The sequence below is a fragment of the Paramacrobiotus metropolitanus genome, unplaced genomic scaffold (genome assembly GCF_019649055.1).
Source record: "Paramacrobiotus metropolitanus isolate TYO unplaced genomic scaffold, Prichtersi_v1.0 Parri_scaffold0000203, whole genome shotgun sequence".
Classification (NCBI taxonomy): domain Eukaryota; kingdom Metazoa; phylum Tardigrada; class Eutardigrada; order Parachela; family Macrobiotidae; genus Paramacrobiotus; species Paramacrobiotus metropolitanus.
In genome coordinates, this window is record NW_026570423.1 from 59,400 (window position 1) to 130,987 (window position 71,588).

The 71,588-nt window shown below is 42.1% G+C and overlaps 5 protein-coding genes across 5 annotated transcripts; 2 read left to right on the forward strand and 3 right to left on the reverse strand.

Annotated features, from left to right (window-relative positions):
* Positions 1–789: 789 nt before the first annotated feature.
* On the forward strand, positions 790–3,640 carry LOC129600916 (uncharacterized). Its single transcript, XM_055499588.1, has 3 exons — positions 790–1,490; positions 1,768–2,414; positions 2,776–3,640. The coding sequence occupies exons 1-3, from the start codon at positions 897–899 to the stop codon at positions 3,500–3,502; spliced, it is 1,968 nt and encodes a 655-aa protein (XP_055355563.1). The 5' UTR covers positions 790–896; the 3' UTR covers positions 3,503–3,640.
* Positions 3,641–7,935: 4,295 nt separating this feature from the next.
* Positions 7,936–26,018, reverse strand: LOC129600921 (neurexin-1-like). The gene is made up of 17 exons (XM_055499596.1): positions 25,938–26,018; positions 24,976–25,332; positions 24,087–24,465; positions 19,284–19,606; positions 18,784–18,966; positions 17,680–18,061; positions 16,793–16,956; positions 14,242–14,527; positions 11,747–11,997; positions 11,485–11,593; positions 11,298–11,408; positions 10,507–11,265; positions 10,009–10,187; positions 9,762–9,933; positions 8,974–9,366; positions 8,696–8,842; positions 7,936–8,514 (listed from the first exon to the last, which is right to left on the reverse strand). The coding sequence occupies exons 2-17, from the start codon at positions 25,318–25,320 to the stop codon at positions 7,964–7,966; spliced, it is 4,734 nt and encodes a 1,577-aa protein (XP_055355571.1). The 5' UTR covers positions 25,321–25,332; positions 25,938–26,018; the 3' UTR covers positions 7,936–7,963.
* Positions 26,019–35,399: 9,381 nt separating this feature from the next.
* Positions 35,400–37,515, reverse strand: LOC129600917 (radial spoke head 1 homolog). Its single transcript, XM_055499589.1, has 6 exons — positions 37,114–37,515; positions 36,761–36,980; positions 36,210–36,436; positions 36,012–36,083; positions 35,791–35,947; positions 35,400–35,726 (listed from the first exon to the last, which is right to left on the reverse strand). The coding sequence occupies exons 1-6, from the start codon at positions 37,171–37,173 to the stop codon at positions 35,575–35,577; spliced, it is 888 nt and encodes a 295-aa protein (XP_055355564.1). The 5' UTR covers positions 37,174–37,515; the 3' UTR covers positions 35,400–35,574.
* Positions 37,516–38,374: 859 nt separating this feature from the next.
* On the reverse strand, positions 38,375–48,553 carry LOC129600914 (filamin-A-like). The gene is made up of 9 exons (XM_055499587.1): positions 48,001–48,553; positions 46,959–47,213; positions 46,045–46,296; positions 44,379–44,774; positions 43,235–43,674; positions 41,740–41,863; positions 40,902–41,075; positions 39,703–40,107; positions 38,375–38,791 (listed from the first exon to the last, which is right to left on the reverse strand). Exons 1-9 carry the CDS (start codon positions 48,398–48,400, stop codon positions 38,604–38,606), a joined length of 2,634 nt encoding a protein of 877 aa, XP_055355562.1. The 5' UTR covers positions 48,401–48,553; the 3' UTR covers positions 38,375–38,603.
* A 355-nt stretch (positions 48,554–48,908) lies between these two features.
* On the forward strand, positions 48,909–52,379 carry LOC129600922 (uncharacterized). The gene is made up of 4 exons (XM_055499597.1): positions 48,909–48,993; positions 49,146–49,926; positions 50,599–51,465; positions 52,125–52,379. Exons 2-4 carry the CDS (start codon positions 49,447–49,449, stop codon positions 52,377–52,379), a joined length of 1,602 nt encoding a protein of 533 aa, XP_055355572.1. The 5' UTR covers positions 48,909–48,993; positions 49,146–49,446.
* The last annotated feature ends 19,209 nt before the right edge of the window (positions 52,380–71,588 follow it).

Genomic DNA, 71,588 nt, shown 5'->3' on the forward strand with positions numbered 1-71,588 from the left:
TAAATTCCTGCCAAATTAAACCGTAAACAAGAAATGTGTACGAACACACATGTGTACGAACACACATGTGTGTATGTACTTGCACATTACTGAAATTAGGCGATATGATCCGATAACGAATTTATAGAAACAGGACTTCGGCAGCAGCGGCAGGGAGGGTCACAGCATGCTTGCATAAGTTACTTCGGCGCTCGATAAGGTTTTCAATCAATCCGTACCAGACTGAACTAACCACAGAGTGGCAAAATCCTCGCATTCCGTACCATGCCGGAAGCTAATGGTAAATTCTTGTACCCTGAAAATTAACGTAGGGAACACTATGTTACCTACCTATTTGCATCTTTATATTGAAAAAGGATAAATTAATATACGTGTTCCCTAACTGGACGACATAATAGTCCCTTCGTGCTTCAGTGTCTCCTTTACTCAAATAAATGGAGATTACTCTAAACCGGCATTGTGCCTGCGCAGATAATAGTGAGCCAATAGCAGCCACCTTTTAATCCGGTTGCGCAACCGGCTATACGGTGTCAGTCGGTAATCGGTATGTCAAAAATTCTTGCTTGTTCTCGTAGACTTGTACTGCCTACGAACACGTACTGTACCGCTTTCCGCGGATCCTCAATGGATATCAATGGATACTGGATAGTACAGCAATTACTAGTACCATTAATTTTACAACAGGGTACGCACATTCAGTGAATACAAACTAGTGCGGATTGATGCGTTTATGTTGGTGGTTGAGCTAACTCACCCGTCAGCCACGTCTCCAGTTGCGAACTAACCAGTCTTCCGACTACTTCACTTTTTACTTTTCACGCTCTGATCTACAGTACTTTACCTAACCTCATGGTAACGGTGTGCATTTTGCCAACATATTCCCTGATTTCTCCATCATGGCCAAGTCTCGTGCGCGCCCCAAAAAGTCAAAACGCGCGCGTCAGCAACAGCAGAAGCCAACGACTATGCAGCTGCGAATTGGTAACGCGACATTATCCGTCAACAAAGATGCACTGATCCGGGGATCCCCGTACTTCGCTGCCATGTTGGACGGGAATTTTCAGGAGAGCGGCGCCGCCACTATCGAGCTGCAGCAGCCCGAGAACGTCCATCTTGAAACGCTGGTTAAATTGGTGGAGCACCTGAGCCGTGGAGACTCCAAGACCAAGTTGTCAGTTGAACGCAAGGACGCCGTCAAAGTGTGGATGGCCGCCAAATACCTGCAGATGGATGAAGCCGTGGAAATGGCCGGGGATATCTTGCGCGAGATAATGCAGCGATCGGGGAACCTGTACCGCCTGTGGCGTCTGGCTCGTCGGGACGGACTGATGGATTTGGAGAGACTGACCTTCAGGGAGATTGTTCAGCACCATCCACGCCGCACCTTTTTTACCGATTCTGATGAGTTTCTGAAGTGCAGTGCCGAAGAGATCAAGGACTTGCTGACTGATGAGGAGTTTGTGCCAGAATCAGAAGCAGCTGTGTATCAGGTTAGCGTGCTCCATGGAGCAGAATTATCTTCTTAACGGCCAGATTTCTAAATAATAATTTTCGTTTATATAAATATTATTACGTTTTGATAAAAGATCAAATTTAAAAAGAATATACCTAATTACGAGTCAGAACAACAAATTTTGATATATTCAACTCACCTTCAAATATCTTTATGTGTGTAATTTTCTAATCTTGCAGTATCTGATTGGGGGAAAGTATCGTTTCAGTTAAAACTGCTAAACTGTATTGTGTATACTCATTCAACATTCGCAGGCTGTGTTGCGTTGGTGCATGCACGGCGCCAAGGGACGCAAACTGCACCAGCATGAGCTGCTGGATGAGTGCGTAGTCTGGGATCATCTGGACATAGAGTCTCTGAGAGCCTCCTCCTCGGGGCCTTTGAATAAAGCGTTAACCCAGATTCTCGACGATCGACGCCACGGTCTGATGGGCAGTGAAGCGTTGCCGAAGCGGGCCATTCCGAAAGAAGCCATCTTCTACCATATGCGCGAAGGCCATCCGCACCAGCTCCTCCGCTTAGACTTCATCCGCAACGAACTGAACAAACTGGATTCACCACTGCAGACGACGCTGGCCGAATGCGGGTCCAAGCTCAAAGCGGACGGTTTTGCGGTGGCCGTGGGACGGGAGCTGATCGTCGCTACTGGAGATTACTGTGAGAAAGAAGTGATCGCGATGGACTGTATCACCGGCAGCACACGCCCTCTCGTGGTGAATTCGCCGTTTCGTGCGAACTTGTGCGTGGCGACGGTGGGAGACCGGCTGTACCGTGCTTGTGGAGCTAGTGGATACGGCGAAAATTGGTACTGCCACGATATGCCCACGGGAAAAGTGCGTCGGGTCCTGCAGATCCCGTATTACACGTATGAGAAGCATGCATTTGCCTTACGGTATAATCGGTGAGTTTGTTCCTCAATCTTGGTGCCTTCTTTCTATTTCGATATTTGTTCAGCAAAACCAAGTTAAAATTACCATTAACCGGATATTTAGTGGAGTTTTTTTGCTGTCTCAGTTCGCTTTGAGCATAATAATATGTACAGATCGCATGATATCAAAACCAATATGAGTGACTTCATGACCGCTTATTGTGGATCGGGCGATTTACCTTTGCATTTTTAGTTCATCTTTTTCGAGTTTACCTTTAGCACCGTCAAATTGTGCCTGCTGTCGTAATCGGTGTCGCATTCTTTGTGCAGGAAATAAGAATTGTCCTGTTCTAATTATTTCGTAATCGCATCTCATTGGACATATTTTTCGTAGTCATGCGATGCAGGCCTACGCGCTCCCCAACGGCCGAATCTGGTTCCTGTCGGTTGGATCCGTGGACGAGAAGCACGATAACCACCCACAGAGTTGCGTGGAATCCTACGACATCCACAGCAACACGTGGAAGAAGCATGCCAGCTGGACAGATAAAGACTTATTCCATCATGACAGTGGGATCATCGTCTTGCAAGGCTACCTGTACTTCACGGGCGGCTGCGTGTACGACGATCCCCTGGAGTACCTGGACAGCTATCCCAACGTGACCACCGCTTGCTACCGCATCTCGTTGGTCCACGGGTATTGGCCGGAGCGTATTGGGGATCTGAACGTGGCGCGCTACAATCACTGCGTCTTCGTCAAGGACGGAAAGATTTGGGTGTACGGCGGAACGACCCACATCGATGGGGATAATCAGCGGAAACGGGCGCTGACGTCCTTTGAAGCGTACGATGCTGAGACTAACCAGTGGACCGTGATGGAGGTGCCGATGTCGAAGGAACTGCAGGATGAAGTGGCGGGAGGGGATTACGCGCAGAAGACCTTCTGTCTGCCGCTGCAACACCGTCTTCCGCCGGTGTACGATGGGAAGGAATTTAACGATCGTGATGACAATTATGAGTACGTTCTGGAGGAAAATCGTAGCATCGCAGCGGCATATGGAATGGGAGACGATTCGGAGAACGACAGTGATAGCGAGTGGCCCGCTGGTTTGGATGACTGATCATGTACGGCGTGCCTGTAAATGCTGGGTTTTGCGATGCTGGGAATGCTTTTCGCCTTTAGCACTGCTTTAAGGCGTGATTTATTTGTATTTGCTTGTGATGTTTTTGCGTGCCTGCTTATTTGAATACCTGCATCTGACGCGAGGTTTTTTCTGTATTTAAATTCGAAATGGCTACGCGCTATGAGTTTTGGCTACGCGCGAGAGTTTTCGGCCCGAACAAAATAAAAATTGTAAAATGTTTAATACTTTTTAGTTTATAATATTTGTCATGTCATGACAACCTGTAAATGCTGTAAAAGTCACCTTTGTACATGAAAGTAAGTATCATAAAGTAAGTAAGTATCATAATATCGAACCGGCATCTCGCACATTGCGGTGACCGGCGTTTCTGTAATAATTAGCCACACAATGACACAAGTAATTAAGATCGGCGACAAATTCGAATCCTACGCTGCGGCTTTGCGCGCAATCGAGGAACGGAGTGAGTCAACGCATCAAGTCTTTATAAATCCCGGTGGAAATGAAAAGACTTCAAAAACGCACCCACTGCACGTCACTTTGACGTACAGTTCTGTGAAACTGGTATGCAAGAAAGCCGGCGTCTATCATCCCCATCGGCGAGGCTCACTTCCGACGAAAAAAACTATCACCACCACTCTAAAGAGCGACTGTCAAGCAGCTACCCGCCTGAAGCTGGTGAACGGGATGTTGGAAGTCATCCACGTGCCGGCTGCAGACGATCACAACCATGAGGTGTCGCAGGCGCTAGCACAGCACTTCCCTGAAAGGAGACGACTGTCCGACACGGAGGAGAAGACCGTGGAGCAGCTGATTCTCAGTGGAGTGCCACCGAGAATTATTGCGGGCACGGTTACTGCTTCACGTCGCGCAAACGGGGCAGCCGGAACTGTTATCACGAAAGACATATTCAACCGGGGAACGAAGATACGTATGGATAAGAGGCAAGGGCGGGAGGAGCACGAAATTCTCACGGAAGTTTTGCGGGAACACAGGCAGAAAGATGCAACCGGCACTTACGATGCAGTTGTGGCACTTACGATGTCTCGCGCGTAGACATGACGATTTAAATTATCTTTTTGTAGCTTTGCTTGAAGTGTTAAGTATCTGCGAATTGTACGTTTTAATTGATGATTCACTAATTTAAACATTGTACCATATTGTTTTCTGTACAATAAACTAATTCCATTTTGATTATCGCACCACCTGTTGCTGATGCACTTTTCGAAGAGGGCAGGGAATATTATTCCATATTATTATATAATTATGGAATAATATTTCCGTAATCTGTCACGCTTACAATGAGCAAAGTATTTATTCTTACTATATATTCTTATTATATATTCTTCATTATATAATATATTCTTTTAACATAATGTATATATTATTATATTGTTCCATATTATTATATATGGCATAATATTTCCATTCTTTGCCACGCTTACAATGAGCAAACTGTAAATTATTTATTCGTAACTTCCAAAAGTCCAATCGGAATAATGCGAAGAGTAATAAAAATTTTTTTTATAAGTGCCTCTCCATGATTGCAGACGATATTGCGCTGGCACATGCACGATGCCACCGAAAGTCTGCATCGTCTGCTGGGTGGAAGCATCGCGTGGAATCAGTTGAGCATCGACCCATTGCTCACCACCGCTACAGGCCCAATGCATGCAGCGCTAACCGAAATTCGCGACGAGCGAAACCGCGGTCTCCTGGGTAAGGGAGCGTTGCTGAGTCGCGTCATGCCGAAAGATGCCATCTTCTACCACATGCGCCAACGCCATCCACATCAGCTCCTCCGCTTCGACTTCACCCGCAACGAATTGACCAAGCTGGATTCACCACTCCAGGCGACGCTGGCGAAACGTTGTTCGACGATCTTACCCGACGCTTTTGCGGTGGCCGTCGGGCGGGAACTGATTGTCGATCCTGTTGTTCCTTTCGGTAAGATTGAAGTAATCGCGATGGACGGCGTCACGGGGAGTGTGCGCACTCTCCTTGTGAACCCGCCGTTTAGCGGATGCCTGTGTGTGGTGGCAGTTGGGAACCAGTTGTACCGTGCTTGCAAAGCAAAGATGGGTAATGGCGAAGTGTGGTACTGCTTCGGTTTGACCACGGGACAACTGTAGCAGGTCGGGCACATCCCGGATTACCAGTCTGAGGAGAACCCACTGCGCCGATATAATCGGTGAGTTTCTGTCTGATGTCGCATGTGCACTCTAGGTAACGAGCAATGAATAATAACTTATGGTTAGAATTACTTTGCAGTTCGATTTAGCGTGGTCTACATCCGCGTACACGCGTCCGCGTGGTGGTTTCGCGTACATCCGCTGCGCGTGAAATATTCGTGATCTGGAAGGTCATACGCATCTTATCAAAAAAGTGGTTTTCTAAATCTATGTAACGTACTTTTGAAATATACACAAGCAACGCACACTACCAGATTTAGTTCTCAAAGCACCTGCAACTGCGTGAAGCGCCAGTACGATTATAGGCAGCGTATCATTAACAACGATGTAATATTAATATTGCATAGTATGCAAATAATACAGAAATGTAATATGAAAACGTAATACTGAACAATATATTTTTCAGTAGTGTACTAGACAGCTTATATATTGTGAAGGAACAGATTTTCGGTATAAGAAAAGCGTGTTCGAGAATTCTGTTCGAGGGTAAGGAAAATGGTATTGTGCACCATCTTTAAACGAATTGCAGTGGTGTCTGGTTGTAGCAGTGAAAGTACTGAATCTAACAAATAATAAGTAAATAACATCTAAAATAACAGCTGCTTGATAAATAAGCGTGCTGCTGTTGCAGCTTGTAAATAATGACTGCTTTAAATCGAATTGTATCTTGCTTACATTGTACACAAATTCGGCGTCGATTCTTGGTGAGTTAAGATATCCTAATTTCGGTGATATTTACAAATTACAATGTACGTAATCATACCTTATTGTACTGCTTTCCCAAAGTTTCGCCATGGTGGCGTACGCGCTTGCGAACGGCCGGATCTGGTTCCTGTCATTTGGTTCCGTGGATGAGAAGCCCGAAGTCATCCGGAGAGCTGGGTGGAATTCTACGATATCCACAATAACACATGGGCGAAGCACACCAGCTGGACGAATCCAACAAAATTTCATTATCGCTGCGGATTGATTGTGTTTCAAGGATATTTTCTTTACTTTACGGGCGGCTGTGTCTATGCGGATCCTTTCTGATATAACCAGAGCGATGGCAACAAGACAGCCGCCTGCTACCGCGTCTCGCTGAGCCACGCCCAGTCCCAACCGGAGCTCATCGGGGATCTGAACGTGGCGCGTTACCATCACTGTGTGTATGTTAAGGACGGTCAGATTTGGGTGTACGACAGAATGATCCAAGACTGCTTCGAGAGTCAACGAAAGCTGACTCTGTCGTCCTTTGAAGCGTACAATGCCGAGACTAACCAGTGGAATGTGATGGAGGTGCCGGTGTCGAAGGAACTGCAGACGGAAGTGACTGGAATGATTAACGCGCAGAAGACCGTCTGTTTGTCCCTGCAGCACACGGTTCCGGTGGTTTGTAATGGGGACCATTATCATTTTAAGTTTTTAACAACAATTATCACTGCAACGGCAAAGGATATCATTACCGGATGACGGACAAGAATGAACGGGAAAATGGCTTTTGGAGGATGACCCGGAGTCCGAGTGGCCCACTGGTTTGGATGACTGATGGAGTGTTGAGTGTACAGTACTTGTAAATGGTTGATTACATTGGTTGTCTGCCTCTAGGGTTTCTTATTAATTTGCGGCTCTGTGCAATTTGCCTTGTTTAATAATTCCTGAAACGAAACCTGTTTTAATTGAGAATTGGATTAGTTTTATGTCCGATTGTGAAGGGAGGGTTATATCCTATCCTCTAAATTAATTTTGGGTTATCCTCACTGGACTTCAAAATGATTTTTACAGATTTCCATTCATAAGCATAGCTTTGGGTGGAAACATCTTTATGAAGTCCATTGTATATTTATGAGTTTACGCCTTACGGGAATGCGTGTTTTAATGCTCCTACACAAGTAATTCGAGCATTGTGTACTTACATGTTAGTGTTTTTGATGTGCAACAAGCATTGGTAGGCTGCTATCGTACCATTAAATCCTTGTGACCGAGATTTTCGCCAACTTTATCAAAAATGATTTGTTGGTCATGAAAAACAACACCGGACCTCTGCATCACATAAATTTTTATTGTTTTTTTATATTTATTTTTCGCTGCAGCCTTATGAAACGGCATATAATTTTTATTAACATAATGTACTCATACGGTCGCCAGTGACTCGCCACTCTCATAAAAATTTATCAGCCGTTGCAAGTCGCTGCTGTGATGAGTGTACATAAGTAAATGCATCAACCGATCCGTGTCAAACCAGCAATCGAACTATAACAGCCATCACTCAGACATAATACTCTTTATCCTTGTTCCTCCCAAGCGTCCCATTCCCGCCGGCCTGCACCGGCCGCGCATGACCATTGCGCTGCATCGTCCCGGCCGGACTGGGCTCCGGCTTACTGAAGGTCTGGTAGGTTTTGGCGCCATCCGCCGCCGCGGCCGTCGTCACCGGGCGTCCGTTCTTTCGGTAGCGCACCGCCAGGAAGACAATCAGTGCCACCAGGATGACCACGCCCACCGCGATCCCGGCAATCAGCGCCGCGTTCTCCCGGAAGATGTCCAGCGGGTTGCCCGGCGGGGCGGTGGTGGTGGAGAGGACCGGGGCCGGCGGGAACGTGGGATAGGTGCCCAGTTTCCCGGGGGGCAGGGTCACGGTGAAGGTAGGCTTGGGGAAAGGCGTCTGGATGGACTCGGCGGTGCGGAAATTGGAGACGGGGGTGGTGAAGGGGGGTGGCGTGGTGAAGGTCACGTTGATGATGATCGGCGGGCGCGTGGAGCGGGACAGGGCGGAGCGGGCCGCCAGGGGGCTGGCGTCACCGGAGGCCTCCGTATCACCTAATGGGAAAGGTCAAGTGGTCAAGTATTGCATTTAATTTTCACTTTTCATGTGTTGGATATTTATTTATATATTTTATTTTGACAGATTGCGGAAAATGAGGTTTCACGTTTCCTTTAAATTATTTTTTAATTCAGTAAGCTTGGACTTCGTAATGCAGCAGTCAATGCCTACACTTACAGTCTTCTTCGTCATCACAGATTACTGAGCGCGGTGAGGAAATCACCCGTTTGGCAGTGGTCGACAACGTCGACGCCGTTGTCGTAGTTTTCGGGAATACTGTCGTTGTCTTCACAATAGTGAAGGATGCAAAAATCAGATCGTCATCTAAAAGACGTGGAGAAAAGTCACCAACTTTTCATAATCGGCACAAATAATTATGATGAAATAAATCAGCTGTAATCTTGGTGCAATATAGGTAGATATGTAAGAAAAAGGTCACCCGATTCTGTACATACTTTTCTGACTGTTGGTCAGTGTACACCCGGTATCTTCTACTTTACAGGGCGCCGGCGTGGCGACAAACAGATCATCAGACGCTTTGGTGTCCGGTCCGTGGTGGGTGACATCGGTGTGCTGCATCTGGTCCATCCATTCCGCTGGCTGCTGTTTCTCGGGGAAGGAGGCATTCGTCGCCTGTAGTTCCTTCTCCATATCGCTCACCAGCTCCGGATGACCTTCCAGCAGCACGTTCCCGTCGGCATCGGCCGCCAGATCCAAGATGCGGATGCCGTTGATGACCAGGCCGGCAATGACGCCCTGGAAGGCCCGCTCGATGTCGTCGTGGCGGGCGTTGAGTTTGCCGCCGATTTCCACCGTGGAGATGCCGTTGAAGATGTCGTGTTGTTTGCCTGCAAAAGGTCACAGTTACTAATTTGTGTATCGTTATTTTAATGGCAAAAAACGAAATTTCACAAGCAAAAACATACAAAAACATTATAGGCATAACAAAAATCGTTAGGGCGATTTTTAAAAAAAATTAATTATAGACACACTAATTAAACAGTAATATAGAATTAAACAGTAATATTTTAAAAAAAAAATATAAACAAAATTAAATGGTGGCTTTAAGACTACTAAATACTTATTCGCATTTTCCAAACAAAATACAAAAATCTTGTGGATTAATTAATAATATTAATACCATAATTCAATAAATTGCAGTTAGAAGATATGAGTATTAATATTCCCATATATGAGCATGAACTGAAAAAAAGATTAAATTAAGACAATTTTTATTTCTCACCTGATGGCACTTTAATAACCGGCTCGTGCCCGTCAATTTGCAGCGTGGCATTGGCACCATCGCGTTCAAACCGCACCACGTGGTACCGACCGTCGTTCAATCGGTGTTGGAAATCGCTGATTAAATGCGCATAGTTGCCCATATTGTAAACCACAAACAGGTGGCCGGCAACCTGTATAATAAATGCGAAAGTGAAAAACATTTATTCCAAAAAACGAGAGATTTGTCGGAGAAAACAAGCGCATACAATCTGGAACTCAATCACATCTTCGGATGTAAAGCTGCCAATGCGGCAGATGAGCGCCTCGTCTTCCGACGTCACCAACCCGAAAGCGATGCGGTCGGATCGCGAATCCGGCCGTTGTGCCGCATCGAAATGATAAATCACCAAGCCCGGTAGCGGGCCGAACCGGTAGGCAGTGCTATCTGCAAAGGTCACCAGTTAGTGCAATATTTCGAAATTCTCAGAAATCTAAAAGTAAATTTACATGAGGAATTTGCCTTTAGATAATCAGCCGTTTGTTCAGGAAAATATATATTTAACCTATTTGAAGCTGATCTTTGTTTCTTTTTAAGTTAGTTCAATGAGATGTGTACAATAAAAAGTAAAGGGTCTATCGATAGCTAAATAGGTATGTGTAATACAAATCAGCGAAAAAATGAAATTAATTCAAGGTATTTTTAAAACTGCTATAATTATAATTTTATAAATACCGAATTTATTGCAGCACGCGTATTAACGTACAGTTTGAGCAAGTACTCCCGGTGAAAGACGTCATTTCACAGTCACACCCGAACCCCATCCACTGCTGCACACACCGTCCGCCATGCTGGCACACCGCGCCCTTCCCGCATTCCCCGCGGGGTCCCTGGCACCCCGCCACGACCATATCGCTCTTGACCTTGACCCCGCCCACCAAATCCACCACCACCCCGTTGATCGTCAACCCCGCCAGGCACCCCGAGAACCCGGTCTGGGACCTCACCGACCGCGGGAGACTAGCGAACATCCGTCCGGGAAGTCCCCCGACATACAGACTCCCCTGGAGATTCAACCGGGACTTCTCCTTGACGTCGACCAACACCCACTTTTCCCCGTCCACCACCAGGACATGGTCCGTCCGCCCGGGACGTCCGATCTCCACACTGTGCCATTGGTTGTCATTTAACGGCCGCCGGCTGCTGGACGACAGGCTCTGGGCGCCGTTGCCCATGTCGAAGACTAGGTGGAGCGTCCCGTGGACTAGCTCGACGGCGATAAAATCCTGGGCGTACTTCCCGTTGAAGAGGATCAGTCCGGTGGTCTGGACGGTGCGGAAGGCGAAGCGGAGGGAGAGTTGCGGGTCGGCCTGGAGGGGCTCGAGGGTCACGAAGGCCTCGGGGCTCTGGAAGGAGAAGCTGGAGGCCCGGGGTCCGAGAGCGTGGTCTGCAGGCAGGTGAGCACGTCGGTGGTGTCCAGGTGGAGGTTCTGGAGGTGGCCCCGGAAGGGTGGGAGGGGGCGGGTGGATATCGGGGGTGAGGGGCGGTGGGAGGAGGTCAGTGGCAGGCGGGAGGCGCGGATGAACTTCTTGGAGCGGGTGCCGGGCTGCTTGCCTAAATCCAGCCGGCAATAATGCAGGGAAATGCCGTCCAGGGTGGCTGATGTTTCTACACCGGGAAATTATTTTACTAACGTTTCTAAACTATTTTTCCAATAATTACGATTTTATTCAGTTAAATTTACCGGCAAGTTCGTAGTTATCCAAAACGATTTTCACAAACTTTCCGTGGCGGTGAAATTTGACGAAATGCCATTTGTCATCGTTAAGTGCTTCACCGACGGTCCATTCCAACTGAAAACAACAACGTAATTAAAATTAATGATAATATTGCTGGCATTTTTTCGCTAATTTTATTGTTTATTTTATTAACACTTGCACAAATTTATCGCAAAATAAATTTAACGGAAACTATATATTAATTATTTTGCTTTTATAATTTTTTACCTTGTCGTTCATGATGGCTTCCGCACTGAGCGTGACCTTTATCTTGCCACTGACCAGCGCGACGACTAAGGCATCGTCCGCTACGTCGCTGGCAGCTTTATTCAAGCACCACAGTTTCAGGATAAATGCGCTGATGGATAGCGACCGGAAGCGAAAGGACAGGCTGGTCACTTGGCGGGGTTTCGCCTCTTCCGCTGGCATTTCGTATTTCACGTACGGGTTGCTGTCGTCAAAGCGCATTTCCGATGCCGCTAAAATTCGAACATCACAATGAGAACTAAATCGGATAATTATAATAATAAATACCGATGATAGCATTCTTAACCGCGCTATCATAAAATCATAGGAATCCCGAATAGATAATATTATTTTAATTAATTAAAACTGCAGAAAAAATGAGTATCAAATATTATGCAAATAATCTCTACTCATCAGCGTATTTACTATTTTGAGATGGTAGTTTGATTTAATATTCCCGCGCGCGGGTGCCCCGCATAGAAATGATTAATTAATTTAATAATACATATACTGTATAAGTGTATATGCGCGTAAATAGATTTTCAATGAAATGATGAATGAAAACAGCCGAGCGGAACAATCTGCGCATTCTATTGACACGGCCCACGGTGCTTTGATCGGATGCACAATCGGACCAGACCGGCACACGTGCGGCCGGCTGTTTTAACCGGAAATGACCGGCGGCGGGACAACAGACCGATAGTGTCCAGCTGTCCTGTGTGCGAGCGCTATTAATTAGGTGAAAATTGCATATGTTGAATGCACGGCACACGCCGTGGGTGGCGGTCAATATCTGGTCATTTTGGCGGGGTTTTGTTGACCGAAATAATTGGAATATAGTGTGTTTGCATCGCCCTACCGAAACATATCCACAATACCAGTATATAATTAGCAGGGTCAATGTGCTATATATTAAAATGATTTATCGTGCTATTTCTAAAAAGTTAAATTTTCTGTTATGGCAAACCCAAACCGACAATCTTTATTTAATTCTTTTAATCACATCATAATTTGAATTCTATGTGTCTGATAGTGGTAGACTGCTAATACTGAAAGAAAAGCATATGGATCCTTTGTTTGAAATGGCACCAAAATTTTAGAAAAATTTATTAGCCAAATTTATGAAAGAATGTTCTCTGTAATTTCTGCAACACGTTTGCCTTAGAATTCTTTAAACGCCGCCGACATTGGTATCCACTGCACTACGTTAAATACTTGTTTCAGATCGTCGATCGTTGCTCGGATTTTGTGCGATTAAACGAAAGGAATATTCTCTAATTTCGTACAGTCTGTACTAGTGCCCTGCAACGGAGTCGAAAACTTCGTCCAGTCCGAACCGAACTATTAAATTTTTCTCCGAACCCAGTCCGACTCCGAATTTTCAAAATCATACTCCGACCACTCCGATCCGTAAATATTTTTACAAATCCGAATCCAGTCCGATCCGCTCCGAAAATTTTTGTCATATTTATTTTTTATCTCATTCCAGGAAAATCTACATATAATACCTATACTATCCGGTGCAACAATTTAAGATAGCTAACGCCAAGATATCAATAAAATTTCATTTTTCAAAACCTTCAGAACGTTTATTACCTAAATTTTTATGTATTCTCCGTTTAAATTCTGCGTCACTTTAGCCATAGATTGTTCAAATCTGAGCGTTTCGGTAATGACATCCGAAAATTTTGGTATTTTGCCGCTCATAAAAAACAACAGTTTTTGGCTGTTGCTTTCAGGTGTTATTGGCAACTCTTAGTTCTCAACAAAAAACTTCATTAAAGTTATAATTGGGATTTCCTTTTTTGATTGAACAAGCTTCGCCTCTAACAAAGGGCACAGAGTACAGCAACTGATTGTGAAGTTAACGTAATAGTAGAAGTAGCTACGTTTAGTGCTTTACCGAGTCACACTGAAGCCCCGCGCGGAGCGCGAAGCTGACGATGCTTTTTTTCCTAAAAATAATAGAAATTCTATAAAAACTAGTTAAAAATATAAATTTTAATTCGGATAATTCGGATTCATATTTACATCCGAATCCGATCCATTCAGGCAAGCCTAAACTCCGAAACCACTCCGATCCGAATTTTTTTAAAACAAATCCGTCCAATCCGCTCCGAAAATCGGAGTGGATTCGGAGCGGTTCGGATTTACCAGTCCGTTGCAGGGCTCTAGTCTGTACTGCTCAATCAAAATCAAAGATCAAAACACAACCAAAACGAGTTCGTAATACAGCAGCAACCAAAACGAGTTCGTAAAAATTAATACTGTATACTTTTGCCGATTTTATCAAAAAATATTACGTTAAGAAAATAATATCATCCGCCCCTATTTCCGGTATTTTCTAAGAATCACTGCATATGCCATTGCCGGCATCACCCCTGTGCCTAATAATAAAGTTGAGCTTTACAGAAAACACCTTTTGCACAGCCACTATACTACGACAAACTGCAATAACGGTACTCGTATACTCGTACCTTGTTGACAATTGAGGCCGGAAAAAGCGGTATGCTGGCAATCGCACGTATACCGCTGCCATCCCTCCCGGCATTTCCCGCCATTGGCGCATGGGTTGGACGGGCAGTGTGCGGCGGCGAAGGGACGATGCGGGCAGGACCATTTATCCAGTTGTTCGCCGATATCCACCGGCTTTTTGTTCAAGGAGATTTTTTTAATTAATCCCCGGAATGTCGCACCGGACTGCACTGACCACAGATCAGCGACATTCTCACTCAGCGGCGCCGGCGCTCCGCCGATGTATAACTACAGTATAAACAGAAACATTTTTTTATTAATGAATACTGCGATAACTTCATGATTTCACGGAAAAATAAAGTACAATTACATACAAAAGTTGCCAAAAACACAAAAACGAAAAATTACGAGTCGAATGTTTTAGTAAAAGATGCCTTAAAAAATTACTAACCTTGTGACTGAAAAATTTGACATTCTACTGGAACGAAGAAGATGTACCGACAAATCGTAGAGCAATGGCGTTTACACTCCCAGCGAGTCGACATCGTAAATTAATTGAAAGCTTGATAAAAGAAATCTGTTTATGCGCTTTTGGTTCGTTTTAATCAGTTCGCCACGCATAAAGTGGGAACAGAATTAAAAAATCACATTTTTTAAAGGTCACTTCTATGCGCCAGGAAATTTCCTGGCGCATAGTCAATCTGCTATGCGCCAGGAAAATTCTTGGCGCATAGTCGTTTTGCTATGCGCCCGGAAATTCGCCGCCAAAATCAAAATTTATCGTTCTAAGTTATTAATAACGTAATACTGTGACTTTGTGAAAGTACTTTTTGCATAGCCAGCATAAAAATACATGAGATTCATTACAAAAGGTACAAACTATCCTTTCGAATTACTCGATTTTTACGTAAAATTATGAGCTGGAGACCAGTAATACTTGTGATGGGCGATGGGCGTTACCCCTAAGGAAGCATTTGTGTCTGCTCGAGAATAGCACGACAAATAGAAGCGAGCGTTTTTTTGCCGTGGTAAAAGCGGAAATGAGAGGATAAAGCCGGCGAACACCTAAGAAAATGCACCCGCGGGAATGCTTTGATGTTGTTATGGCCGCGTTGGGAAGTAGAACAGCACTGTACAGTGTTGCCGAATTCTCAAAGTAAGCAAAAAAGAAGGGCATGTACGATTTCCCGGCAGCCGAACGGAATAAGAAGCAACGGTCTTACCGGCATGTTAGTACCTGGGTGTGTTGTGAAATGCCACCGACCGTACCAGGTTATTCAACAAGCACGATCGGACTTGCGAACAGGTCTATAATTCTTATTCAGCCTCTTTGTGATCCCACCGGCTGCCATCTTGTGGCTTTAGTACTGAGATTTTTGGGTTGGGTAGGGAGCCAAGAAGCTTTTTAACCCTGTATGGAAACCGACCGTCTGTATTAAGATGTAAACATGGATATGTTGCAGTCAAGGAAATTAAATTCACAGTGAGTGTCTTCCCGTCCCGCAACAAGGGATTGATTAGATAATTTTGGGATATTTGCAGCAACGTTTTGAGTCGACCTTGTCCTTTCAAAAACGCAATATCGAAAGCGCCAGTTTTGCCGAAGAGTCCACATTTGAGACTGACTAAACGAAATTCTTGGAAACGGAAGCGTTGAAGAAGCCGCCAAGAAAAGGAGGCGTCAATAATCACGCAAAGCTCGAGCCACAAAAAAGTTCGGTGTGTGTTACCGCAAAAAAAGATAGATGATATTCGAATGCGCAGAAACGTCCCGGAGAAAGCCGTCTTGACGAAAAGGACGGTGTGCTCGCTGTGCTGTAATAACAGCTGAGACTACAGATAAAGCATTAAGCTGATACAACGCGGTTCTCTAGAGGCTGCATTGTTTTACATACAATACAGAATACCTTCACTGTATACAATACAGTGAAGGTCCTTGAGTAGGGCGATAGTTGATAAAAACTTCTACCAGCACTGTTGATCAGTGGTACTGTGTTAAAAAAGTGACAGTGATAAAGAAACAGGCTGTAATCGTAATCAGACGTGTGGGTTATGATTAGACTTCGTAAAGTGATATTAACAACTTGAAAATACTCAAATTTTAATTCTGCGAGAAATTTCCTGGCGCATAGCAAATTGACTATGCGCCAGGAATTTTCCTGGCGCATAGCACTTTCGTTTTTTAAAATGCGATGGTAATCCGGAGAAACTTATATTTAATAAAATTAAATGAACTATTTTAAAGTTGAACAATGAATGAGTTACATACTCGTTTTTAACCAAATAATAAATGAATCAAATATTAAAAGCAAAAATCCGGTGATAAATAAATATACTTGTATGTTGTATGAATAATGTGATGATTGATAGTAGTAAATCAGTTTCAGTATTTTAATTTATATTTCAAATTAGCATGATTGTCGGCGAACAGTAAATACTGCCGGTTTTAATTTTTCGATAATCACATAAAAAGTGCCCTACGTATATTGACATTTTAAGATTTATTTGGTATCATCGTGCTATGAACAGATACCTATTCGCCTCTGGACTTACATTATGCGATATTATGCTTTTGGGTGTCGTGGACAGTTTGCTGTATAAATTCACGCCGGGCTCATTACTCCCGCCAATGATGAACTCCGTGGCGGCATCATCCAGCTGGATTTGCCCGATCCCGCTGCGCTCGTCCAGTGTCAGATTCAGCTCATGCCAGGCACCTGCAAATTAAATGCCAGCAGGTTGACAAAAATTAAATAATTACGGTATTTATAATCACCAGACTAAACTCCAAATAATACTTAAGATTTCAATGATATTTATATAATATTTAATATTGTAACATTCTCTTGTACTCTGTACTCTTACATAGCAAGATGCAACACCACAAAAATAATATTAGGCGATAATTTAATTACGTTTTAATGTAATTTAATGATATTATTATATTCAGTCATTCTAATTTAATTACGTCAGCACGATTTAAATGCACGGTTAGCGCCGTGAAACCTGCTCAAAACACACTGTAAGAAATGTCGTAGTGCAATGGTATGCGACAGGTAGCCGCAGGTTTTCATCTGGATTGTCGGCCATATAAAAATAAAACAAACCAGTAAAAGAAAAAATACTGTTTACTGCCATTGCTAACTATTTCCCGCTACCTCCATAGTATTATGCGGCCCGTGCTTTTTTACAAATTTTTTTCCAGTTATTTTAGCAATATTTTCGCGTTTGCACCTTATTACCAATATACGTATTTATCATGGATTTCGCTATTCAACCACAACAAAGTTTTTGAACAAATTAAATGCCTTGGATTTGGAGCGCTGTTTTCGTAATATAGTTTGTCATCCGTTATACATTTCCATTTATTTTACAGTTATTATCAATTATTGTTTGCTGTAGATTTCGAAATTATTTTTATTCGAATTTATTTTAGATACCATCGTTGGTTTTCAGCGCGGAAACCGGGATGCGACTGGCCTCATCCAGCTGCCCCCCGGCCGCCGCCCGCTGGATCAGCAGCCCCAGCTGCCCGTCGTACATATCCACCGCCGTCAGGGAGGCGTTGTTCTCGCGGTGCAGCAGCAGCAAGCCGCTGGCTTCCGTCGTCTTGAATTTCACCGACAGCGCCCTGAACGGCTTACTTCCGGTGCCGATTAACAGGTACTGCTCGGCGCCGCAGAAATTCATTGGTCCCAAGAATCGCTTACTGTTGCGCTGGCACGTAAAGGTCACCGGCGCCGCGGATTGATTGGTGTGCGGGTAGCGTTTGATGGAGCGGGTGAAAAGGTCATGCCGGACGTTCCCGTGTTGCAGAAACAGCTAAAATTAATGGAAATCGTTATTATCGTTCAGTGAGTCTTTCGTTCGGTGGATCATCGAATAAATGGAAACAAATTGTATAAAGGGATTTAGAAACTAAGTTGAGCACTTACACCTCCGCAAGTGACCTTAATTGTTTTGAATCCAGAATTTAGAGTCATATATAGAACGTTGTGTGTTTCTGATTAATTCTTTCTAAATATAATTTGTACGAGGAACTAATCAAGAAATTTCGGGCTGATGTTTGTTAATTGCGGGCAGGTGTTCTCCTGCAGCTTGTTGTGCCTAAACATTTTTATTGTTGCTGAACAGTTGCTAAAGAATCGCAACAAGGCGTACAAACAGGAAAAGTCGTAGTGCGAGGGCTTGGAACTGTCGCACAAAGTAATTTTGAAAATAATCCAAGACGCGTCTGCATTGTCATATGTGCGAACGAGTACATAGTACACATTTGTTTGAATTTCACACCTAACGTTAATTAGTGTAGATTTTTTTTTAATTTTAAAAAAATGTAAGAAAATGTCTTGTTATAAATTAAAACGGGCTTAGCTTACGTTTATGGAAACACTGACATTTTTAGTTGTAAATTACAAGGTAATACAACCCAAATGGCAAATGGTAATGACAAATATACTTTGCGCTAAGGGCAATATATTTTGGCGAGTCTGCTAAAATTTTGCAAGTTGAAACCGTAATCAGATATGCCTGTGATTGATACGTACATCTAGCACCGTTCCGTGGAAATTATCCGTATTGTCAAAAAGGTTTTCCACTTTGGCTTCTTCGGCTTCCGCATCAGAAATTCCGCCGAGCAACAGTGTCTGAATATTTCCGATTTCTTCATATTTTTCGCCGCTGGCTATTAGACGTTTCGCGCGACTTTTTCCGTTTATGGAAACTGTAATCTGCAAAATATAATAATTGCGAGGAGATATTTTAGATAAGGAAATTCTTTAAAGAATGACAAGCTTGTAGGACTTATTGTAAAACATTTTACTAGAACATGGCGCTTTCACAAAAAAATCGTAGAACAGTGGCCCTTACCAATGCGTTGAGAACTTCTGAACAATACTTAAAATGCTTAAAAAAATCCGCTATTGCAGTTTCGATTTTTTTATTAATAATATTTATTAATCTCGTTTAAGGTAAATCCGTAACCGAAATGGTGAAGGGAAAATATAATATAAGTTCATATAGTTTAAAAGGCGGCGATAATCCTGACCTCCGGCGGATCGCTCTGCAGATGCACACTGATGTTATACTGCACATAATCCCGGAAATCCCGCTTAGTGTCCGGCTCAAACTGTTCCCGCACCGTGTACGCGGCAAATCTACCGGTAAAGATCAGTCGGTTCTGTTGTAAATAAAACGTCAAAAATCCGTTGGACGATGTTTTGGCGCAGATAATCACGCCGTTCGCTTGCCGGCTGCGAAAACTCAGATGCAGAAATTCCGATACACCGTCCATGATTATTGTTGATGGAGGTTGAAGATAAAATGACAAGAAATCCTTCCCCAAAAAATCATTTTCACCGGCCAGATGTTCTGCAAAAAGTAACACTTTGTATTTCTCATACATAATTGTTTCCACTCAGCTAAATACTATAGATAAAATAAATACAGCTACAGTTAAAGTGTTGTCACCAATTATTCTGCGGGAAGGTTATGATGTATTTTGTAGAACAAAATATCTTTTTACAAAATAATTTTTAAGATACGTGTGTTGAACTGTTTTGTATAGAATAATTTGTATTTTGTATTCTTTTATTTAAATTATTAGGCGAAAATGCTGTATTTTTTGCTTAATCGGTTTAATGGTAAACAGCATTTTTTGCAGCCATTTATTTTTCTGCACTTACTATTATCGAAATTTTTATTTTTTGTTTATCGCTTAATGGAAGCTGTCATCAGTTTTCAGCCATTTGTGGAAAATAAATTTTATTTAATCAGTTAATGAAAAACAATCATTTTTTGCTATGATTTATTTTTCTAGACTAACTATTATTAAAAAATATATTATTTTTAATTTATCGCTTAATGGAGGCTGCCATCAGTATTCATCCTTTTGTGGACATTTCAACAAAAATAAGGTCGTCTCTCATGGATTATTGCCCGATGAGACGTCACGAGGAAAAAGATAATCCCTATCCACTGTGAATCACTGAAAAGGCCTGCACCGATAAATATTTGTCTGCGAAATGCCGGCAGATTAGTTCAGCATGAATGGGGATGTGTGTAATTTTGTGCAAAATATCGGGGAATAAATATGCTGACATCTTTTCGTATCAAAAGAAAACCCAGGCCACAAATCATCGGTCTGGCCACAAAAGAAAATCGTCTTGCCCATAAATCAGCCATATATGAACAGCGTGTATATCTACACGCAATCCGCTAATCCTATCAAACAATCTTTTTGCATTTTGTATGGTCGGTGTATTATTTCCCGTAGATACTCGTATAATGCCGGCACGCGCGCATTTCTTCCCGTTCCGCTTGCCGGGCGCCGGCTGTATGGGGGCGTGGTCAAGCTTCATTAAGCACAATGTCCACGCAATCAGTTGGCCTTAATTTCTCTCTCACAGAAAAATACACGATTCTCCCTTTTTTTCCACCAGAAATTCGCTTGTAAATCGCACAAAAGTGCAGAAGTTGAAATAATTATTTTTGAAAAACATTATAATGTGACGCTTCACGCTGCGAATTTTAATTTGTAAATTTATTTAAATTTTGGTTTATAGTGTCTGAATAATCCTAATTTGTAATATTTAATTTTTGCTCTGCGTGGAAAAATTTAATTTAATTCCTGCATAAGGGAAAAGTATAATTATTAATATTTGTAGGAAATTATTAGCATTGGTAGTTATTTAATTTTTGCTTTGCGCGGACATATTTAATTTGATCAACGTATACAGAAAAATAAAATTAATAGTTGCAGTTCGTTAAATGGGTTTTGCATTTGTTTACTGTACATCGATTTCAGTAAAAAATTATGGCCTGTTTTATATTATCCCCCTCGTAAAATTTCAGGCTATTTAATTTTGGGATTTATTAAAACATCAAAATTATTTAGATATTATAAAAAATAAAATTGTTTTAAGCATGTTGAATCAATACGTAATTTTCGCCTAAAATTTATATTTATTTTGGTAATAAATTTTCATGGTATGTCGGAAAAAGTCCGCTTCGTGTCAGCGGTTGATTAAGTAAATTAAAAAGGAAAACGGTCGATACTTAGTCAGCGTTGGACGGAGGGGAAAGTGTGTCAAAGGAGTGAGTGGCGCTACACATCAGAACTACGGAATAAATGGCCACGTCGCGGTGGATACATTTTATTTATTTAAGCAGCAGCAAGGGCCACTTGAGTCTGATGGCACATCCTTTATTTTATCCGCTACACTTTCCCCCCATTCACAACATCCCCAATAACAATAACAACTTATGCCACTCAAACGTCCACGCCAGGACCATTTTACAACGCACCGGCTATATATATATGCCGGAGTGTGCAGAATTTTTCACATGATTAAATATACACAATAGAAAAGACCGCTTTTATTATCTAATTGTACAGCAACGCGGCATTTACCGGCTTTGGCAAAATCATTTGTTTTACATATTTTATTATAGTAATTTGGTTTTATTTCTCGATTTCATTTCTCGGTTTTATTTCTCGATTTTCTCGCCTTGGACAAACTAAAATCTATTTAATAATTTATTTTATTTTAGGGAAAAACAATTTTTTTAATATAATTATGTGTTAGAAAAATGTTGGGTTGCGCATCAAGATAACTTTTAAAATTGTCCTGCAGAAGCTCAAAAACATACGAGTAACAAAAATTCAAAAATAAATGCAGATATTTTGGAATTTTCCACGCTGTAATAATTTTTTATATTTGTTTTCCGATTTTACCTATGGCAGCGCATTTTAAACAATTTTTTGTTATTTTCAAATACGCGCGACTTTCTCCTGGTTTTTACATAAATTCTGGGCCGATTTCAGAATCAGTTTTAATTTATCAGCAAAGCTCAGAAGCGTTAATAATAACTTAAAATTAATATAGATGAAGTTTTCGAAGTTTTATTACGTTTTCCCGTGCAGATATGAATAAAGTAAGTTTTCCAAATTTCCATGAATTTTCGTGCAACTAAACTGACCAGTGGTCAGCCGGGTAAATTTACTGAGCGGGGGCACATTAATTTGGGAAATTGTTCATGGGCGATTGTCGTCGATTGTGGCCGAGAGTGATTGCCGCCGGGTGGATTAGCGAGGGCAAACTGGCCAAGTGATGGGGATATCGGTGGCCTGTGGCTAATTAAGGGAAACCATATCGCTCGCGCACCCGCCATCCCCCGGTCGCCTATATATTTCCGCATTATGCTAATTTCCTCCGAGGCATCCTTGATCATTAGGGTGTAATGTGCGTGGATTATGCACTTGTCAAGCACCAATCATCGCAATATACTCCATTTCGGTCATCCCGAAATCTTCAGGAATAAATTTAAATTACTGTCAATAATTTGCTTTCAACGCAGAATTTTACGAAAATGTGAAATTTTCAAATAATTTTTAACCAGGGAAATTTTCAAATAATTTTTACTATCAATAAGTTTTAAATTTCAGGTTTTATTTTAATTTGAAATATTAAATGTTATAAGCAGTTACAAAATTTGCCAACAAGTGCAACAACCAACTTTTACTTGGAAATTAGTTTGCACGTCAAATTTATTATAACCCAAATAATTCCTTCAAAAATAATTTTAAAAATTGAATGATTTTCTGTACGAAGAATCCTTAGCAAAATTATAACAATATTATAAAAACGCATTTTTTTCCATTATGGAGGTGCCATAAATTTTTAAAAATTGCTACTAAAATCGGAAAACATTCAGACAAAACCCAGTAAACTTAAGGGAAAATCGGGCCGCTCCTAATATGCATATCAGTAGCGGCATGCATGGCTGGACGGGTCCATTTGACCACGTTTTTCATGTGCAATGAGGGAAACCGGCATCGGTCAGGACGGGCGCGCGATGCTTATCCCCGCTTATACGGAGCAGCCAAGGCCGTGATTTGGCTAATCAGCAAATCCCTGCCACATCAACATATGAATAATAATCGGGATATCGTTAGGGCCATGTTGGCCTACACGTATCGATCCGGGATGAATGGGCCGGCGCCAAATACGTCTATGTATGTTAATAATGAGCGAAGGATAAAATGGGCAATTGTGTGGCTGGACAGCCGAGTGGACGGCCGCGGTCCATTCAATGCCGGCATAATTGTGTACTTTGGCCCCGCTGCGTGTAATTGCGCCCCGGCCGTCTGGCCTCATCACCGTCCAGCCGCGGATATGGTGATCCCGACTGAATAGTGTCCCGTGTAAACAACCGGCTAATATATTTTTGTTCTGTTTAGAATAATGTGTTGACATATCGGACCATTATTGCCCACCGCCCGCCAGACAGTCACATTAAAATTTTTTTTAATGAAAATTGCCAACCACACAGTGTTCTAAACAGGCCAATGCAATTTCTTAATTTTTAAGGAGTAAAAAACATCGGAAAACATATATTTTAATTTTATAAACAAATTGTAATGTCTAGGGTCGACTTAAAAAATAAATGCTGTAAAAAACTGGAACAATTTTATTACTTTTAAACGGAAATACATCGGAAAGTGATTTAAGCTAAATTATAAAATAACAGGACATTTTTGAATCTGCTTTATTAGTAAACTAATACGGCACGTAACAAAGAACGATAAAATCTTAAAATAAAAAAATTTTAATTTATAAAATCACAGTAACGGAAAAATAAATACCGTACATATATATAAAACATTATAATTACCATATATAAATCAAATATCACTTGTAACAGAACACATACACTCGTATGTACAGTACTTATATAAATAAATGCATATATATAAGCAAAATGAAGAGTATAAAATTAAAGCAAATATTCAATTAACGCTTTAATATTTTCTTAATACGTGCAGTAGCAGCGGACGTTCATTGCTGACCTTTCTCGCAGAGACCGGTTTCGTGGATGACCTCCATGCCGCCGTGACTGACCACCTGCGGGTCTTTGCCCGCGGCTGTCTCGTACATGATTTGCCGCAGCAATCCCCGGAAGCGCGGCTCAAAGAGGACCGAGGGATGGGTGAGGGGGCGCGACAGATTGCCCGCCATCCCACCCATGCACACCGCCACCGGCGGCTGGGTGAACACACTGCCGCTGGGCAGCGTGCGCTTCTCCACGTGCTGACCGTGGCTGCTGGATAAAGCAACCGAGAAAACGTTGGATGTTTTTGATAGCTGCACAATTGACCACTGGTGATCGTGGGGCGGTCGGCGTAGCGACAAGGTCAGGTGGTGCTCGTGATGCCGGCTGACCGGTAACTAAAATAACCATAATTATTTTTCAGCATTGTCTACTGAAAAAAAATTATTTAAAAAATTATATACCATTCTCAGTTTCTTTTAATTTAATTTAATTTAACATATGATTAAAAAATAAAATGTGTTTGGGTATCAATTCATTATATAAAATAATAAAAATTGTGTAAATAATATTGGTCAGATAAAAGTGACATAAAACAATGACATAATACGAATAGTTTATAATTTTAATTACTCAAAATATTCGGTTAATATTTCATTATATTTTAGCGCATATTTAATCGAAGCAGAAATTTTATTTCAGCTAGTTAATAATTGCTATGCAAAATTAATTAGAATTTTTACCGGCATACGTATTTCTTTTGAGTCCACGACACCGGCTTCCAGTTAAATGCGTACGAATTACATTTTTTTATAATTATCTTATAACCTTTAATTAATTTTTCCTGTGATTTATTTTCTTAAAACTATAAAAACAATAAATTACGGAATATTGTATCTTTTTTTTACCGTGGGAGATGTTGGAATTTGTAGCCGGCACTCCAGCAGCTGTTCCTGTGTGGCTTCCGACTCGGTTAATCGAAGCAGGACGAACGCCCGACTGCGCACGTCATCGGCGTACAGCAGCAGCCCGGTCGAATGATTCGTCCGGAATTCAAAGGAAAAATTCCAGCTACCCGGCGACGGCGTCCATTCCGTCATGTGCAGAAAGGACGACTCCATGCCGTTCAGCCGGTAGCCGACTGTGGCCGCGGCTAACGCCGACCGCCAGGCCAATGTCAATAAGAATAGTAATAAAGAGATATCCGACCATTCGCGCCGGTCGCGCATCCGAGCCGGCTTGATTATCGCCATTCCGCATGGAATCTGTTGAAAACAGAAAGGAAAAATAATACTTTTAATTTTTGAAAAATTTTACATTCTCAACTGGCATTATAATTATGCAATAAATAAGTACTCATTTTCTTAAATAATTTGATAAACTGAAGAATTAATATGAATTTTACTGCGCACAGAAAAATGCTGCACGTTTGAATATTATTTGATATCGCTCTAGGTGTTATGATGACTATTATCAGTTACAAAATTCGTAACTTATTCTTTCAAGAAAATGTTTTAAAAAACTAAGACAATGCTCAACCAATGATTTTATTATAAAAAAACTTTTATGAAATATAGCGATAACTTGGTAATAATTATAACATACACTAATAATGTTTATTATCTTTAATTTACTAAATTATGTTACTTAATTATGTTAGGTTACTTAACTAAGTTTATTTTTTTAAATTAATATTTACGACACAGGCTATAATTTAAAATAAATCTCGGAAAAAATGATTGGTTACAAATTTTCTTCAAAAAGGCAAAAACACGCTGCCACCGTCGTTCACCGGGTTTATGGGTTATACCAATAGAAGTATATATACCGGCGAAAGAATTGTCTGCCGCGGTTTTGCAACACTAACCACCTTTTCCACTACATGCGGTGAATCCAAAAAAAGCCCCGCAGCGGAAGCGCAGAGTGCAGCGGAAGTGGTGCTGCGTGTTTGGCGGGAGAGGATGGGATACAATCATAAAACGCTGGTGAGTAAATCCGCGGATTTTTTCCCACCGCAATGTTTAGCCCCTTTTAACCTGGCTCTTGCCACACTCACACACACTCCACAAATACACTGACAGGTTTTTCTCTGGATCAACGAGCGTTCACCGCTGCGGCCGGAAGCCGGTAATGGGCTGTGTCGGCGTTCGGCGTATTATATGCAACGGTAACCGAAGACATATACGGCCAATATATACGGTTCTGTCCGTAATATCTCTAAAAACGGCTCTGGTTTAAATATATGAATTGAACTGGTTATGAACTTCCCTTTTACAGATTTTTCGATTAAATATTTTTAAATATTAACTTTTCTGTATTTTTTTACATATTTGTTTGAAAAATTAAACAAAATTAGCGGACAAGTTCTTATAAGTTGAAATTTTGTTTGTCCCGACAAATTTTGAAATAATTTCTAATTTTCTATGGAAAATTAACAGCAACCCAATTCAGTAATTCTTTAGTCCAATCCATCATTTGCCATGATAATGCTATCTAAAATGGAAGGTATCGTAGTGAAGTGGCAAAATGAAGCCAGACTTCCAGCGAACACAAGATGAAATAATAACAAACAACCAGATATCAAATTTTCTAGTCTTTTTAACAGTTTTTATACTGCTTGATTCAGCATAAAAAAATTGAAAAAAGAACGTAATAAATCCTAAAAACCGATAATGGGACCCCGGCACTCACCGGTACCGCTTCTTAAACGTCCAAATTAAGCAGCATTGCTCGCAGATAAAGGTTACTGATTTTCCACTTCGTTATACTCTATATATAAATAAAATATGAGAAATATTCCACAAAATTTGGAAAATAATCTTGATAATAAAACGCGTCCCGAAAAAATATTTTGCCAAACTTTCGATTTGATCCGAAAGAGCAGACCGCACACTCACTAGCCACACACTGCACTGTGACCTTTGGCAACATCCTCAACAGCAGCCTCAATTAGCGTAAAACGCCGGCTACACGAATATAATATACATTCGCAAGGTGTTAATCCCGCCGTGTTCCTCCGCTGCGCTCTGCCGGAAATGGTCAGCTAAACGCCGCTAATCAGCACACTGATGATTACAACCCATACCGGCTTTTAGCGGCTAAATATTCGCACTGGTTAAATCTCTGGATTAACTCCGAGGGATCTGTAACGTGCTGTGCATATGTGTGAGTGTGTAGTACAAATGTCTTAGTCATCGCGTGGGCTGCGGCGTGAATACTGCCAGCCGATGATTAGGCTGCTGTGCGCATGCTCAGCGTCCATCAGGCAAATTAGTGGCCGTATTACGTGGGCGGCTGTGTGTATGTGTGCACTCCCTCCCGCTTTTGATATTCTTCCCTTTTGTGCGGATGGGAAGAGTGGATAAGAGGGAGGAGACTAAGCTGGCACTACTGCCCTCATTTTTATACCCCGGGATCAGGCCGAGATTAGGGGAATGAGAAAGGTCACTATTTTACTCTTATAACAAAAATAAACGTCACTGCAAAATGGACATTTTTCGATTTATTTTTAAATTTAAAACAATTTTAAAAGAATTTTAAGCGCATATAAAAAATGTAAACGAGTGACATTACGTTTAACTCTCGTATTAAAAAACTAATAATTAGAGAACGCCTTTTAAATTATTTTGACATTATTACAACAATTTAAAAATGGCACAATAAAGCCGAATGTCTTTGCAAACAATATTATGTAATATAAAAAATCTCAATGCAAAAACGACCATTTCTGATATATGTAAATTAAAAAATTTTAAGCCAACTTTTAAACACAGAAAAAAGAATACAAGTATAAACGATTAAAATTACCTGCAGACTGCAGTAATTCTTATAGAAAATATTAAAACTAAGAACGTATTTTAAATTATTTTGATTTTCCAAAAAAAAACTTAACTTCGTAAAACTGGCTTAACCACAAAACACTAGTAGGTTAAACAGGCAAATCGAATCAAAAAATAAAGAAATAAAACATTACTTGTGATTTCTAAACTCAAACAATCGGCATCAACATTCATCCATCAAAATTACAAAAGATTTCAAGTTCAAGCGCAAACAACGTGCTAAACTCCCTAAAAATATTTTAAATTAACTCAATTTTTATTTATCAACCGATCAAACGGAAAACCCCGGCGCTTATAAATACCCCGTTTTTTAATCACAGACAGGAGCCGCGGTACTTATTATTAACTCGCGATTAGGGCAATCGTGCGTTGCGCAAAAAGATAAACAACCCCGTCCGCAATGCGTCATCGGGGAATAAAATAAAACACTCCACCGTCATGGCGAATAATAATATTTCATACCGAAAAACCATCCGAATACTCCGCGCATCACACACGCCCCACTGCATTACCACAGACTGTGTCCCTTCGAATAACCGGTACACCAGCGTCGGACGGGGATGATCAGTATTTTCTCACATTGTGTCCCAGGAGGCCCGGCACAGGAAGCGCTTGATTATTCCAGCGACTCAACGCACACATACACAGTGCGCTCCTATGTCTTAAGGGATTCTAACCGCATTCCCGCGCTTTTCCATCATAGAACGCCGGCATTTGCATATTCTGTATTAAGAGATTCTTGACCTGTGTCAAGCTTTTATTTTAAAAACAACGCCGCCATATCCGAGCGTTATATCTACATATGTGTGCACAGCAAATGAGCCGTTTCTAGATGATTTTCCCAAGATTGATAGTATGTGGGAATTTCGTTCCGCAAACGGATTTTCTAACAAGAAAATCAACAACAACCAAATTAATTTCTTTTCTGGAGTAGAAAAGCAACGAAATAACATAAAATAATGACCGGTCGTAATATTAATAAAAGAAGATAAGTAATAAAAATAAAATACAGTAACAACAAGGTAAAAAAATTCTTTCCACCTATTGCATGTATGAAAAATATCATTAGTATTTTGTTATTAGTCAGTTAAGCGTCGAAGCATTTAAATAATTTGCTAAATAAAACTACTGCCGCACTAATTCCGTAATAAGATTCATTTCCCCAAGTTACCGATTATAATAAAATCATCAAAAATATACAGCAGTGCCTGCAATGGCAACGTTATAAACACAAATGACAGAATAAAAAAACGTGTAGTTAAAAAGGACAGATATTCAGCGCAGGAATCGCGGCATTTTAATTTAATAAGACTAGACTAAGCAGTTAAACGCAACGTCGATTGGACGAATTTAGCCGTCGGTTCGGAAGAATAAGTAGCAGAGTTTTATCGTGCATAAAGAGAAAAGAGCGTAATATTGATCATAACCGGCACGGAAGGCAGGGCGCCCGGGAGTCTTAGCATTTCTAATAAAGCCAGTCAAGCAGGAATCACGCAGTCCGCCGCAATTTCCATATATAAATACCGGCTTCCTTGTTTACCCATCTTATAATTCATCGGGATCGTCTGACGGATATATGCGCTGCTCATTGATTGGAACAGCCTTTTTTTGCGAAATTTTCTCGATCCGTTTTATTATTTACTTTCTGATTTTTTCCGTGATTTATGTTTTTAAATTCTTTAAAGTTTTGACCTTGTTCTCTTAAAAAACAAAAATCAGGAGCATCCTGTTTTCAAGCACAATTCTACAAAATAATTTCTTTATGTACATTACTTTAAAATTAGGGGAAATGTTTTACAAAATTTGTAAGCAAAAATGATTTCTTAAATAAAAATAAATAGCAGATTCTCACGTAATTACGGTTTACACGATTATACCAACGATTAATTAAACTGCTATTTATTCTAAAATTCTGGAACAGCTGTTGCGCAATATGGTGTGTAAAAGGGAACATGTGGTGCTCGAAAAAAATAAAGAAAAGTGGTAAAGCAGCTGTGGTGCACGGGGATGGATTGGCTGTAATCAATAAGGACATATGTCAACATGGTGTTATTGGATTGGCAAAAAAATCCAATATACACACGGGCGACGATGGGACCGCGCAGTGTGCCGGCAGCAGCACTCGCCGGCGCGCCGGTCGCCTCAACATCAACAATTACAACGCTCCACATCTTGCGGCTATTTTCCCCATTAATTTATCATCCCTGCCAATCATTCGCCGTCAGGACAGCTTTAATCATTACGTACAACACTTTTTTTGCGCCTTCCACAGGGACCGCGGCACACATCTCCAGATAATAAAATCACCAGTCATATATGCCGTGTTTTTGGATTAACGCTTAATCGACTAATTTCCATTTTTCATTAATTTTGTTATTTATTACCGAACAATTAATTTATTTATTTATATTTTTCAAACCAAACGGCAAAGAATACTGCTTTAATTTTTGTGTTATTGCTAAATCAGTTTTTAGTCTACTTTCCATTTTTTAAGAATTTTATAATTTATTGCAGAATATTTACGAAATTTATTGGCATTCTTGTATTTTTCGTTTTTCATTTTGAAACTTATTGCCGAACCCTTATTTAATTTATTTGTATTTATTAGATCAAACTGCAAAGAATTGTCGCTGTAATTGTTGTTTTAATTGCTAATCCATTTTTGGTATCATTCCTGTTTTTCCATAATTTTGTCATTTATTGACAAATTTATTTTTTTGTATTATTTGCAAATTTATATAAATATATTTAGAAAATTGTGGATCATTTGGAAATAAATTTTATTTTGTGGATATATCATAGCGTACGAGATGCACGATACACAAAGCACAGAGTTGACGGATGGACAAATTTGAATGAAGAATGACAGCAATGAAATCACGCCGTTGTGGATGGCTGTGCGGCCACGCGTGATGGCCTTAATTCCCGGCTTCTCATTTTCTTCAGCCTCAGCAATCTTCCCTGCTTTCAGCAGTATTTTAAAAATAATATTATTTACCATACGTTCAACGAAAATGCAAATATCGTTACAAATAAATATAAATAAATTGAAATTTTGATTAACACCATTTTAGAGCCGGGAAAATTACTGAAAAAATCAGGATTGAATTCGTACAAAAATTAATGTTTTTTAAAAAAATGTTTTTAAGAATTTCGAAGTTTTGTAAGACATTTTGTTTCGGAAACAATTTTGTTCGAATACAGCAACGAATGTTATGCAATGGTAAACAATAATTCCGTAATTTCCTGAAATTACACAATATTCTAAAAAAGTATTTAACGGATCAAATAGCGCATATAAATAAGTAAATATAATCAGCCATACACGGGCGCAAAATTTTCCCATCATCTCCCACTTCCGGTGGAATGTGGGAAAAAGTGTTAACCGGCCTATTGTTAACCGGTTTTTGTCGCGGACACAACGGCCTAGGATAACAGTTTGTTTGCCGCGTATTTAGCTCTTTATACCACTCGACAGTGCGGCAAATATTTGTTTTTAATACTTGGCGTGATTAGTGTTCTACTTTCCCATTCCTATGGAAATCCCAGCGCACACGCTGGTCCTGCCTCATTGGGATTGAATAAATAAATGACACTTGATGACTGCATACACACTACTGGCTTCTCTGCACAAGTAGTCTATATACAACCGGCAGAGAAAATTTCAGCCTTTTTTATTTACTCCCATCCAGCGTAAATCTGATAAGCGAGAGCAGAAACCACACAAAAACCTATTGACAACGATTCTACTCCGACATTGGACAATTATAAGAAAACATTTCTGACATCTTTATTCTATATATTCAGCGTTAGTGGACATATGGCGACACTTTTTCCCGGTAAAGAAAACTTTACATCTTTATTTTGCGATATTAATTTAATTTAAGTCGTGCAATAAATCTATCTGAACTAAAATCTGTCTTTTCGAAGTCCCCAAAAAAGTAACGCTGTACGTTAACCATTCCATACTTCAAAAATATAACAAAAATATTTTTCGCCAAAATAAAATTTATTCGCACATTTTTATGAGTTTTTGTATTATTTTTCTCTATTGGTTTTTCTGTTTTTTTAAATTTGTTATTTAAAATTTCCGAATAAGTAACGCTGTATTAATAGTTATACAATTTAACAAATAGCAAAAATTAATTTTTTCGTACAATTTTTATGGCTGTTTATTACTTCTAAGTGTTTTGAGTATTCTAAATAAATTTCATTTTATTTTAAATGCGGTTAAGTATTATTTACTGAACTAGCACGATTTTCACGCGTTTTCTTAATAAATGCCTTTTCGCTCATTTAAGTGGAATTTGTTTGCCGGCGTGCGTCGAAACGGGAATTTTTCCGGAGCCCGGCATGCGCCGCGCGTAACGCAAAGGGGAAAACATTTAGCCATGATTTAACGCTCTGGCTTCCGGCGCATTTGAGGAGATGTTTTAAATAAAAAGTCGATAAGAAGCAAAAGCCATTTGCAACGCTGGGTGTCCCCTCGGCACCGGCGCTGGGCCTATATATACGTACACAGTATGTATATTTATATGCGCATCGACCACCACCAACCGCCGACCGGCTATTCAATTCAACGGGCAAATATTGAACTGCAGCCATCGCCATCTTATCGGCAAAACATTATCATTGATTTTTGCTGTTCCCGCGCGATGGTAATTATTCCACCGATTCAAGTGCACATCCCAGTACAATAAAACATTACTCCGAAAATTGTTGGTTAACCACTTGGCGCCACTCAGTGACAGAAAAATCCCTAATTAAGATTTTTTCTTACTGAAAAAAATTTATTATTAAGCAAATATATTGCCATCAAAACTGCGCGGGCAACGCAAAAAATGTGATATAATATATTTTCAACTTTTCCTGATTTTCGATCATTTTGTACTTAATAATTATTTACGCGAATATTCTTCGTTTAAACTTGATGTATTTATAATAATAATAAAAATAATTAAAATCGTTATTTAAATTTACAACAGGTTCAGAATGCGTAAACCGCAACAAAAAATGAATTAAATTCTTTTTCAGGTATTTTACATTACTGTTTTTAATTAAAATCGTGAAAATGATTAAAGTATAAATACTTTTGCCCTGTAAATTCAGTTAAATAGCTTAATTTTAATGTGGGTTTTCACGATGCTACTTTTACAGGAAATTCGGTATTTTACTGGAATAGCGCGCCTATATACGAGTAAAAACGAAGAAATATGACATTAATTGTGCACGCACCTCCGACACTGATTAACTCATCACGACATATCCCGCGTGCATATATGCAGCAAATGCCGGAAACAGTCTTCCGATTGAACACCACCGATTAATCCACCCACTCACAATCCCAACCGGCAAATGTCTCGCGTCATCACACGCACCGCATGATTAATAATAATCCCCGTGCAACTGATGCCGGCAAAGACAAAACATGGAGTAAATATATTTTTGAAGAAAAACTTTACTAGGAGCAGGACACAGATGTACATTAATGCAGAAAGCCGTTGTGGGAAACGTTTTCCCTGAAAACCACTTGGTTGCGGTTGAAGATGATCGTGAAGGGGTTCGGCAGGAAAGACGTGTGTGCGGAGCGGGAATGTTGCAATCAGTAAAGGGGCGGGGCAGGCCGCACTGGCGGTTGCCGGAATCCAACCGCGGATGAGTGGGCGGTAACCTTTTCTGCAACTTTCAATACATCGCGACAACGATCTTAATCGGCAATTTTTTTGGAAGCGGTATACGTCTTTTTTTGTACAAATTAATTTGCTTCTTTACGGCACATCACCTAATGTATATTTTGCAACAAACAAAATAAACGAAATTTGTAGAAAAAAGCACTTATCGGTCGACCAGTGCAAAAGTATTTATTGATTGCTAAAATAACAAAATTCTGGTGCTTTGAAGGAGGAGTTTCGTAAACAATTTTGCCAATGAATTTGAATGTTTATTTTGACTTTAATGTTTAGTGGGTTAGTATTTTTACAGTATGTAATATTTACTTCTATTTATAGGGAACTTATATTTTTTTTGTAAACTTATGTGTTTGTTGTTTTACACGAATTATTTTTTTCGATGGAGAATACCGCAGCAGTTTATTTGCCGTGGAAAATCGATTTAACGTGGTTTATGGAAGCGATATCTAAACCGCAGCTAACTGTTGATCCACTTTTTTCTCCGTGCTGTTAAAAATCGGGGAGGAAAAAGCTCCGATGACCCAGAGCGAGAAGAAAAGAGAGAGTGAGTGAGTGAACGGCGAGAAATATGAGCCAACGGAAGCATTGTATGAAAACGCCGCGATGCCGGCAATACTATGCATTTGCGCCGGTTTTCCCGCAAAACGATGCCCCATGTTCATTAACCTTGGGTCAACAAGTTGATTCAACTAACACCATCCAGTACACCCCATTGCCAGTTCTGACTCGGGTATCCCGTTTTCTGACTGTATTTTTATCCCGATCGCACGACTCCCACTTTACCGACTTCGGAAAAATGCCAATTTTACCAACGCGACAAAGCCCCACCCGGCTCGTTTTAGCCGGCAATTATCGGTAAGGCGTGGATCCGTCCGTGACCTTTCGGGTAAATAATTACAGATGGTGAAAATTAACACGCTTCTCATTGGCTCATTTTATCGTGCGCAGCTTTTAACGACAATCTTGATAACGTCGTAGACGACAGCGTTGCGCAAGCGGATGCATTAAACAATGGAAGGTTAAAGCCGGTTGCGTCATGCACGGAGTTTCTTTTGTGCAGCAGAAAACCGGCCAGACAGCTTGCGCAATGCGATATTTCTGAACAAAAGTATATGTATCCGGCTGTTTCGAAACAAAGCAAAATATATCCGATTGCGCAACACTGTCTGGTTCCTCAAATTTACAAAGAAAAATAAAAACCAGCGACCAATCGTACTACACCGTCAACCGCGGCTTTTTAAGTGCACTTTTGATGACAGCGTCGTTGCGCTTGACTGGACAACGTACACACTGAGTATATTACACAGTACACACACGTCTGTACATGTAGACGCGTCCTGAACAATTCCCGGCACACATTGACACACATGTTGGCATTCAAACAGCAACCGTCAAACAGCTGGGACCACGGCTGGCGTGCCGCGCGCAGGAACGGGAACAACGTGCAGAATTGTTGTTGTAACGGGGAATTAGCGGATACACAGAGATGTATAGGCAGGGAGAGAGTGGTTTAACCCTTTATACAAACCAGGCCTGGCTTCTGCCAGTCAACGCGGGTAATCCAATCAACGGGCGTGTGGACTGTTTTCATTATGAACTGGATTTTTTCTCCTTAACGTATTCTTTACGCTATAATCCGTGTGTGTGCGTGGAGGCTTTTGTGGATTTGAAAGGAGAATGACAATGGGCTGAGCCAATAGAAAATGTCAACGGTTGGATTGCTTTAGCGAGCAGTGCATGTAAACGTTAGCATACTGTTCCGTTAAAAATTAAATTACACTGGCTTCTCTCTATCGCAACCAAGAAGGAATTTAAACAGTTATGCTGACTGTTCTTTATACCAACATTTATTAATAATCGCATTAAATTAAAATCTTGTTTACTAATCTGGTTTTGTTTGTTTTTTTAAATATAAATATTACTCGCAACAACAATTAACCACATTTTCCAGAATTTTTTGGCATTTCCGAAATAAAAATCACTGCTCTGTTAATTCGTCTGGGGCGTTGACAATTTCTTGGTGACCTTCTTCGTGCGACTGCTCCAGTTCTGGTTCCGGTACCGGAGATTCCGATTCGGTGCCGGTTTTTCGCTTTTCCGCTTGCAGCTGAAGTCGTTTTGCAAGAATTTCTGTTAACGATAAACGAGAATTATGTAACAGGAAAGGTCCCTGATTCGCGTATTTGCTGCTTACGCTTCGGATCCGTTCCTATGTCGATGCGTTCGGGGAACGTCAGATTCTCCGGGATCCACTTAGACACAGTGACCTGGGCGCCCTCTTCTTGTTCCGCGGATTCGGGAGTTTCTTCTTCCACGGGCGTGTCATTCATTAAGGAGGCAACAGCGGCATCCTAATCAAACGGGACACTGACACTCCCATGTAAAAATTGGAGCTAAAGGTCACAAAGTAATTACCACTTCCACCGGCGCAAAATGTCCGTGCTGTTCATAGCCACCGAGAAAAGCGAATTTTCCGGGACCGATTGGCTGGAAAAACACAACGACCATAAAACCAACGACCAGCCAAGTTTTCTTTCTATCCACTGGTTTAAACACAATTTCGCCCTTATTTTAACTACTTTAGTGGAGACGACTGACGAGTGATATTAGTACCTTATCGTCGGCAAATTGACCGACGTATTTATGGGAGCCGCACAGGATTTCGCCGTTCCCATGTCGCTTGTCATTAGCCCAGAACCCGACGTAACACGCGCCGCTCTGCTTGTACCGGTACTTTCCATACCCGCTACGTAGACCGTTTTTCCACTGCCCGGAGTACGTGTCACCGTTCTCGAACGTGTACACACCGTAGCCTTCCTTCTGATCCTTCACCCAGTATCCTAGACAAACAGCACCAAATCCTTGTTTGTTTTGCCTTTTATCAAAAATGTAGTGCGTAAACATTTTATTTTTAAACCTGATATCAAACAGTCATTTTATGGGGTATTTAATCTGTGTACTGTAATATTGCGCTTTTGCAATTACATAAAATGTGAATACATAACATTTTCTCATTTGTTTACGCCAATTTATGGTGTCGGTGGACACTAAAGCTGTCTGCGTTATTTTGGTTACTTCGCCACTTACTTAACTGCAACATTTGGAAGCCATTACATATAGTGCTTGTTAAAACTGCTAAAGCAGAACCGAAATCCGCACGTTACCTTCATAGGAAGAACCATCGGGATAGATGAACTTGCCATGCCCATACTTCAGTCCGTTCTTCCATTCGCCTTCATACCGCGGTCCGCCCTTGAAGACATACAACCCCTTTCCATGCCGCCGGCCATTCTCGTATTGACCTTTATAGCGATCACCGTTAGGGAGCAGTGCTTCACCCTCGCCGTGGCGCTCCTCTTTCTCGTTCCTGCCTCCCTCGTACTTCTGCGCTGCAACAAATCATATATGCGAAAATATGGGCTTCCGGTGATCTTTGCATTAAACGCTCCAAGTAAAGCGAGATTGACACAAAACACAGCAAATATCGAAGGATTAGCTTCATTGTTATGAAATGTACCCCCAAATACACTTCTTTCTCCTGTTCTTCATCTTCATTCTCGTTTTCTTCGTCCGACATGTTTTTAAGCGTCACACAGAATTAACACGCGTGTACCAAGACGCTAATATCCGTATACGAATTTGCAGTTGTCGATGGAGATCTCGCGAAACTTGACCTTTAGGTTCTTCGAGGAAAAAGCGAGTTGTATCGTATAATTGGAAAAAAATCACTGCCGCTGCCGCATACGTCTCGCTATAATCGAATGCGCGATGGTACTAACAAAACTGTATTTTTTTGCGGATTGTTTTATTTCTGCACGATATGGGTTTCAGTTCTTCATCTGAATAAAACAGTAATAAATCCTTTCCATGAAATCACAATTACAGTAATTATTTTTGGCATTAATTTCAAGTGCTTCTGTATTTGGATCGGAAGGTGCAGGATGTTGAGGAAAGGTCACCTAGCAATTACGCATATATTTTCAGCAACAGACGTCAAAAATTAAAATTTTCAGCAGTAATTACGTAGCATTTAAGCAACGTTTTATTGGAAAGAGAAAATTAATCTTGTCACAGAATATTCACGATGCCTTCGCCATGCAACTGTCACTCTGAGAACCTCACCAACATCAGCCAGAAATGCCGGAAAAAAGAGCAAGAACTGGAAGCCCTCGACAACGTCATCCATTCTCTACAGCATAAACTCAACGAACTGCAGACACAGAACAGCACCGAAACGCGGGAAATTGCCATTTTACGCAAGGATTTAGCCGCGCTGGAAGCTGAGGAAAAAGAACTCCGCAGTTTATTGAATGTACACTAAACTCTGCAATTTATTCATTGGTAATCATTTGATGTAAACTGGTCTCCGAAATTATTGATATTTATTTAAATTAAAATTGACTCCCCAATCTATTAATACTCATTCAACCTAAAAACATAATCTGAACTCTGATATTAATTGCTTGATATTAATTTAATTTATACTGAACTCCGCCATGATATTAATTTACCGTAAAAATAATTCTGCAATTTCTTGATATTAATTTATCGTAAAACTTAACTTCGTAATTTATTGATATTTATTTAACTTTAATTTATTGATATTTATTTAACTTTAATTATGTTAATATAATATAAAGTATAAACTGAACTCTGCAGTTAATTGATATTAATAATTTAATTAAAACTGAACTCCACATTGTTTTGGTATTATTGTACATAATACAAACTGATATCCGCAATTTATTGATATTTATTCAACGTAAACAAAACTCGGCAATTTATTGCACCAAATTAACTGAATCCCAAAATCTCCCCGCCACCATAGAATTATTTGGTTTGAACGGAAATCTTCACCATCACTGTGTGCTCAAAAATTAACAAAAGTATCTAACAATTCGAGGTATTTTGCTCAGCCACAATTTGGTTAACAAAAACAAATCTGTCAGTATTAAAATACAAAAATAATCTGTGCTTATTCCACGGAACGTTTAAATGAGAAACAATTTACTGGCACTGCAGAATAAACGGACTACCGTTGACGTGGTCATCCCCGTATTTGACGATCAGCAGATATTCCCCGCGCTCCTTCAACTCATAGGTCACCTCGTAAGTGGCTTGACCTTTATACGTCATCTTCACTTCGTGCGCGTTGAGGATTTTCCCGTACACGCCCACCAGCAGCACGTTGTAGCCTGTGGAAGATATCAAATTTAACAAAACGGCTAAATCTTCGGAGCGTATAAACTTCTGAATTAATTATCTACAGGGAAAAAAAGTTATCGGGGAAAAACTGTGCAAAAATAATGCGGGAAAACTTCCACCGATTGTACCATTAAATGTAAATAGTTTTCAAACCGCCATACGTTATCAAGAAAATAAAGAGCGTAAAAAAATGCGAAAACAATTACGTATACGGATTGTGTCATTTAATTTTTTCGGGCGCGCTGCATGAGCAGCTAAATTAATATAAAATTAGAAAAAGGAAAAAAATCCCATACAATTATGTAATACTAACATCAACACAGTACAGGCATAGGATTGTTTCATGTTGTTGGTTGTATTCATCAGAATATAAAATGTAAAATATGTACTTAGCGAATTCACATGTCGGATACGGACCGTACGCGTATCAAAACGAGAGAATCGTAGTGCGAAGGGTTAGACTCAAGATCGTTCAATGGAAATTTTGGGAAATCCGCTTTAATTAACAGTCGTTTTAAATTCCTGTTTTAAAGATCCCATAATTTTTTAAAGAAGTTAAATTAATCGATCGGAGAGGTGTTTATAATAATATCAGGAAAAACGCAAAATAGGAACATCCATGCGTTGGCGACGAACACAAAAAGTTATTACTGTTCTTAAGTAATTATTATTATTATTTTTCCTTTACTTAGCAGAATCAAGAAATATGTACAGTATCGTTAAAAATTAAAAAAAAATGTATATATCCAGAACGCTTAAATAAAAAGATAAAAAATATGCAAGTAAACAAACTTATATCAATACAAAAGAAATGATAAAATTTTGTACAATAGTCTTAATTGAATGTAGCGGAGTAAATCTCCGGGAAAATGGAATAACTATTAAAAATCGTTCAACTTACCGGCCGCGTCAGCGCGGACCGTGAAGGTGTTGACCTGGTTGACGCGGGCCCGCTGCACGCCCTCCCCCACCAGCACCACCTTGGAGGCGTCGCCCTGCGCCAACTCCAGCGCCGCCATGGCGCTCGGCACCCCGTTCAGCACGCTGCTTGTACTGCTTCCGAGAATGCTCTCCGTGCACACACTGGACACCGTCTCGCGCACCAGCCGCGTCTCGCGCCGGATAATCGTCGTCCCGTCGCCGGACATCTCCTCCGAGACGGAATAATCCTCGGTTTTCTGGCCACCGGCCAATCCGTTACTGTTCTTCAGCAGAGAATAATTTCCGGATGGATTTCCGGCGGTGATAATCAGGGGCTGACCGCGGACCGGCAGACCGTCCAGCGACATGCTCAGCGTATGCGGTCCTGCACCAAACATTATTTAAAAAAAACATTCAGTAAACACCATCCTTATTTTGAATAAATTGTAAAAAAATTTTGACCGGTTTTTGAGGTTGAATTAACATTCCGTACGAAAATCAAACTGAAATTATACTGTTAAAATGCCAGTTTATTTCTTAAATTGTACTGTCAAATTATTTTTACATGGTTAAATATTGTATTGTTAAATTATTATGTAGTTGATTTATATGCTAGTATTTTTTGACATAAAAATTTTTTCATTATCACAATCCGTATTAAACCTTATTATTATTAATAGATTTTATTAACACGATTAGTCAAGAAAAGGATCACAAGAAGGTGCGCGTTTAGAAAAATTCCACTATTCATTTTTGTGAGCTCTATTTACTCATTCAAAAAATTTAACGAACTAGTCAATGCGAAATCACTACAGCGAAATCTCATATAAACGATGACGACAAATCAAGAAGCGGCCATTTGCACACAGCCATTACACTACGAATTTGTCCAAATCTATCAGCGCTTTTCCACACGATTCACACCGCAAATTTCCATATCTCGCAATCCCATTAATAATACGATAATTAAAACAATTAAGTCGTCGTTTCGCACACACACATACACAGTCACACACACACACTGAAATGCACGCTGATGCAGCAGCATGGATTCGTTGAGAGAAATAAAAAAATCCGTTCTAATTTTTTAAAGAGAAATGCGATTTACACTAAAATATGCAACTGGGGAACTTATTCGTCTCGGCAATTTCACATCGTACGATACGAGGAAACGCTTACCTTCTTCAAATACACTGCAGGAGACGTTATACAATCCCGGGCTCTTTTCCGATACCAGCGCTTCACCGGAAATTCCACTGGGCGAATGAATGAACACCTTCAGCGCGGCGCTATCCCCCACCGCCGCATCACGACAATCCACCAGAAATTCACTCAGCGTATTCAATGCCACATCTATACCGCATAAAAACCGCTCAGAGAATTTTATAAATTTAAAATAGATACAAATTTAAATAAAAGCTGCACCGCAGCACCGGCAACAATTTTAAAATAATGCAACAAAACTGGAAAAGAAAATAAAACTTTCTAAAAATATGGAAGGTTTTTAAAATTTTTTTTATGAGCATAAAACAAATATAACACACAAAACTGCACAGATTTTCGGAGAACGCACAACAACAATAATTATCAGAAAACAGGCAGCACCATAGAAAACAAATTTGTTTATAAATTCAAAAACCAAATAAAACTTCAAAAGTCATCAAAAAGAATACAAAACAAGAACACAAATAAAAACTGCGCAGATTTCCTGAGAAACTGAGGGTAGCAGAGCAACAACAAGTTATCCGAAAGGAAGCATGCGATGTACAAACTGCCACTACACTACAAATTGCTCACAAATCACAATTATAATGTACCTATACTGTTATACATCGTGAATGCTTGATTCTACAGTCACCTTCAATTATGGTTTTTAAAAATACGTAGATAAAATATGTAAATATTACATGAGATAAAAATATTAAACTTTAAAAAATGGAATAAAGTTGTTAACAGTATAAAAAAAATATAAAACGCACAAAAAACAGTAATTCTATAAAAATGTGGCATTACGTACTTGGCTGGAAGCCGATAATCCGCAGTGAACTCATCTCCAAGCTGGACAGGAAATTATCGTTGGAACGCGAGGACCGCGGTGACAAGAGAGACGGGCCAACCGCCGTGGAACTACGAACGGGAATCTACAAAAAGATAAAACACTCAAAAAGTGTATAAACCAGTCACAGTACTAGCCATGAACTCCCCCCACCGTGTACCGAACTTAGCATGAATCGGTCTAGGGAAATATCGTATTGTGCCACTGCACTACGAACATTCCATAATGGACACTCACACAACCTGCTTCGAATTTCTTTCCTGAGAAGTGAACCCTGCACAGCACCAATACACTTACAAAAGGCATTAAGATATTTTTCTTAGAGAAAAAAATAACAGAACACCATACAATCGAAAAAGTAAAAACCAGGATGGCAAAAAAACGGGAAAAGTTTGACAACTCAAAGACAGTTTTACAGGCAACAGCACCACACAGTAGTGCCCTGCAACGGAGTCTAAAACTTCGTCCAGTCCGATCCGAACTAATAAATTTTTCTCCGAACCCAGTCCGACTCCGAATTTTCAAAATCATACTCCGACCACTCCGATCCGTAAATGTTTTTTACAAATCCGAATCCAGTCCGATCCGCTCCGAAAATTTTTGTCATATTTTTTTATCTCATTTCAGAAAAATCTGTAATACCTGTCATCTCTTTTAGTTCTCAACGAAAAAACTCATAAAAGTTGTAATTCGGATTTCTTTTTTTGATTGAACAAGCTTCGCCTCTAACAAAGGGCACAGAGTAACTAAAGTTAACGTAATAGAAGTAGTTACGTTTAGTGCTTTACCGAATCACAAAGAATCGTTTAGTGCTTTACCGAATCACAGCCTCGCGCGGAGCGCGAAGCTGACGATGCTTTTTGTCCTATAAAAATTAGTTGAAATATAATTTTATTTCGGATAATTCGGAGTCATAATTACATGCGAATCCGATCCATTCAGGCAAGCCTAAACTCCGAAACCACTCCGATCCGAATATTTTTAAAACAAATCCGTCCAATCCGCTCCGAAAATCGGAGTGGATTCGGAGCGGTTCGGATTTACCAGTCCGTTGCAGGGCTCTACCACACAGCCAGTCATCATTTTGGACATAACTTAAGTGCAGCCACCACACTACGAAAATTTCATAACGTCCAAGCGCACGGCCAAGTACATAATATTATCAATAAAATTATACGGCATTCATAACGTACTAGCAATAGTAACGTAGCACATTATTTCGAATAAAACTTACTGAAATTTGAAAAAAAAACAAAAAATAATTACAAAGAAAACAGGACGCAATCGGCAAACATATCGGCTGTGTCAGACCGTGGCAATTTTCCGCTGCCATATTTAGAGCAACCAAAATGTTTTAATGAACCGAGCTGCTACGTTGTTCGCAACTAGCTTCATAACCAATTTTTGCACCTATATTACTGTTATTATTTTTCCCCGGTTGGCAATCGTCACTTACATTGAACGGACTCCCGCCCACGGCCACCCCGGCAAAATTCACCAGCACCACATACATCCCGGCGTTATCCGGCGTAAACACGAAGCGCCACACCCCCGGCTCCACCTCCTCCTTCTTGACCAACACATCAAACTCCCCGTCCGTCACCAGCACTTCCAGGGGAGCATTCCCGGCGTCGCGCGTGCGCACCACCATCTCCACCGGCTGCCCGATGGCCACGCCCTCCCGCAAAGGTAGTTCTACGCGCACTTTGTCGGGATTGACGCCCGCCGGGAGCTGGCTGATCTCCGCCATGAAGGGACTGCCGTGGATGTCCTCGTTGTCGCAGTGGATGTGCACGGCGTACTCGCCGGCGCAGGTCGGCCAGTACGTGGCGTACGCCACCAGATCGCGGTCCTTGCAGTCGATCTTCACTTCGCTGGGACCCTCGATCAAGAAGCCTACAGTGCAAGAAATTATTTCTTTAATTAAGATTTAAATTATTCCCTTTATTTAAAAATTACAAAACTGTTTTCCTTGATCCACAACGAACGCTGTATAATAGCGTAAAATACAAATTAAGCAAAAATGAATTTAAAATAAAACGAATTCAATATACAATGATTAATTCTCTTTTTTGAACAGTAATGCAATAAAATAAAACCACATTTTTCTTGTCAGTCGTAAATAAGCACGACGAGCGGTGTAAAATACAAAATGCAAAACCAAGATCAGTTGCATTCAATTACAGAAATTAAAGAAAAAGTGTTATAAAACTAGCGGAAATATAAATTTTCATTTTCAGGCTTATGCGATCAGCAATTATTGCAGTGTCATCATAAACAGCTCCGACAAAATACCGGCAATTTACCACAATTTACTTAATTCCGCTGAAAAAAAAATCACAGCTCCAAAAAACGTTAAAGAAAACTGAAGGAACTGATGATTTTACAGGTTTATTATGTTTATTACGTTTATTTATGTCTATCGCAATTTCTAACAAAAGTCAAAAATAAAATATACAGAATGAAATAAAAACTTTGTTCCCGTCGATTTTATGTACCCAACAGATCTACGATTAACAATTTAAATCAAAAACGAACATAATCAAAAATAATAATGAACCGATAATCTAGCGCATTAAAACACAGAAACCCCCACGTACTGAGCATCCCCGCTTCGCCGTTCATATCCACATACAGATTGGCCGGGTAGCCCACGGCGCCGGCCGACAGTCCCGGGCCGTAGACGCGGATGTTCGACGCGATGGCCGGCTTGACGTTGACCTGGAAGGGCGAGCGCGGCACATGCCGGCCGCCGTACAGGATGCTGATGACGTAGCGCCCCTCCAGCGAGGGACAGTAGTAGGCTTCGTACAGATTCTCACTGGTCTGCATGTCGTACTTCTCCAGCGACCCGTCCGGCGCCATGATGGACAGGTCCACGTCGCCCAGCCCGGCGGCCCCCGTGGCCATGCGGATGTTGACCACGTCGCCGGTGCGGATGCCGTCCGCCTGGATGCCGCGGCCACTGCACTTCACCAGATCCGGCCGCGTCACCACTAATTAAAAAACAGAAGTAATGTCTCTAAAAAAATAAATCACGCAATTTTTTGGTGTGGTAATGCCGAATTTCCGATACGAATAGTATGCAGACATTTGCACAGTATATGGGGTATATTTCTATGATCGTTCATTAATTTGTCAGAAACCGGACATTCAAAAATTAATTAAATTAAAAATTTGGCACATAAAAAAACCTAACTTCAAGTTCGAATAAGCTTTTAAATCTTTTTGTTGAATTTAAAACAGATTAAATTTTTAATACGACCATAAGCGGCAGTCACCTGCTGAAAACTGAGAATCGTAGTGCAGTGGCTTAACTAGGAAACCGAAAGGACTCAGAAAGATTCAAATACGAGTACGTATTTAGTAGAATGGAATTCAAAAAAATCTCTACACTTTTTTTCAACGAACGGAAATTTATCGAAAGAACGGTGCAGCGAAGGTCATCCCGTAGAGTGATAGGGAAGGTACGAAAAATAGATGTCTGTCGGTTAGAAAAAAAATAAGAACATAATACTCCATCATTTCAATAACATACTAATTTGAATAATACGTTATATTAATTTTATAAATGTACTGATTTATAACACATATTAATTTTAATAGTAATATTATTTTTTGACATTAACAGTTTGTTTAAAAAATGCCAAATTTCCAATACGAATAGTATGCACTCAGTATGTGAAGAAAATCGTAGCACGATGGATCAATAATATCGCAGCGCTTACAATATCAAATTCTGAATTAGGATACTCGGATACAGTTCTATGATCGTTCAAGATCTTTCTTTTTTTTAACAGTTCAGTACTTTTAATTTGAGATAAGATTAAGGCAGTTAAAAAATTATAATTTCAAAAGAAGATCTAACCAACTTTCAGTTCTTTTATTGAAGTTTAAAGCTACCGTCTGAAGCAAATTTCAGTACGCACGTCGCACAGCCGGCAGTCATTTCCTTAATACGGAGATTAGCGTAGTGCAGTGAATTAAGCCGACACCCAACTATTCCTCAAAAAATTCAGTTACTTAATTATTACGATCAAACTCAACACAAACTTCAATAATTTTTTCATAAAATCTAAATTTATCGAAAGAATGGTCATTCAGTACCGAGACACCTATTCCTTAATTAACGAGACTTTCAAAAACGCCTTCAGCGTTTGCTATAACACATCTTTCAATAATATCCAGCGCCCGTACGAAATCACTCATGCTCTCCAATTAATAACGTAATAACAACGTAATGTTTTTCTCAACTTGTAAACGTACCGCTGGAGCGGACGGACAGCTGGCTGGGTTTGCGGGTGGTGGGCGTGCGTAGCGGCGCGTCGGCCTTGACCTTGGCGATGGGGAACTGCGCCAGATAGGTCATCATGCTCTGCTCGTCGATGTTGGGGTCGATCATGTCCTCCGGGCTGATCAGCTGCGGCACTCCCAGCCACTTCTCCGCCAGACTCATCGCCTCCGTGGCGTTGCGCAGGGCGTCCCGCGGATCCCAGTCTTTCCAGTCCGGACACAAACCTGGACAATAACACATCGCACTTAATATAATAAAAAGAAGAAGGTCAAATAAAAAGAAGGTCAAAAAGAAGAAAAGGGTCAAAGAAGGTCAAATCTGAATTATCTCCTGCATTTATTTACTTATTTAAAAAGCTGATATTTATTCGCTAATTATTTTCTAATTCTTCAATAAATTATTTACAGCTAATCTACAATAGCAATGGAGCAAAGCTATTAAAACATCTCTAAAAAGTAAAGAGCAACAACAAATCCCAAGAAAAAAACTAAGAGTCTAAAAATCACTGATTTTTCCAAACAAGCTAACGTGCGACTAAAAACTGACCATTTATAAAAATCCACCGAAAATTTTATAAGAGTCAGAATCGACATCTTTGGAAAAACCTCATTGCTACAAATTAAACCATAGAAAATACCGAAAATATACGAGAAGTAGATACAAACATATTATTAATTTAATTGAGTACCAGTAAACACACTCGTTGCTACAAATTTTTCCGATAAAATAGAAAAATTTTAAAAAAAATTAAGTACGATCACAATTAATAAGTCAGAATTTAAACAAAAAAATAAGGTTTAAAACAGCACTGATTAAACTAAAAAAATAACTTGTAAATAAATTAAATTCACTAAATTAAAGAGGATTAAAATAACCGGTTTATTACCGGGCGCGACGGCGTTATCCAGGGCGCCGCACGCGCGTCCATCGTTCCAGTCGGTGGTGAAGTTGGAGATGGGCAGCTGCGGCATCTTGTGGTGGAACCACGTGATCAGGCGCTGTTTGGGCGTCAGCTTCTTCTCCGGTCCATCGCTGTCCGGATCGCCCTCCCACTTCGGTTTGGATAGGGAATAGTGCAGGATCAGCGCCCACACCAGCCCCAGAATCAGCTTCAGTCGACCGTCCACAATGTCCGTGCTGTCTGCAAAACATAGCCGGCAGACGGATTAGCAACTGGTTCACTGCGTTGCCATTCAGGCGAACTGAGGTCAACAAACTCAGCAAGACTATCGAAAATACTTCGAACCAGCCAGAGCATAAACGCAGATAATTACCGAAATTACTGCATAATAAATCACTAATTAATAACTACGGATTAATATGTAGTAATGACTCTATTTTCTAAGAAAACTCCTAAAATTACAGATGTTTCTTAAAAATATTATTAATGCAAAAAATTTAAATAGGGACATTAAAAACAGCGCCGCGCATTAATGCAAACGCTGCTGATTATTTATGAAATTTTCTGACATTCATTGGCTTACTCACCCCTCCCATTTTGAACAATTTCCGGCTACGAAAATTCTTAAAATTTCAGATTTTTTTATCGTTTAATGAGAAACTGAAAACGAAGTATTAAAACCGCCGCGCATTATAAAGCAAAGGTTACTGATTAATTTATAAAATTTTTTACCCCAGATTAACTAATTTTCGATTACCATTCCCATAATCAACGTTTTTCTGCTACAAAAATTCCAAAAAATACAAATTATTTGAGAATTATTTTTAATGCAAAAAATCCAAACAGGGAACATTAGAAATATCGCCGCGTATTAATGCAAAGGGCGGTAATATTTTATAAATTTTCTATCACAAAATAAACCAGCTTCAGGTAAAAGCAAGTAAACCACAAACAAACTAATCGTTAATTTCGAATTACAAGGAAGTCTCGAACAGCGAAACGGCCACCACCGCCCAGTTTACCGTACCTATGCTAACCAGCTTCAGGCCTTCTTCCTCCTCCAGGAACGTCAGCGCCACACTGACATTCTCCAGTTTCTGCGAGCGGAACACGGGTTTCTTGGTGTGCTTGGGCAGGCGCCGTCCACTGAGCACCTCCACCAGGGCGATGAGCAGCAACCCATCACTGAAATCCGTCTCCAGATCGCGTACACCCAGATGCACGGTTTTGAGATGCTCGTTGGCCCAGCGCGTGAACGTGTTCTGCTGGATGCGCTTCCACGGGGCATCGCGCGCCAAATCCTTCTCCATGAAGACGCCCTCCTCATCCGGCATCCCGCCCGTGTACTCGGGGACGGTGCGGTGCTGGCGCAGCTCGGCGATGACGAGGGCCGAGGGAGAGACGGGTTCGCCACGGGAGAAATCCATGATTAGCGTGCAAACGGGGAAAATTATACTCCAACAGTGTTTACAGATACTAAAAAATGAGAAATGATGAGTTTGGGATAGAAGGATGGGGTAGACTGAAGAGAGATCACGCACGAAGAGAGATGAGAAAATGAGAAATGCAGTCTGCGTTGCAGTTTAAAATTCCAGATCGTGGAGATTACGGTCAACGGAGTCACTGGAGCGTGACGTCACCTTTTGTTATGGAAACTGCCATCTCAAACGCAGTGGCTGTCTGGTGACTGCGTCGGTACTGTAAATTAGTGTAAAATCGCAAATGCAGATGGACTGAATCAACGTGACTGCCAACCAGCATGGGCGGTTTCTATTGCGCTTGACGCTTCCAGACTTCCAGTATAAACGCGCTTGGAATTCTATAAAATGATTGAAATCGTTTAATTCTGCAGTTTTAATCGTAATTGATCATTTTGCTTGCGAGTAAATACTACACTACTGTGTTTGCTGCTTTTTGCTTCGCGTCGTCTACACTCTACGGTAACGCGGCTCGATTGCTACCAGGACGGAAATAAACCTTGTATTTCCTTGTGATACTGTTTTAGTTATTAGCATCACAGGTGAGCATCAGTCCGAATATTAAATCATTTGACTGGTTGCATAACGTACATTCCCTGTTCAGCATGCAATTTCTGCACGCAAAACTACAGAGAAATTGCCGTATCAGAACAGCATACAGCATATCTGGTGCTAACGATTGCATCCTTTGCAGCTGCAACGATGTCGTTCCTGTCCTACAACCTCAACCGAACCAACCGCGTCGATGTCCTGGGCGACGACGACGTATTCCGCATTGGACGCGTAGTGGATGTGGCCGACAACGGACTCTTCGAATTCGTTGACTTCTTCTGTCCCAACCGACGACGCGAACTCACACCCTTCAACCGGATTTTCCTGAATGTCGATTGGGAGTTCAGTCAAGATGCTCTTGCCCTAGCATACGTGGGTACCGAACCCGGCAAGCCCACCTCCGTGGACGTGCTAGTGCCCGAGACGCCCTCCGGTCCGTGGGCATGCGTCTCCGGGTTGATCGTCAACGTTGCGCGCCCTGTTCGGCCCAGGCGCATGTCTCGACCGTTGTCCATTGGGTCAACGGCGTGGCCTGTACGGATGTGGTTCCGCTGGAGCGATTGCGTTGGACGGTGAACAGCGAGTGGTGGGCTACTATCGGCAGGAACGCTTCCGTCCGGCATGATGGTGTCTCGACAACTCACGGGCTGTCTGCTCGACTTGACCCCGTTGAGGCCGGGACGTTTCACAAGCGCAGTCTATTGTTATCGGGAGCGGAAGACTGGCGTCATGTGGACGTGGATAAACTGTCCAGCCGCCTGAATGAGAGAGTGTGCCGTCGGGAAGATTACCCGTGTCGTTATGTTTCTTTCGTGGGTATAGCGGACGGGCATCTGTCGTACGTTTGGCGATATGTTGATTTTTTACGATGGCCGACCACGGGCCCTTTCCAGAACATTTCGCTTTATCCTGATCCTGTTCAGGTAACCGTAAAATACTGCGCATTAAAGAGATGTTAACTGGAAATTGCTTTAATACCGGATTTCGTTTCAATAATTTGTACTTAATCTTAAAGAATATCATTATTAATATTGTTACTATGACTTTACAGTAGCCAGCTCCATTAACGGAGATATCTTACCAGGCTATTGGGAGATTTTGTTCATTTAGAAACTTTTATAAGTACCTTTTTTGGTTTGATGTTATGAGATAGAAGTTAAGAAGTACATAGAGCAGGAATCAAATCCAAGACAGATAATCTTAAAGCTAGACTTTCAACGGGCAGATAACATATTAAATGTACGATTATTTGAATTGGACATATTTAATGTACGAGTATGATTATATTTGAACAGTTTTGGGACTAACACTATAAAATGATAATAGTATTGTAGTTCGTAGTAATTTGATAACAATAGTGTTATAATTAAGTAAAATTATAGGTACTTGTAATTTGTAAAGCTGGCGGTAAAGAAAATTCTGCCCGTATTAATTTTTACGGAGTGACTATTTTGCCGCAATTTTTGCGGCAAAATAGCCAACCAGCTATAGTGCCGCATATTGTTCTTACTGCGGCAAAATGGCCTTAGCCTAATTTTTATGGTTATGGAACGTGCTAGTTACTAGCTACAAGGTTGTTTATCGCCCTTTTTCAGAACTTCATCCGTAAATGCGACGGCGCATTAGTCGCAGGCATCCGAGCAATTATCCTGCAGCTGACAGAAGAAATTACTTCGATTACGGAGCCCGAGGATAGCAGTGACATCGGTTTGTTGACAGTGGATGTGTTGCTGGAAGTATTTTCCCAACTGGATACCCGAACGCAGACTGGCTTGCGCACCGTGTGTTTCACATGGAACGCCGTTTTGGAATCTCCCGTGTTAACGGCCGGCATCGTTATTATTGGCTTCGGAAGTCACCATTATCGACCATACCGTCCTCAGCTGCATTACTTTCTGACGTCACCCGTGTTCAAGTGCTTTCGCCAATCCACGCAGCACATCGTCGTAGCCGCTCGCGACAACTGGATGCAGACCCGCGATTTTCTGACGCTGGCGGAGACGATGCACTATGTTAGCCAGACAACGGGGCATCGCGTGCTAACGGTCTATTTGGTGGGACTCCAGTTGAAACTGCAATTCAACCGCCACCTGGATTCATACGATAAATGCCCCATGCATGAGCCCAGCTTCGGGAGTACCAGTTATTCCTACCCGGGTCCATGTCGCCTCGCAGATTTCATCGCCGCCTGTACTGATCTGCCATGCCAAGCTATTCGGCTGGTTATCTGCACGGTTCTTTTGGATTACGCTAGCTCAGAGCAGGTGTACCTGCCTAACCACTTGTTGGTGTACCTGCCTTCGGTTCGGTTGCCGCTTGGTGGTGATGTGGACCGCTTGATATGGGGCGTACTGGGAACACGCGTGCCGACGCCGAATGCGGAGCAGCTGGACACGTTGGCGACGTGGCTGGCGTCCCTCAATGCTGGGACCAGCCGTTCTCAGCGGAGACTGGCCTGTCGAGTAAGTGCTGTCGTCGATGTTCCGTTGGCTACCTTTTCCGATTTGCATGATCGTACGGTTCAGGTAACTGTAAAGGGAAGTACCCGGTACATGGTATAAATTCGTTTACTTGGACGAAAACTTTCACGCACTCTCAAAGGCTTCCTTGCTTGTTTTATGACATTCTGTAGCCAGATAATTTGTCTACATAGGCGTGAAAACCGTATGTGCGCGTAACATCCGATTCGGGAGTTATGGCTGTAAGAAAATTCCAACAAATTGAAATGCATTCCTGTGTACCAAAAGCACGGTTCGGCTCTAGATTCTAGCGGTTCTAGAACCACGGTACTAGATTTCTAGAGTAGCGTTTTTTCATATTTTCAAAATGAATACAAAAATTTTTGAAATTCATTTTAGAATTTGAAAAAAATGGTCAAACTTTGGTTCGTACGTTGTGAAAACGATCTCCATACTTTTGTGCTTTTATGTGAGAAATTTAAAAAGATTGGTCCATAATGAGACTTTTGGTACACCTGAGTGCATTTAAACTTTTTGGAATTGTCTTACAGCTATAACTTCCGGATGTTGTTCGGTCGAATCTGGCAAAAACGGCTAAATAAGCTGTGGTTACGGCTAAATAAGTACCTTAGCGTAGCCATGCTGATTTTTTTTCGTTGCAGGCAGTGTGCGCGACGCAAACAGCAGACCCGCGCCCCTCTTCGCATTACCGCGGCAAGGAGTGGTGCGTGGCCGGCCTGAGAGAGCTGCGGTTGGAGAACCTGTCCTCGATTGCGCTGCACTTCCTGGTCGAACTGGCAGAGTATTTTGATGGAATGCGGGCAAGCAGTGACGACTCAGACAGCGGCTCCGATGTGCCAGATGAACCGATGGATGACGAGTTTGTTTTCTGCTCTTTGAAGTCCGTTTCGTGTTGAAATGAAATCGGTTGCACTTTTTTATAATTTTGTTTCCTTTGAAAGGGTTTTTAATTTTTACGCTGTCCTTTTTGTGCGTATTTGAAAGCCGCTTCGGTCCGAATAACGCGGAATAGTTAAGTACAAAATATTTTACCGGCGGAATAAATAAAATATTTGAACCTTTACTGTGAATATGTAAATAAGATGTTTCTGTTTTTTTATTGGCTCATACTTTGTGATTTTACAAAATAACATAAAGTCATCGTAACTCGATATTCACTGCTTATTACAAAGTCATACCACTGTACAAACGGCGAGAAGTGTTATCACAGTATTTTGGTTATCGTTTTTTCAAGTCGTGTATTAATCTGTGCTTGGAGTTTAAGGCTGGTTATAAAGCCCTCGCTTTGGACAGGCAAGCCAGCGTCGAGCCTGAATTGAACTACATTTTGTGCCAGAAATTCCTGACTGTACGAGGTGATGTAAAGTCGAACCGACAGCACATTTTTTTAGCATGATGGTGTCGGCTCGCCTGCACACCTCCTCGCATATGTGTTCGGCCTATCGCAAGTTTGTTTAAGTTTTGATTGGTTTCCAGCTACCGATCCACACCTTGTGGGCTCAAACAACCAAAATGAACAGTTTTACGAGTATGCACATATACTAGTAGTCTGGAGTTTTATAATAATTCTTCCGTATTGTCAAAAATTAATCGATCGGTTTTCACATGAGTACTGAACGTGCTTCGCGCGGAGTGTGTTTACTGTTAGTAGTTACTACCGATACAATCAAAAGTAAGTTATTTTTGTTTTACCCTGTACAGATAGTTTCCTTGCACGCTAGGACAGCGATTTCCAGACCAGTAAGAACTCAAGAATCACGCGTAAGCATAATCAGCAAATAGCTTATCTATCTGCACAGAGAGAATAGCTTGTACTCATAGAAAAAACGAGTTTTATTTTACGCTTGTTTATTACAGATATTCCAGGTGCTGACCACTGGGCACTTTCACACTACAGTGATGTCTGACAGCGCCTGTCAAGCTAATCGCGTCGATGTTTTGGGCGACGACAATCTGCTCCGCTATGGATGGGTGGTGGACGTGGCCGACAACGGGCTCCTTATCGACTTCCATTGCCCCAACCGGCGACGCGAACTCACCGCGTTCAACCGCATCTTCCAGAACGCGCCAAGCATTTATCACATGTTAGAAAATCGTCTGGCCGATGCGTATCCGGAGATCCGACCCGGTGCAACCATTCCCGTGGACGCCCTGATGCGTCAGTCACGCACCGATCCGTGGACCTGGTTCCCTGCTGGGATCGTCAATATTGCCCGCGGTATTCACCATACGGCTTCCAAATGCAAAGTGGCGGTAGTCCAGTGGACACATGGCGGGGTGCAGTGTACGGATCTGGTTCCCGTGGAGCGACTGCGCTGGAGAGAGGAACGCGGTTGGGGTGGAGCTCCAAACCAGCGTTCATCTTCAGAAAACTGGCATGTTGGCTCTCGATTCCGAGGGGGAATATCCACGTCGCTTACACCAGTGGAACGAGGGGACTTCATGAAGGATGTTCTGCCTTTGCCGCAAAAATGCCGCCATGGAGATACCGCTAAGGTGCTGCGGTATTTGAACGAGGCAGCGCGTCGTCGCATAGATCACGTTTCCCGGCCTGTTAATTTCGTGAACGTAGAGGATGGACACGTGTCGTACGTTTGGCGGCATCAACATAGAGAGACGTACCATCGGATGTGGCTCCAGTTGGAACGCATTGTGGTAAACGCAGGCGGGTAGATAAGACCCTTCAACGCGTTGGCGAGTCGGTTTACCTTATTTGTTTTCGTTGAAAGAATACAAACTCGCGCATAAATGCACCGTAATACTGTGCACGAATTTAGTACTTGAAGTTAATACATTCGTATTCCTAGTATGTAACGGAAAATTTCGCAGCGGAAAGACATTAATTTTTAAGTTCCGGTGCATTCTGGGTTAGCGCCAGACGCTCTCATGTTGCTAGCTGACACCGGCTTTGTGATCTTGCTTTATGGATTTTCTATGATTTTGCAGTACGGAATGGATGAGCGTGACATGCAGCAAGACACTGCGGGGATGCCGTCTAGAGGAGGCATTTCAACTGTGAAACAGCAGCCATTCGGTGATCTGTCTATGCTGACGTCGGCTCTGTTGCTGGAAGTCTTCTCCCAACTGGATACTCGGACGCAGACGGGATTGCGCAGCGTGTGTGGTGCTTGGAACGCCATCCTGCAGTCACCGGTGTTGACGGCCTGCATTATCGCGAATAAGGGTGGTGATCAGCCGAATTCCAGCTGGTTGCAGTACGTTCTAACGGCACCCGTTTTCAAATGCCTCCGCAAATCCACACAACACATCGTTGTGGGCGCTCGCAAAAGTTCGATGAATGCCGGCGACATTGTCACGCTGACCGATGTGATTCACTACGTTGGTCGGAAAACCGGCTGTCAACTGCGAACGATCCACATCGTGGGCTTCGCTGTGACTTGGCATTTACCGACCCTCTGGACGATGAGGATTATGGTTCTGATAGATGCCTAATGCACAGCTACCCTAACGGAATCGGTGATGTACAGTATGCCGATTCTCGGTCGTCCATCGCTTGGTTGATTTCATCGCCGCCTGTGGTGGTCTCCCGTGCGACGCTATTCATCTGGTCAACTGTGAAATGGATTTAATCTATGCTAAAATACACTTTCGTAATAAGATTCAGCTGGCGGTCAACATGGTGGATATTCGGTTTCCAATGAACGCCGATATGGGCTGCGTGATGTGGGATATGTTAGAGAAATCGGTGCCGATGCAGGATGGGAAAAAGCTGGAAACTTTGTCTGCGTGGTTGGCACGTATCGCTGCTGATAAGAAAAACCGGCGTTCTGAGGAGAGAATTAGCATGCAGGGTGAGTACCGTCATTTCGATTTACAATTCAAGTCTTCAACCGAAGTTTTGAGTAATTCCGTTACCTTAAATGACAGAGATTGTAGAAAAGTCAAAGCTTTGACCACAAACTCGGCCCAGGCGAAAGATTTGTTCTGTTTCTTTGAAGCATTAAAACGTTTAAGATCGTTACGAAGAGTGGTGTTATTTTGCAGGCGCTTTGTGCAACCCAGTCAGCTGACCCGCGTCCGTCCTCGCATTACCTCGACAAAGTGTGGTGTGTGGACGGCCTGCATGGTTTGCAGTTGGAGAAACTGAGTCCGTTTGCGATGTACTTCCTGGTCGAACTGGCTCAACACTGGACGACGTGGAACACGAATAACGATCGCTAGTAGTAAGGACGGTGAATCGACTACACCGACTGCTCGAACGACGATAAATGGTTCGGATTTGGATGGATGGTATGGCAGCATCCAGTTACTTCGTTTTTTCGAATATTTGTGCTTGCGGTTGCGACTATCAGTTTTTCTATGGCTTCAAACCTTTGCCGTTTTTTGTCTTGAATGCACAAGTCCGTATTAATTTATTGTTACGCTGTAGTTTGTTGTCTGATCGGTTTTAATCTTACGTGCACTAGCTGGAAGGGGCGCTATACGTACTTTGTTTTGCAGCTGTTGAAGATAAACCATTATTAATTTTTGTAAATAAACGGCATTAAATGTTCGATACACATAAAACGCACTTTTGCTGTTCACTGGAATTTGCGCGTCCGATGACCAGTAATTTTGAACATCGCCACTGCATAATCTAAACTGATTATTACTCGTACCACCAGGCACCAGGACATTCTGGCATAAGAAGTTCCAAAGTTATAGCCTGAACGCATTCAGGTGTTCGAGACGTTTATTAAGAAGCGTTGAATCTTCTTCTAATTTTGCGTGAAAACACACATAAGTACCGGTACGAAGATCCTTCTTGTTCCTAGCGTGTTCTGCCACGGTTCCGACGTGACCGACTTTCCGATAGATGCCCGTTTCTTCTTAAAAGCTTCCGTAATTCTTAATGATTTTTCGCAATTTTCTTAAGCTTTCGTAATTCTTCGTGTTTTCTCGTGGAAAGACGCTTTATAATTTTACGCTGTCCTTTATGTGCGTTTCTGACAGTTGCTTCCTCTTCCCGAATAACACTAACTAAGAGCGGCGGAATAATTACAAATATTTTAGCGGTTGTTGACCTTTACTGTACAAAAGCACATTCCTATTTTTTATAATTGTCGTGTCTTGGTTATGCTAAAAAGTAAAAATTGATATGAAAATCACCGGAACCCGATATTCACCACTTATTTCAAAGCCCCAGATTACTGTACAGTGACTGTATACACTTGTGTACAGTGTACACAAGTCACTGTGCGCAGTGTTCAGTCATGATAAGAAGTATAATATCGGTATTTTGGTTGTCGTTTGCTCAAGCTGTGCCAAAACTGGTTAATTTATCCCTACGCTGCCGTTGTCTGATCTGTGTTACGAGTAGCTGGATATGCGCAGCTGGAAGGGAGCGGTATACTACGTGCGAGTGTTATCGGCGGAACTTATCGCTGTTGTTAACCATTACTGTGGAAATCAGCGGCAATAAATTAATGTCAAATGTTCATGTTCAATGCCATTCTCTAGGGCCCAGACGATTTGCAATTTTACATACACCGCCGCAAACCGTTTGGTGAGTTATCGGTGACTAAACATTGCATCATCCGAAGGAAACCGAGAAGCGGCCCGAAATTGCACCGATGGGGGAATCGAACCCCGGCTACGTCGTAACATCCGCGTAGGCAGTAAGTACCACTGCACCACGGTGCAAATTGTTGAAAATCCTTGAAAGACTTCGTCGCTATACGGGAGCCGCTTCTCTCCTCAAAGGTGTAAGAAAGTCCCAAATAGCTTGAACTCATTCAGATGTACCAAACTTTCGCACGAAAACATTCAAAAGTATTTGGATTGTTCTTACACTGTACCACGGCCCTACCATTTTATTAAATTTTATATTCATTAATTTTTACGTACACAGTAACACAGATAGTTATTATACATCACACGGCCTTACGAGTTACGACTGCGTGCAGAGTGCCGACTACTGGCTGAACGTACGGCACTAATGGTTAGTAGCCACTGAGTTTACGATTTAACCGTTAAATCGTAAACTCAATGGCTACTAGTACCGTACTGCAGCGCTACCATCGTACAAGAGTTTGGACTGGTGTCCATTATTTACATTGTATTCGTACAGTACTTGATTGGTACTACCTACTGTTGCTGCTGGACAGTAGCAGGACTCTCTCCTCTTACGGTAACAAAACTGTTGGTCTATCACAGACTTTTTTATCGAGATTTTCTGTCGCAGTTCTGTCTCTACGCTTACAAACAAAACTTGTCTTCGTTTCTGCGAAGTTGGTTGCGTTCGAATTATTTTCCTCCTGCTTTAACTGTGTGACGGTAACACTGCATGTACTTTGCTGGACCAGCCTGAAGTATCTGTACCTATCTGTACTTATTTGAAAATCTAAGCGCACAATACAGGGTCTTGCTTGAAACCGCAGTTACAACGACACACTCGACTTTTATCATTTCTGCGATTATTTGGTGTCCATTAGGTGCTAACGACGGCATGCTTTGTAGCTTCAGCGATGTGTTTGTTGTCCTACAATCTCAACCGAACCAACCGCGTCGATGTCCTGGGCGACGACGACTTGTTCCGCATTGGACGCGTAGTGGATGTAGCTGACAATGGTCTCTTCATTGACTTCTTTTGTCCCAACCGACGATGCGAACTCATGCCTTTCAACCGAATTTTCCGCAATGAAAAATTCTCGTTCCTCGATGGTTGTCTGGCCGGAAAGTACGCTCACGCCGCATCCGACATCCCTATCCCCGTGGACGTGCTGATGCCCGAGACATCCTCCGGGCCGTGGGTGTGGGTCCCCGGGTTAATCGTCAATGTTGCGCGCCGTATTCGTCCCAAGGCGAACGTTATGACCGTGGTCCACTGGCTGCACGGTGTGCAAGGTACGGATTTGGTTTCTGTAGAGCGGCTGCGCTGGAGAGTGGACGACAAGTGGTGGGCCACAATCGGCAGGAAAGCTCCAGTCCGGCATAATGGTATCTCGACATCGAACGGACTGACCGAGCGCCTTGTATCAGTGAAAGGAGTCACCTTCCACAAGCGCAGTCTGGCGTTGTCGGCAGCGGAAGACTGCCGCTATGTCGAAATCGGTAAACTCGTCCAGCGTTTGAATGAGAGAGTGTGCCGTCGCGCAGAGTACGAGTGCCGTTATGTATCTTTCGTGGACATAGCGGAGGGCCGCTTGTCGTACGTTTGGCGACACCCCAACTTTGGGGGACATCCAACAGAGGGCCCCTTCAACGATGTTTCTTTGTATTGTGATGATGTTCAGGTAACTTCAAAATGCTAGGTAACTTGCAAAAATGCAAAAAATGTTCAGGTAACTTTTGAATAACAGCGTAATGATAATAATGAGTAGTGATTTGATAAAATGGTAATAATATTAAAAAAAGTAGGCAGTAATATGATAAAATTTTTTTACAAATATATTGTAAATTTCTGCTGCTTTTTTGGCCGGTTATACTGCTAGCTAACAGTGTGTTTAACATTCTCCATCAGGACATGATCCATGCATGCGACGACGCATTAATAGTAAGCATCCGAGCCATTGTTCTGCAGCTTACTGCAGAAAGTGCTGCATCTGTGGAGCGCGACGAAAGCGATGATATTCGTTTGCTAACGCCGGATGTGTTGCGGGAAGTGTTTTCTCAACTGGACACCAGGACGCAGACCGGCTTACGCACCGTTTGTTTCACATGGAACACCGTCTTGGAATCACCTGCGTTGACGGCCAGCATCGTTATTACGGGCTTTGAAAGTGACCATTATTCACGTCGTCAGCAGTTGCTTTACTTTCTGATGTCACCTGTTTTCAAATGCTTTCGCCAGTCCACACAGCACATCGTCGTGGACGCTCGCCGCAAGAAGACTTCCAGCGGAGAAGACGGTGACGATGATGATTGGTTGAAGACCGGCTATTTTCTTTCGCTGCTAGAAATGATACACTATATTGGCCAGAAAACAGGGAGTCGCTTGCGGACGGTCTGTGTAGTGGGACTTCGCTTGGAACTGCAGTTCAACGCCCATCTGGACTCATACGATTATGAATATGATAAATGCCCCATGCACAACACTGACGACGACACGGATTTCTACCCGTCCAGATATCGCTTCACCGATTTTGTCGCCGCCTGTAGCGATCTTCCGTGCAATGTCATTCATTTGGTGAAATGTACTAACGTTATGGATTATGCCAGCTTAGAGGGGGAGATGGACGACGACATCCAGATCCGGTTGTTCGTTGGCCTGTCTTCGGTTAGGGTGCCGTTGGATGGTGATGTGGGCAGCGCGGTATGGGGCGCACTGGAGGAATGCGTAACGAAGCCGAATGCGGAGCAGCTGGATACGTTGTCAACGTGGCTGGCGTCTCACTGCGGATGCGATCCATCGTTCCGAGCAGGGTCTGGCCTGCCGAGTGAGTGTTGTTGTCGATGTTCAGTACGTTACCTTTTACACGACCGTACGATTCAGAAAATTGTAAATCCCTAGTTAGTAAGATCAACGGCTGGTGATACCGTCGAACGTAGTGAAAACGGACTACCCAGCGTCTGTTGCGGCGATAGAGACCTCAAGGTTGCTGCAAATCGATTTTACGTTGCAGGCGTTGTGTGCGACACAAACAGCCGATCCGCGTCCGTCCCTGCATTACCGCGGCAAGATTTGGTGCGTTGACGGCCTGAAGGGTCTGCAATTGGCGAGACTGTCCTCGGTTGCGCTGCACTTCCTGGTCGAACTGGCGGAGTATTTTGATGAATTGTCGACAAGCCATGCCGATTCGAATGGCGGTTCCGACGGGACAGATGACCCGATGGATGACGAATTTGATGGGATTTGAAGTCCTCGTTCCTCTTTGAAATAACAATGTAGTTGCAACCTGCTAGAATTTTCTGTGACTTTTGTTTTACCTTGTAGAAAGGCGCTGTACAATTATTTTTACGCTGTCCTTTATGTGCGTTTTTAACAATCGCTCCAATTCGAATTACGCTATCTAAATGCGGCGGAATAATTACACATATTTAAGCGGTTGTTGACCTTTACTGTGCATAAGCACGTTACTTTTCTTGCTTTTTCTGTTAAGTCTTGGTCATAATAATAAAAAAGTCATATGAAATCACCGGAATTCGGTATTCACTACTTACTTATTCCAAAGGTACAAATTACTGTATTTTCACGATTCACTGTTGTACAAATGATAAAAAGTGTATTTCAAGTATTTTGGTTGTCGTTTCTTCACGCTACACATTAGGCTGTGCTAAAAAATGTTATAAAACCCTCGTACTATTTAACGGTTATACTTAATAGACCGCTAGAAGGAGGGGTAAAGTCGAAACGGCTGAATATATATCTGGCACGACGGTGCTGGTTCCCTACACGGCTCTTTGTTTATGTACGACCTATCGCAACTTTGCTTAAGTCTTGATTGGTTTTCTGCTACCGCTCCACTGCTGGCGGGCTCAGTTAGATCCCTCTGTAGACTATTGTACAGTCAACCAACAGGGACATTTCACGATTATAATGCGCTACCTGCTCGGAGTTGTATAAATTACTGTAGAAGTATGTCAAAAATTCAAAATCGATCTGCATTCATACGAGTACTGAATGGGCTTCGGTGGTGTACGTTTAAGGTTACTGCCAATACGTAAGGAAGTAAATTAGTTTTCTCCCTGTATTTCCTAAGTTCCTTGTATAAGCCAGGCTATGACAGCGGATTTCCAAACCAGCAGGGAGGAATTGAAGGATCAGCGTACGCATTAATCAGCAAATAACTGACACAGAGATGTCTGTACAAGAGAATAGTAGTACGAGTAGAGAGCGAATTTTATTGTAAGCTGGTTTGGTACTCATATTCGACGTGCTGATTTTAGGATACCTAAACAGTTAAACTGAGTTAAACACTACAGCAATGTCCGACGGCGACTGCCGAACTAATCGCGTCGATGTTTTGGGCGACGACAACCTGCTCCGCTGCGGATGGGTGGTGGACGTGTGGAAATCGAAATCGACAACGGCCTCGTTATCGATTTCCACTGCCCCAACCGACGACGCGAACTCATAACGTTCGATCTGTTCAACCCAATCTTCCAGAACGAGCCAAGCATTTATCACATGTTCGAATATCGTCCTGCCGATGCGTACCCGGAAGCCCGACCGGGTGCGACCATTCCCGTGGAAGCCCTGATGCGCGAGTCACCCATCGGTGCGTGGACCTCGTTCCCCGCGGGAATCATCAATATTGCCCGGGGTATTCGCCACACGGCATACAAGTGCCGAGTAGCGGTAGTCGAATGGATGCACGGCGGTGTGCAGTGTACGGATCTGGTTCCCGTGGAGCGACTGCTTTGGAGAATGGAAAGAGGTTGGGGGAGGGATCGAGTCCCGCGTTCATCTTATGATAATTGGCATGTTGATGGCTCTCGATTCCGTGGGGGAATATCCACGTCCCTTACGCCAGTAGAGCGAGGGGACTTCATGAAGCAGCCGCCATGGAAATGCCGCTAAGGTGGTGCAGTATTTGAACGAGGCAGCGCGTCGTCGCAAAGATCACGTTTCCCGGCCTGTCAATTTTGTGAACGTAGAGGATGGACACGTGTCGTACGTTTGGCGACATCAACATAAAGAGACGTGCCATCGGATGTGGCTTCAGTTGGAACGCATTGTGGTAAATGCAGACGGGTTGATAAGACCATTCAACGCGTTGGCGAGTCGGTTTACCTTATCTGTTTTCATTGAAAGAATACAAACTCGCGCATAGATGTACCGTAATACTGTGCACGAATTTGATACTTGAAGTTAATACTTTCGTTTTCCTAGTATTTTCGTGTAACTGAAAATTTCGCTTAGGAAAGACATTAGTTTTTAAGTTCCGGTGCATTCTGGGTAAGCGCCAGACGCTCTCATGTTGCTGGCTGACACCGGCTTTGTGATCTTGCTTTATGGATTTTCTATGATTTTGCAGTACGGAATGGATGAGCGTGACATGCAGCAAGACACTGCGGGGATGCCGTCTAGAGGAGGCATTTCATCTGTGAAACAGCAGCCATTCGGTGATCTGTCTGTGCTGACGTCGGCTCTATTTCTGGAAGTCTTCTCCCAACTGGATACTCGGACGCAGACGGGATTGCGCAGCGTGTGTGGTGCTTGGAACGCCATCCTGCAGTCACCGGTGTTGACGGCCTGCATTATCGTGAATAAGGGTGGTGATCAGCCGAATTCCAGCTGGTTGCAGTACGTTCTAACGGCACCCGTTTTCAAATGCCTCCGCAAATCCACACAACACATCGTTGTGGGCGCTCGCAAAAGTTCGATGAATGCTGGCGACATTGTTACGCTGACGGATGTAATACATTGTGTTGGTCGGACAACCTGCTGTCAACTGCGGGCGATCCACATCGTGGGACTTCACTGTGACTTGGCATTTACCGACACTCGCCTGGTGGATTTCATCGCCGCCTGCGGGGGTCTCCCGTGCGACGCCATCCATCTGGTAAACTGTGCAGTAGATTTTGTCTGTGCCAAACGGCGCTCTCGTAAAAAGATCCAGCTGTCGGTCAATCTGGTGGATATTCGGTTTCCAATGCGCGATGATGTCAGCTGCCTGATGTGGGATGCAATGGAGAAATCGGCGCCGATGCCGGATGGGTGCAGATGAAAACCTTGGCACCCTGGTTGAAATCCATCACTGCGGATGAAAAGGACTTCTTTTCTGAGGATACAGAACTAGCCTGCAAGGTGAGTAGTGAGTAACATCTTACTTTGTTTGCGCTTGAACTGAAATTTTGATCAATTCCGCATTACAGCAAATATAGATATTATGTCCTCAGCATAAAATCACTTTCTAATATCTTATTAGCTTATTAGCTTCTACAGTATCTAAGGGACGCTGGGCAAAAAAAAAGTTAACCACAAACTCGGCCCACGGGAAAGCTTTGTTGTTGCAGTAAGGCGTTAGGATCGCTTAAAATGCTTACGAACACATTAATTTTGTTATTTGCAGGCATTGTGTAACCCAGTCAGCTGACCCGCGTCCATCCTGGCATTACCGCGGCAGAGTGTGGTGTGTGAACGGCCTGCAGGGCCTGCTGCAGGAGAAGCTGTCTCCGGTAGCGCTGCACTTCCTGGTCCAACTGGCTCATTGCTTGACGACGTGGAACATCAATAACGACGGCTGGTAGTATTGTCACTGTATGGATGGTGGTGAATTGGCGATACCGACTGTTATTATGACGCTTACGGTTCGGATTGGATGGATGGTGTGGCTGGATCCAGTTACTTTTTTCGAATATTTGTGCTTGCCTCGGCAACTTTCCGTTTTTATATGGCTTTAGATTTGTATGTCTGCTTAATGTTTTCTCTTGAAAGAATAAGTCTGTATTTGTCCTTACACTAGGGTATGGTTTATTGTCTGCTTTGTTTTAGTGTGACATACGCAGCTGAAAGGGGCGGTATAAGTCCGAGTTTTACAACTGTTGTAAACCATTTTTCGAAATTACCGACAATAAATATACAGTGCATATAAAATGCATATATCCAGTGCATATATAAAGCCATTTTTACATTTCACAACTACAAAGGGCGTTCCAAAAGTACAGATACAGTAACTTTTCCCATTGTGTCCCCATGCCATTTTATATTTTAGTCACATAACTTATTTGAAGTTATCACATAATTTTATTTGAAGTTATTTCCTAAGCTAATATGTAAAAAAAATAAAGTTAGAAGGTTATTTCAGCTCCCTAATCATGGTCACTTTAGGAAATTGGTTATTGGTTGGTCACGTCTCTTTTCCGAACATCTTAAACAGGGTCTTTTAACAGTAAATGCTTATGGTGTCCTTGCTAGGAAAATGTTCCCAAAACGCTTTGAAAAGCTTATCTGTACAGGTAGCAATACTAAATATTTTCCGTACGAGATAAAATTTTTCTGAGTTCTCAGCTTTCTAAAATCTCTTATTTAAAATTCGTCTGAATTTGTCCGATCCACTTTCCGAATAAGTTGGGCTATGCGCGCCAGCGGTATGAGTACTACATGTATAAGTGCTCATGTGCTGCAGTGGTACTGTACCTGCGAGTCACGTGTGCATGATCGAGGGATATTACTACGTAACACCGTGAATAGTACTTCCTGTGCCCGACCGTTTTCTTACTGAGTTCCACAAGCCGCTCGCATTCAGGCAAGATAGCAATCAGAAGTTTATTTACGGTTGAAATCTTATTCTACGCTGAAGTACCTTGGTAGTTAACAAACAATGAATTATTACATTAACTTTCTGATTGTCGGCTTTACAAATTTTTATTCCTTATTAGTACAAGTATATCAGGGAGGTTGAGGAAATAGGGAAAACGTGATAAAAATAGAAAACTAGACCACAAACACGGCTCAGGCGAAAGATTTATTCTACAAACTTCGTTAAGGCGTTACGAACATTCAAAGCTTACGAAGGCTAATGTCATTCTGCAGGCCTTATGTGCGACGCAGACAGCAGACCCGCGTCCGCCCTCGCAGTACCGCGGAGAAGGGGTGGTGTGTGGACGGCCTGCAGGGTCGGCAGTTGGAGAAGATGTCTTCGATTGCGCTGCACTTCCTGGTGGAACTGGCTCAATACTGGACGACGTGGAACATCCATAATGACCAGTATTAACGACCGCTGGTGAGTTAGCGGTACTGGCTGTTATTACAACAATTACGGCACGGATTAGGATAGATGAATCCCGTTACGTACGGTACGTCTTCTTGGGAATACTAGAATGTGCGGCGGCAATTATCGTTTCTGTCTATGGTTCAAACATTTATGTATTTTTGTCTTGGAAGCTTAGTTAGTCGGCACACGGTATTAATATTTGATTTATCCTTCCGTTGGCGTTTTTATGTCTGATCGGGTTCAGTCTGACATGCACAACTGGAAGGGGGTGGTTAAACGTACGAGTTTTGTAGCTGTTGTAAACCAGTATTGTGAAGATAAATGGCAATAAAAGATCAGCGAACATAAAATTTACAACTTATGTATCCCATGTCATGCAGTTTTGAATATCGCTGTTGTACAGGGTAGGTAAACTGATTGTTGATGTTTTACCACAAACGTCGCAATAAGAAACTTATCAAAAAAGCTGCGCTAAACAGTTTCAGTAATCCGATTAAATAAAAAATTACTATACAACTGGTGCTATCGAAGCTATGCGTTTGCCATAATAATCAATTTAGAAGACAAACTGTACCGGTAATTTCAAAACAAGTGATAAACGCTTAACCTAAAGGGAATTACATCATAAATCTCTCTATCAATCGGCACCATTTTGTCTGACTAATAAAAAGGTAAACGATGTGCCGTGTACGGATCTCGTTCCGCTGGAGCGAATGCGTTGGCGGGAGCAAAGCGATCGGAGGGCCACTGTGCTGCTGTCTTCAAACATCGTTCAAGAGGGTGCTTCTATATTCTCCCGAGGGGCCGTTCACCTTGAGCCACTTAAAGCAGGAGCCTTTCAGAACCGCCGTCTGCCGCTGCCGAAGCCTGTTGACATGTCGATATCGACAAATCCTGCAGCATGTGAACGGGAAAGTGGGTCGTCGTTTTGCCTTTAACTTTCATTCATTGATATCGTCGACGGGCGGGTGTCGTACATTTGGCGACGCCCGGACGTTTAAGTGCACCCAACTAAGCGTTTCGGCTCATACTAAACTGGTTCAGCTAAACTTGACAGAGTTTTCAGTGTGTTACAGACAAACCTTTTTCCTCAAGTAATTGTTGTACACCGAAAGGCACTTGATAACCTAATAACCTGCTTTTCGAAAGGCATTCGTAATATCTTTAACATTTTTAATTCGAGATTTTATAGCTAGTATAATTTGCCGGCAAATTGCTGCTGTTTGCTAGCACTAACAGTAGCTGATCTTCCAGAATATAATTCTCAAATGGGAAAATGCATTAGCTAGACTTATCCGAGATATCTGTAAGATGCTGACCAAAGAAACTAGGTAATTGACACTTGCACTATGGAACGGGAGCAAAGTAATGACATCTGATCGCTATCGCCAGATGTGTTGGCGGAAATGTTTCCCAGCTGGATACTTATAAACGCAGCCTTAGTTTCCGTGAAGCAGCATCCTGAAGCCATTTCCCCTGACAGCGAGCACCGTGTTTTACATGCTTCGAAAGGGATTCGAGTCGTCACTGATTGCACTACTTTGTGACATCACCTGTTCAAAGATATGTAATGACAAGCCACGTAGCACATTGTTGTGGGCATTCGCGGCAGTTAAATGGGCAACGATATACTATGTTGGTCAGAAAATAGGCAGTCCACCTAGTAGAGTATCTAATGGATCTATCTAGTGGGAATCCTTATCAACTGTACTATCCGGTTTGGCCGACAGTTCCATCTCATGCTAACTGGGACAATTTCTTCATTTAACTGTTTTTCTAATCAGCGAACCGTAATACGTACATCTTGTGAAAGTGAACTAGAGTTCAGTCATAATCTGGTTTGATTATGCTATGCTAGGCGAGATCCTGGTATTGGTCGGCCTGTTAGCGGTTATGTTGTGCGGTGATATTGACAGTATGGTTTGGGATCCACTGGAGAAATGTGCCGCTACCCAATGGGAAACAGCTACATACGCTATCAACTTGACTGGCGTCAATCATTAGTTCCAGTTCCAAAGGTTGGAGTATGGAGAAGTTGTGTTCATAAAAGAAGGTTCTGACTCTGTTGGGATTTAATGTGCATGTGTATATTGTAAAAGTTGGTCGTCCCGAGAACAACAAAATTGCTAAATATAGTTAGGTGGTTACCTAATTAACTGTCGTATATGAATAATGTTATGGTGTTATGGTAGAGTGATGGTTTATACTGAATTTCCACTTCTGATCAACGCCTTTATTATCGTAAACGTAGGTTTTATATTGGGGTAAGATCACAGAATAGTTGAATCCGTAAGTTTACTCAGTAAAATGAAACTAACAGCATACAACGACAGCTTGGTGGGTTCATACAGCTGGCAGGAATAGAATATATTATAACATTGCATCGATGGATATTCAAAATGAATTACTGTTGTGACGACATTGCTTGTGTAACCGGGCGATATTCTACACACAAATTTCATCTGGGCGTATATAATGGTATTATGGTGCTACCAGTCTTAAACCGAATTAAATATAGATGACATAATATTATCCACAATCGTAATCATCGGGAGTGAATAATTCAGAATTTGGTTTATTCGCTGCACATATTGGAGCTCTTCCCCTCTATATCTTTACAAGGCCTGGTTACCGTGTAAGTACACGTTACTGTACACCACTTGGTATCCCGACCCGGTGTCGTCTTGCGGCCTGCCACTGCAAATCCAGCTCCCGGGCAAGCCTAGAACACAGACATATTTGACTCAAAATTTCCAAGCCTTTACAAAACTTGAAATCGATACGCGGAACTCAATTGGTTTATAATAAAAATCACGACACAGACGTCAGCAGAAAGTACCGCACTCTACGTAGTATGTACATGAAACCGTGACTAGAATAACGTCAAACATGGGTGAAACTGCGGCGATTCAGGAAGAATGGAACACAACTTCACAGACAATCGCGGCACATCCATAAGTACAATACAAGTTCTTTCTTTACAATAGATTTTATTTCAAGTGCGCTCAATGATGAAGGTACTGCAGCTTATATCTATACATGCTTACCATAAAAATAGTGATGAGACTGATGACCAACATAAATACAGATAGACAGCAACAAATATGCTTCATTGTTGCAGGCAGATTGATTCTTATTGTGATAATTATAACAAACAGAACCAGCAACTGAAATATAGATATAATTCATAATATGGAACGCGTGTAAAGTATTTCACGACTTTTATACACCAAAATCGAGTGAACCCTAAGAGTTGTTACGTGCCAGGTTTCGGTAAATTTGAAGTGTTCACAAGAACGTACGGGATCTGCTGAATTTGTTTTCTAATAACATACTTAGCATTCATCGTATACATATCAGTTTTATCAGTCAGCCTTACTGGAAATAGGAAAACTACCTGTACTGCCTGGTGATGTACATTGTCCGAATGCTCACACAAAGGATTGCGTTAGCACAATATGAGTGAGCACACAAGTTGTTATTTTGTCAGAACCGCGAGCAGCACTCGAGTTCGTGCTTTAATGCCGGCGATGTCAGCCGACTGGAATGACAATACATTTTTGACAGCTGCTGCGAATTCTTAGGATGTTCATATTGTGTTTCCTGTTTAGGTAGGATTTGTAGAATTTTAACGTCGGTTTCTGTGCGTTTTGAAGTCACTTCAGCCCTCATTACACTACCTGAATGCACGGAATACATAGGGTAGTATCGAAAATGTGTACTTTGAAACACATGTGCACGCACTCCTAACAAGTAAAACACATACTTTCGGACTTCCTTCCTTACCTGGACAAAAGAACACGCTAGAAAAGTAATTGTTTTCCGCTTGACTACTCAGCGGAAGTCTTTTGGTTTGAGCAAAAAGAATAAAAGAACAAGTGTTAAGTACTAAACAGTTGCCACCCAAAAGTTACAGCGATATAATTTGGCATTTTTCGCTGTCTTGCCAACCAAGAATAATAATTTATGAAAGAATAGATAGATTCCGGTACGCCAGCTCACAGCGTATATCCCGCCGGTGTGACGTAAGTGGGTGAGAGGAAATCGTATTTACATGCGCCGATGAAGTTTTAAGGGCCTTTCCCAGCCAGTTGGCTTGGACGAGCTGGCAGCACCCGAACGGTGGATTGGTTAGAGATTGCTCTGTTTTCTGAGTATTTTCCGGTTCTTATACGAAAAGGCGCAAAATCTCGTTTAAGCTCTATTATTTATGAGACCCACGGGGCGGACGGACAATGCGATCCGACCGAGCATGAATTGAATTGAACTTATATTTGAGTTCTTAAATATAACTGGTGGTAGCGAACCAATTGCACGGTTTGCTACGATTGTGATTGGTTAGAGATACCCAATCAACGTGCACGGTGCGTAGTGGAATCTATCTATTTCTAAAGCTAGATCCAACTGTGATCCAGATACGGAGACAGAAACGGAATCTATCCCGTGGAAGCGAGCGATACGATATGGATCGCGAACTATGCGGAAACACAAACGTCGCACCGTAAATCGCTGACTTTTAATAATATTGAAAGTCCGGAGAACAGAAAATCAACACTGATCGGCGCAGCTCGATCGTAAAACGTAGAGCCAATTCAACAGTGTGTAACACTGTGCAGCACGTGCTATGCCGCGCCCACTAACAATGCGCAAGCCAATCAGAAGAGACACAGCACAGACACGTAATCCAAAGGCGTAGCGCCTAGCGCCACGGGCGTGAACGCTAGTGAAGCCTCGTCTCACATGCCTCTGGGGGGATGCCGAGCTCCTGTGAGGCTGGACACACTCCCGAATCCACGAAAAGACGGTCGCCAGTGTCTGTGCGTGCTCGAAAAACATCAAATTCTCTTATTCCATTTATCACATAATTCCAAATGCACAATGTGAATAAAGAGATCTGTATCAAAATACTATTCCATATCAATTCTAATACAAAACAGATCAACAGTTAAAAGATCAACAAAAGTATTAATCAAAAGTAGACTAGGATCCTCCATTTCTGACTCGTATAGGTCACAGGTCCTGTCCACCGTTTTCCGCACTTTTTGGCCCATTTCGCTTCTGTTGAGCAAGTCCGCGCATCCGCAATGCGACTTTTCATCACAATCCGCTTGAGAATCAGGTGCGTATCTAGTACGACTTAGAAATACTGCTTCATCTTTGGAATATGGTGCGTATCAATTGTACGACTTCAAAATGAGATCCAATAAAGGTCATGGAGGGACGTCAATGAAGACAAGCGTGATTTGCTTCCTCCCTGGTAAAGGTCATCCTGTATGCAGATGATCCGTTGAGATGTGCGACTCATTTTGGGTTAATGGTCCCAAAGGTCATGCGACTTGAATTCCGTTACGGTGACTCTGTTGGGCAATTGATGGTCCCAAGGTCATCCCTCTTCTATTCACACTTCTATTAAAAGTCATGGAGGGACTTAGCCGATTTTTGCCGACTTTCAAGCACTTCTTCGCTTGCCTCCCTGGTAAAACTTTTAAGTTGACCTTTCCGTCGCACATCCAACATCAATATGCCTCGAGCGGCCAGAGTGCCGGCAAAGTTTACCGTAACATCTCTGATGAGGCCGGCTAACTACCGCATTAAATTTACCCCATGACGCTTCCACATTAAATCTTTTACTCTTGTTCGCCGCTTGTGGCCCAGTTTTCCGTACAAGAGATCCGGCTTGATTACCGTTATTTCTCTCGTTAAGTTTTGACACTAAATCGCTTAAAGAGATTGCCGGCATATTTACCGTAGCATCTCCGATGGGGCCGGCTAATAGACCGAATCAAATTCAACCCCATTAATATTTCCACCTGTTGTCTTTCTCTTTTTCGCCGCTTGTGGCCCCCTTTCGTCTTCAAGAGATCCGGCTTGATTACCGTAGTTCTCTTGCCGATTTGTAACACTGAGTCGCTCAAGAAGGAGAGCCGGCCAACTGCCGTAGCTACTCCCTTGGGGCCGGCTTTGTAGACCGAATCAATTTTAACCCCAATCGATGCTCCACATGATTTCTTTATCCTTGGAAGTTCTGAGCTATAAACGCTGAAAACAAGAAATGCACAAATACAGTTTATGTGAACAATTCATGTCACCCTCATATACAACACCATTTTTCATTTATGTGACGTACCGACAATTGCCGTAGACGTCCTTTAAATAGTGTGATCCTAACGATCAACACTATTCCATTTCATTTGAATCGTCCTCGCCGTCTCTCGGCGGGCGCTCCTTAGTGCTTTCTGGTTGATTACGGTCAGATGTTCGGTCAACTGGTTCCGTTGAATCAACCGCCATGACCTTTGCTGGGTCAACTGCACGTTGGCCACGACCTTTGCCTTGGCGACTGCGTTTTACCGCCTCGACTCGATGGCGTGCGTCGTTTTCTTCTAACCGTAGTCTCCGGTTATTAGGGTCGTCCGCCAATCGGCGCTGTACATCGGCAAGATTTTCGCGGAGCTGCTGGTTTTGCAGGCCGCGTCTTCCTATCTGGTTAGGAGCGCGTTCTGG

Excerpts from the sequence above, each read along its gene's own strand:
- LOC129600922 (XM_055499597.1), top strand. The coding sequence starts at position 49,447 with ATGCGTCTCCGGGTTGATCGTCAACGTTGCGCGCCCTGTTCGGCCCAG. Across the intron at positions 49,927-50,598 it reads TTTATCCTGATCCTGTTCAG|AACTTCATCCGTAAATGCGA; the intron begins GTAACCGTAAAA and ends GCCCTTTTTCAG. Across the intron at positions 51,466-52,124 it reads AGCGGAGACTGGCCTGTCGA|GCAGTGTGCGCGACGCAAAC; the intron begins GTAAGTGCTGTC and ends TTTTCGTTGCAG.
- LOC129600921 (XM_055499596.1), bottom strand. The coding sequence starts at position 25,320 with ATGGCGATAATCAAGCCGGCTCGGATGCGCGACCGGCGCGAATGGTCG. Across the intron at positions 19,607-24,086 it reads AACCGGTCTCTGCGAGAAAG|AACATCTGGCCGGTGAAAAT; the intron begins GTCAGCAATGAA and ends TACTTTTTGCAG. Across the intron at positions 18,062-18,783 it reads TCCACGGAACGGTGCTAGAT|CTGTTTCTGCAACACGGGAA; the intron begins GTACGTATCAAT and ends CATTAATTTTAG.
- LOC129600917 (XM_055499589.1), bottom strand. The coding sequence starts at position 37,173 with ATGTCGGACGAAGAAAACGAGAATGAAGATGAAGAACAGGAGAAAGAA. Across the intron at positions 36,981-37,113 it reads AGAAAGAAGTGTATTTGGGG|AAGTACGAGGGAGGCAGGAA; the intron begins GTACATTTCATA and ends GTTGCAGCGCAG. Across the intron at positions 35,727-35,790 it reads CATAGGAACGGATCCGAAGC|AAATTCTTGCAAAACGACTT; the intron begins GTAAGCAGCAAA and ends TATCGTTAACAG.
- LOC129600914 (XM_055499587.1), bottom strand. The coding sequence starts at position 48,400 with ATGGATTTCTCCCGTGGCGAACCCGTCTCTCCCTCGGCCCTCGTCATC. Across the intron at positions 41,864-43,234 it reads TGGGCGGGAGTCCGTTCAAT|ATTCCCGTTCGTAGTTCCAC; the intron begins GTAAGTGACGAT and ends ATCTTTTTGTAG. Across the intron at positions 41,076-41,739 it reads GATTATCGGCTTCCAGCCAA|ATGTGGCATTGAATACGCTG; the intron begins GTACGTAATGCC and ends TATGCGGTATAG.
- LOC129600916 (XM_055499588.1), top strand. The coding sequence starts at position 897 with ATGGCCAAGTCTCGTGCGCGCCCCAAAAAGTCAAAACGCGCGCGTCAG. Across the intron at positions 1,491-1,767 it reads CAGAAGCAGCTGTGTATCAG|GCTGTGTTGCGTTGGTGCAT; the intron begins GTTAGCGTGCTC and ends CAACATTCGCAG. Across the intron at positions 2,415-2,775 it reads TTTGCCTTACGGTATAATCG|TCATGCGATGCAGGCCTACG; the intron begins GTGAGTTTGTTC and ends TATTTTTCGTAG.